Source organism: Lactuca sativa, chromosome 6 (assembly GCF_002870075.4).
Source record: "Lactuca sativa cultivar Salinas chromosome 6, Lsat_Salinas_v11, whole genome shotgun sequence".
Classification (NCBI taxonomy): Eukaryota; Viridiplantae; Streptophyta; class Magnoliopsida; order Asterales; family Asteraceae; genus Lactuca; species Lactuca sativa.
In genome coordinates, this window is record NC_056628.2 from 9,195,939 (window position 1) to 9,268,027 (window position 72,089).

The 72,089-nt window shown below is 35.5% G+C and overlaps 4 protein-coding genes across 9 annotated transcripts in view; 3 read left to right on the forward strand and 1 right to left on the reverse strand.

Moving 5' to 3' along the window:
• LOC111900360 (probable E3 ubiquitin-protein ligase RHB1A) overlaps positions 1 to 1,857 on the forward strand; it is a 2,110-nt gene extending 253 nt beyond the window's left edge. The window contains exons 2-6 of one of the 2 annotated variants that reach the window (XM_023896232.3): positions 73 to 181; positions 581 to 745; positions 835 to 1,249; positions 1,350 to 1,459; positions 1,540 to 1,857. In XM_023896232.3, the coding sequence (XP_023752000.1) occupies positions 680 to 745; positions 835 to 1,249; positions 1,350 to 1,459; positions 1,540 to 1,572 (624 nt within the window). In that variant the 5' untranslated portion in view covers positions 73 to 181; positions 581 to 679 and the 3' untranslated portion in view covers positions 1,573 to 1,857. The remainder of the gene's footprint in view (positions 1 to 72; positions 182 to 580; positions 746 to 834; positions 1,250 to 1,349; positions 1,460 to 1,539) is intronic. The other variant, XM_023896231.3, reaches the window with a different exon arrangement.
• A 16,330-nt stretch (positions 1,858 to 18,187) lies between these two features.
• LOC111900361 (AT-rich interactive domain-containing protein 1) lies at positions 18,188 to 21,172 on the forward strand. Of its 2 annotated transcripts, XM_023896235.3 has the most exons (3): positions 18,188 to 18,358; positions 18,631 to 19,964; positions 20,113 to 21,172. In XM_023896235.3, the coding sequence occupies exons 2-3, from the start codon at positions 18,837 to 18,839 to the stop codon at positions 20,956 to 20,958; spliced, it is 1,974 nt and encodes a 657-aa protein (XP_023752003.1). In that variant the 5' UTR covers positions 18,188 to 18,358; positions 18,631 to 18,836; the 3' UTR covers positions 20,959 to 21,172. The 2 variants fall into 2 exon arrangements, with proteins under 2 accessions (XP_023752003.1, XP_042751570.1); XM_042895636.2 differs by lacking the exon at positions 18,188 to 18,358 and having other exon boundaries at positions 18,448 to 19,964.
• Positions 21,173 to 31,363: 10,191 nt separating this feature from the next.
• On the reverse strand, positions 31,364 to 35,510 carry LOC111900363 (uncharacterized). 4 transcript variants are annotated; one of them, XM_023896239.3, is made up of 4 exons: positions 35,267 to 35,509; positions 34,837 to 35,008; positions 34,395 to 34,588; positions 31,364 to 34,309 (listed from the first exon to the last, which is right to left on the reverse strand). In XM_023896239.3, the coding sequence occupies exons 3-4, from the start codon at positions 34,546 to 34,548 to the stop codon at positions 31,665 to 31,667; spliced, it is 2,799 nt and encodes a 932-aa protein (XP_023752007.1). In that variant the 5' UTR covers positions 34,549 to 34,588; positions 34,837 to 35,008; positions 35,267 to 35,509; the 3' UTR covers positions 31,364 to 31,664. The 4 variants fall into 4 exon arrangements, with proteins under 4 accessions (XP_023752007.1, XP_023752006.1, XP_023752005.1 ...); XM_023896238.3 differs by having other exon boundaries at positions 34,837 to 35,013; XM_023896237.2 differs by having other exon boundaries at positions 34,395 to 34,565; positions 34,837 to 35,510.
• Positions 35,511 to 65,174: 29,664 nt separating this feature from the next.
• On the forward strand, positions 65,175 to 66,584 carry LOC111900429 (uncharacterized). The gene is made up of 2 exons (XM_023896318.2): positions 65,175 to 65,796; positions 65,893 to 66,584. Exons 1-2 carry the CDS (start codon positions 65,175 to 65,177, stop codon positions 66,582 to 66,584), a joined length of 1,314 nt encoding a protein of 437 aa, XP_023752086.2.
• Positions 66,585 to 72,089: the final 5,505 nt, after the last annotated feature.

The following is a 72,089-nucleotide window of genomic DNA, read 5'->3' on the forward strand; positions in this document are numbered from 1 at the left end:
GTTGCGTTGATTGCTTTTTTGATAACTTGTATTCAATAGGAATTTGTTTCGTTTTAATCGATTTTGTTTTAGGGATTTTGCGTTTAGGTCGAAGACTGTGCTATTGTAGACCGACGTTTTTTGAATTCCTTTATATTGACCTGAGGAATGATTATTACTGATCGAATTATCGTAGAATAAGGTTTGGTTTTCGATTCTGAATGATAACTTACTTGCTTTTCTTTGATTGTATTGGTTATTAATCACTTTGATTGTGCAATTTTGGTTTGAATTTAGGATTGAGTTGAGGAATAACTTTGCTGATTGAATTAACGCCAAACGACAATTTTACTTTTGGATTATCGAGTCATATTAGTGCTGAAATTGACGGTTCTTCTGTATTATTGGTGTTTGTTTAGTTGAATGTTTAGGATCGAATTGAGAAATACAAGTACAATTAAATCTTTGTGTGTATTGATTTTAGGTCATGTAATCTCAATTTGTTAATAATTATCTTCCATAACTTTCATACACATCCTTGCTGTTCTACACGGTAATATCTTTGACCTTCTTCTGACATATTGATGATGCTAACTTACAGTTGAGAGGTGTCTTCTCCATTAGTAGAGAACAAAACGACAATGACACCATTATCAATATCTTCAGTTCGATAAAATCCATAACTGAGTAAAACAAAAAAATGGGAGGCTGCTGTTGCTGCTTTTCTAAAGGAGTAGAACTCAACACTTCACCCCGATTCTATCATGTTAGTAGCATACTGTATGGGACTGTGAAATTACCATCTTACCCTTCATGTTGTCCCAATGTTAGTTTTTTTTTTTCTTGATTATGCAGTATCCAATAGCATCAGAGGAGCGGCAACCTTTGTCATCATCAAACAGTGGTGGAGTTTCTGCACTTTCTACAGGGCTTTTAGTCGATACAAATCTTGAAACTTCTTCAATACCAGATACATATAGACCTCCCCCTGCCCCTATCCCATATGATGTAAATGTTGACCATCATCCAAGAAGTCCACTCAGTAACAATCGAGAAGCTTCTGGTGTTGGAGAAATAACCATCAGTAGCAACAACAGTCCCAGTGGCGAAACTGTAATTAAGGAAACAAAAGGGTCTGAATGTAAAGACCTTACAAATATTGAACTTGTTGCAACAAAAGAAGTAGAAGATGATCTTGACAAGTCTGGTGAACTCAAGAAGCCTACTGGACCTATTTTGCCCCCTGAGGAATGTCCCACCTGTCTTGAAGGTATTTTTGACTTAATGACTTAATGGGTTAAGCCAAAAAAAAAACAACCCATTTAAACTTCTTCTTTTTCTTATATTTATAAATTTTTTATTTTGTGCAGAATATGATGAAGAAAACCCAAAAATAATAACGAAATGTGAACATCATTTTCACTTGTCATGCATTCTTGAATGGATGGAAAGAAGTGACACGTGCCCTGTGTGTGATCAGGTTGGTCTATACTCTATAGGGGCATTTATGTAATTTGGGGAATATGAAATTTTAAAACAAGGGAATGTTGTTGTTTGCAGGAGATGATAATCAACTTTCCCATCAACGAATAGCAAGAAATGCATTGTGGGGGGGTTTGGATTACTAGCAACCACCGTTTGGATTTGATTTTTTTTTTTAATTGGAAAAACAAATAAAAACTTTGAAAAAACTAAAACCAACAAGAAAAGCAGTATCAGTGAAGTTGGTTTGAAGAACAAAAAATGTTGGAAAATGAATATTATTTTGTACAGAAGTTTTCAGGAGTCATGATGTTGGTTTTTTTTATACTTGTTTGTAGAAAGAATTTTATGTGCATGATTTGATTTCACAAATAGATGTCACTTCATGTTTTAGTAGTGTGATTGTGTTATGTTTAATTTTTCAAAACTACATAAAATTCGGTCATTTTGTGGTTTAACCATTATAAAGTCGTAATAGGTTAAAGTGATTGGATATAGAGAAAGTTATCAAATGATTTTCATTGAAGAAATTGAAACAAAGTGTAAAAATAAAATAATTAAAATATAGTGACTTTTATGTATTTTTCCTTTTGGGTTATTACATGAAGGAATTGGACACGAAAGAACATTAAGGACTCTTAAGTATGTGTGTAATCTCCCCTAAACAAAAGCAAAAGCATTACCATTGATGTTTAATGATAGATTATTAACAGGCAAAGAGATGATCTTGATTTCAAGATTTGTCCCTTTCTAAAAATTATTTATGTATGAATTTATATCAGTAAATACAAGTTGACAAAATGATGCCTTCTTTTTAGAAAATTTTTTTTTGAAGAAATTATTGTTACCATTTTTGTAAAAATGAACGCTTGCAAATTTATTCTTGAAACTGAAAATGTTATTTCCTCTGACTTTTTTTTTTTATAGTTTTAGTGGAAAAGGTATAAAATTTGGAATGTAAATAGGGAAATCCCTAGTAAACGCTGAAATTTTGCATTATTTATGAAAAAGCATAGCATTTTTGAACATAAATAGTCAAAATCCCGACAATTTTTTATATAAAAGGACAAGAAAATGATAATTGTTTATATATTTGAGATTTTAGTATGTGAATTTTAGAAAATTTTATATTTAGGGATAACGATAAAGTTATTATATTTTTTAACAGAAGAGGATAAATATTTGTATCTTAATATAATCTTTCTTTCTATATCGGACTCAGTGTCATATCTTAAACAGCCTAAGTCTCGTCATGCTTTAAAATTAAAATCTCGATAACAAAGTTGTAGAAATATATGTTATAGAAAATATATCATTTGAAAAACATGCCTCCAACAAAAAGTTACAAAAACAATTGTTTTCATAAAAATAAACCTCCATTAGAAAACAAAAACAACTATTTTCAAACATAACATATTCTTTTATCATATAAAAATACAATAATATAATACAATTTGTCAAATACAAAAAATACCCTTAAGACTATAATAAGATGATACCATATGTCGAGAAAATAAGAAAAATAATAATACAATTAGGATTATAATAAAACATTGATATTTTGTTAGAAAAATATAACGCGTCACAAAGAAAAAGAAAGATAGAATACAATGTGGTTATAGTAAAGCTAAGAGTTCAAGATCTTTAGTTAGACAAATATAACAAAATAAAATTAAATGAGATCTTTAGTAAGACAATACTCTCTTTCAATGTTAGACATATAATATATAATTAGATTACAGTAAATTAATATTGTTTGTTACAGTATCATAATTCTATTGACATTTAGAATATAATAACATAATATTTATTTATACTTAAACATGAATTTTAATGATTTTTATTACTAAATATAAAGATTTTTTCTAAAGTTTACCGTCTAAAACTCAATATTATGTAAACGATTGTCTATTTTTTTTTTTTATATAAACACTGTCAGTCTTTTATAATTTTTTTTGTTAAAAAAAACCATGACTTTTTTTCATATAAATAAGACCACATTTTCAACAAAATTTAAGAGATTTCTCAATGTAAATATAGTAAAATAACATATCAAAAGTAATTGTATATTATTCATGTAATATAATTTATGATATCGTAAAATGTACAAATTTAAATATATTAAAACACAATATGTCGTCTTATATACTTACTTTATGATTAATGAAGATCTATATTTGACCGTATTAAAACATGCATTTATTTACAATAAATGAATAAGCAAAAACAGTTTAGTTATTTATGTTTTTTTTTTTGAACTAACAAATGATATATATATATATATATATATATATATATATATATATATATATATATATATATATATATATATATATATATATATATATATATATATATATATATATATATATATATATATATATATATATATATTAATAAAGAGGGACTCCCCAGCAAGATGCTAGGAAAATCATACAATGAAAATTTAATGAAAACAAGATGAACTACAACCCAATGAAAGGGTTTAAACACCATTCAAACCATCTAATTGTTTCCGTTTTGCCCCTGTATTTCTCCCAAGTGTACATTGTATATTGTAGAAATAATAAGATCTGCCACTTTAGATGGATGCATCCTTTTGTTGTTAAACACCCGTTCATTCCGTGATTTCCAAATGTTCCAAACAACTGCATAACATATGCCTAGCAACCCCCTTCTTTTTTTTCGGACAATTACCCCAATTTGAAGCAAAATCAAGAACACCATGAATTGAGGAAGAGTTTGCCTGTTGGACATTACACCATTTTAAAATCCAGTTCCATATCGTTTGAGCATGCGAGCATTGAACCAACACATGGTCCGGTGATTCCTCCTCATCACCGCATTGACAACATGTTGTAGAATTCACATTGACCCCTCTTGTCGCTAGGGCTTCTGTAGTTGGAATCTGACCCTGTTTTGCACGCCAAATAAAAGTATTTACTTTAATCGGGACCTCTTTCACCCATTCAAATCTTCCAATATTAACTGGAATGCAATTATCCAATTTTTTCCTCAAAGCTTTGACCTGATAGTCTCCTGTGGTTGTGAGAGGACATCTCCAATCCACTCCCCCGTTCATTGATTGAATTTTAAGCACCATCCCAAGAGTAATTCCGCATTTATCCAAATCCTTTTGTGAGCACGCGATATTATTCCAAACCCCAGTCAGAGTTTTTAAAGAAAAGATGTGGTCCAGTTTGCCCACCAGATTATGCATACTTGAAATTGCTTTTGCCCAAATCGACTCAGGTTCCAATCTGAACCTCCACCACCATTTAATGATTAAAGCAGTATTGAAAGCCTTTATCGATCCAACTCCTAGGCCCCCTGCTGTCTTGTTAGCAATGATTTTATTCCAAGATACCCAATGAATCTTGGACTGGCCTTCTGAACCACCCCACAAGAACCGACGTCTCAACTTTTCTAATTTGTCAATGATGCCTGTAGGTGCAACAAAAAGAGACATGAAGTATGTAAGAAGGTTCCCGAGGACTGACTTTATGAGTGTTAATCTCCCGCCAAAAGATAAAGTCTTTGATTTCCAATGGGTAAGTTTATTTTGAAATCATTCAATCACCGGTTGCCAATGTTTCTTAAGACACATGTTGGCACCCACTGGTACCCCGAGATAGTTAAATGGAAGAATTGTTGGTTCACATCCAAGAGGTGATCCCCAATGAGCAACTTCATCCGAATTTGCTCCCACTCCAAAGACTCTAGATTTATAGAAATTGACTTTTAGACCCGAAGATGTATGAAAACATCTTAAAATTCTTGCGAGATTCTTGATATTGTGCTCGGTCCATTCTCACGAAAATAATATCAATACCTATAGTGAGATAATAAAATTTATAGATATTTCCGAAGATAATTTATTTGTCATGTTCATAATTAGGTCATATTTTACATCATTTTTCATTTTAACTAAAAGTTATCACAACTCTTTTAAAATGATTTATAACAAATAAACATTTATTTTTATTTATTTAAAATATCAAAATTCTCTCGTTTAATTTATCGTTTCCTTAACGCATGTATTTTATATTGATTTTATTTTGCTAAATACGTAGCTCAAAAAGTTAAAAGACTATATAAATATATAAAATGTTGGAAAAAGTAGGGTTTGTTGTGGAGATCTAGATACCATTTGGATCGTGTGAACACTTTCCGAATTGATAAATCTACCATATGTCTGGGTTGCAAGAAATTCAGTCTAGGATAATCCAAGTGGAAACTTACGATTCTAGGCACTGAAATCGTAAGCCAAATTGCTAGAAGAATTATGTGAGTGTTTGAAGAAAAAAAAGTTAATTTTCGTGTGTCTCTTCTCAAAAGGAAGAGTCGTTTATATAATAAACAAGATTAGGGTTTCATTAGGGTTGGGCCGTCATGAGTTGTTTTGGAAGCAAGTCAGGGTAATCCGGATTTTAATGAGGATTTAGGGTATCCAAAACTAACGAGTTTCGTTAGTTTTACCATAATCACCCTCAAGAATCTGAATTTCCCACTATGTTCCCATATGTAAAATTTGGAGAGGTTTTGGGGCTCTGCCCCTTGGACCCCAGTAGGGACACTGCCCCTAGACCCCGCCAAATGGGCGCCACTCCTGTGGAAACCTCGAACCCAGGGGTGCTGCCCCTGGACCCCCGACTTGTCGTCGAACCGACTTCTAATTCTATAACATCCCAATTTTCAAGACCAAAAATTGTGTTTTTAATTATGTTACTTATAAAAATCGTTTACTGAAAAACATCATCAATATCATATAAATCCATAAAACCATAATCACATGTCTCAAATATCATCAATTAGTAATAATATCATAGTACAATCTCATGGATCTCAAAATGCGGAAATCATGTGTGTGCGATGCGCTGCTAACGTACCAGCTCCTTCCCCTTTGACGAAGAGGTACCTGAAACCGAAACTGAAAACCGTAAGCACAAAGCTTAGTGAGTTCCCCCATCATACCACATACTACTAGGCATATCTGGGTGCCCGACCTACCCTGCTAAGCATATCAGACTGCTCAACCTACCCCTGCTAGGCATACCTGGGTGCCTAACCTACCGCTGTCAGACATACCGGGGTGTCCGACCTACCCCTCCTGTTTATCTCAACCGGTTACGGGGACTATTTCGCCCCCTATTACTACTACATAAAACATAACATAATTATACTGTCAAGAATACCAGGGTAGCTAACCTACCCCTTTGGCCCTATCGACCAAATATGAGGACTATTCCCCTACTACCACTATCACATAACATCATATCAGGCTATCACATAAACATATCAGATAGTGCAAACCATACAATTATCCATAATCGCTCCTACTAGTAGGCCGACATTGTGGCCTTAGACCCACTTCTACTAGAAGGTAACTCATCTCGTAAAGCTGAGTGTCGAATCTCACAGAAAGGGATTTCTAACAGCTGCTCTGATGACTCCCAGCTATCATAATCATAATGACACTCAATCAGAATTTATAACACTACTTAGGGTAAAATGACAATTTTACCCCCCTTGGCCTAAATTGAACCATTCATAAAGCCCAATGCTAACTTATTAAATCCAATGCATCCATGGCCCATCAAAGGCTCCCTAATGGCCCATTAATGGCCCAATTTTTTAAATTGGGCCCAACTCATCAAATGGGCATTTTCATAAGTCTAATAGTCCTTAGCCCAAAATGAATTATCTCGAGTGGCCCAATATGGCCCAATACTTCTAATTCCAAATTCCCAGGCCCAGAACTATACTCCACAGTGGGCCACGAGGCCCAATAGTCCAGGCCCAATTCCCTAAGGCCCAAAAAGCCCAATATAGCCACTCTGCATACGTACGCGCGACGTACGCCCAACGTACGCTGGCCTTGACCAAAACGGGGGGTTGACCCAATACGCGTAGCGTACTAGGGTGTACGCTTAACGTACTGGCCGGTTTCCTTGGGACATCATTTGTGACTTAATCCATTAAGTCTTTACGCCCAAAATGTAGATCCAGGTCCTTTAAGACCTCTTAAACCTTGAAGTCACAAACTTTATGTGCTTGCATGCATGGTTGGGGTCAAAACATGATTTTGGTCCTTTTAACAAGCTTTAAGACCAACTAACACTTGCATGGTTGTGGCTTAACCATCAAGGTCCGATTTTTATGACTCTTAGTGCCTCTAAGAGCCCAAAGGGGACAACTATTATGGTCTGAAATCATTAAGATGCAAGAAGCCTCAACAATGGAGTCCAAAAGTGACCTTAAACACCCCCATAAACAAATCTAATCATAGAATGGCCAAGTTTGGAACTTGATACCTTAAAAGAGTTAGAAATGATGCCAATCTCCTGGATCTACAAGCTCTTGGTGGATCCTTGCTCCTTCTTCAAGCTCATTTCTCTTCCAAAGAACCAAAACTACACTAAAGTACTCTCAAATGGCTTCCAAATCACAAAGACACACAAAAGGGGCTAGGGTTTTCGTGGAGGTTATATAGAGGTGAGAGGGTGGTTGGACCAAAGTTATAAGATCCTTTATATAGGGATCAAACCCTAAAAGTTAGGGTGTTAGAACGTGCGCGCATACGCTGTGCGTACCCTTTGGTACGATGGGCGTACGTGCATGGCCTCCCCGCCCCCAACCTCTTGAGTACGCTGTGTGTACCAGGCATGGTACGCCCCGCATATTGCCTTTCTCAGCCCAATACTTAAGGCCCAACTATCATGTAAATCCCTTAACTCGCATGTTAGTTCCAGTTACATAAATGACACGGTGACACTAAAATCACCAACATTTGATTTGGGGGGACTGAAAATATAATATGTATAAAAATCAGTGAAAAGGGGGGCAACAGCCAAAATTTTATATTTTTGGGCCTAATATGTATAAAATTAAAATATAGGGGCTACTTCTAACCAAAGAATTAGAGGTGGAGGGGGCATAGCCCCCCTCACCCTAATTAAGCTCCGCTCTTGTAATTCTTCACCATGTATAAGGGCCTTTCTTTTTCACATTGAGTTTTTAATTGGTTATTTATTTGGGTTTTCTATTTAGTGGATTTATTTATGCATCATTGTCCCAGGAGAGAGAGAGGGGGGAGTGTGTGTGTGTGAGAGAGAGAGAGAGAAAGAGAGAAAGATAGAGATATGCAAAAGATAGAACACTTGATTTATTAGGTTGTATGATTTGTTGGTTTAGAATGTCATCCAATTCCTCGTTCAATTGTTCAAATGAGTTTCGAGTGGTTTGTGTTCGATCAGAAGATATTTGTTTTAATGCCTCAGTGAAAGCATCAATGGTTGGGCTACATATGTGTTCTTTAGAGCTTTGATTTGGGTTTTTGCATGTTATGGATTTTTTCTTTATGAGGATTTTTTCCTTGTTTATAAAAAAATGTAAACGACTTCTGGTATGATTAGAAGATGATAGAGTCGGAGTAAGGAAAGAAAGATGTAAGGCCCGCAGATTCGGGTTAGTCAATTTAGAGACAATAAGCGTCAAAAATGACTTTTTGATAGAAGGTTACTTAGAATAAATAATCTTAACTAAGCTATAATATATGTCACAAGGGTTCCGTACATATAAAGAACGCTGAAATCCGAGTTATAACGAATAAGTTATGACCCGTCGAAGTTTTACGGCTAAACCGGCATGAAAATATAATATGTATGTAAAAAATGAATTTTTTATAAACAACTTTTTAGCCTTAGGGATCTAAACGAAAGTCATAGTAGACGTTAAACCGAGCACGTGCATAAAAAGAACATCCAAATCTGACTTCGTATGAGGAAGTTATGATTTTTTTAAGATATAGCGTAGTAGTGTACAACCCGAAATTCAAATTTTGATCGATAGATTTTTTAGCTGACACAACCTAAACGAGAATCGAAGATCTCATTAATAGGAGCTCAACAATATAAAGACAGACGAAAATGGACATCAGATGACAAAGTTATGAAATTTTAATGGACTTTATCTGTCTAAGCCTGTTAAAATATAACTTTAAAAATAAAGTCAAAATTATCTGATGGAATCTAAACTAAAGTCGTAGATTACGTCACCACCTACGCGTGGATATAAAGAACGTCAAAAACGGAGCTCGTATGGGAAAGTTACATAATTTAGAAGTCGGGAATAGGCTGGTGCGAAGTAGGGGTGGCAAATCGTGCTATCGTTTTGTGTTTCTGTCTGACACGACACGACACGACAATATTTTTTGTAACACGAACACGACACGACACGATGTCGTGTTTTTTTAAATAACACGAAAATGAATGAAGTAAAAAACGACAAACACGACACGACACGACAAATATAACATATACTAAAAACTAATTTATTTAATGAATAATTTATCAAATATAACACGATAAATACGACAACACGAAAACACAATAAAGAACTACTAAATTGTGTCAATTTCGTGTCGAATTTCGAACACGGACACGACACGACATGACATCGTGTTTTTTATAGCTAACACGAACATGACACGAACACGAATTCAAATTTTAGTTTCGTCCTAATTTCGTTTCGTGTCATGTATTTTTGTCGTGTCGTGTCATAAATTGTCACTCCTAGTGCGAAGGGGGGACACGTGGCTTAATCTCGGACCTTGTTTTCTCCCCACGGTCTCACATTCGGATCTCGACAGCTGGCCCTCATATGCGCAACATAGTGCTTCGGACATGCAGCGTACACCGAAGGTATGCCCCGCGTATGCGCAACCTCCCAACTTATAAATAGGTGCAAGGTTCTCACATATTTCCCACACCTAAGCCTTTCTTTCTCTCTCAAATGTCTCTCTAAACCCCTCCCAAACCCTAGTACTTCCCAAGTGTTAAGAGGCGAGTCCCAGAGTGCCAAAAGGCTCCGAGAAGAAGAGCTTTCGGCTTAGAAGTTTGCCCGCGCAGAGCCCGGTTCTTCGCTAAACTCCATTGTAAGTGAGTTATGTTTACCCTTCTTTAAGTATAACTTATATTTAATTTCATTATCATTATTATGAACCTATAAGCAATATATGTGCGAAGTATAAATTAAAAATTATTATTATTATAATACCTTTTAATTGCTCGCGGTATGGGGAATCTGGTTTGAAGGGTCGCATATGGTTGTTGGATTTCAGAACAGCTTAAATGCCAAAATGGTCCTGCCCTCTGGTGTTGAATGTATGGCCCTGTCTGTACATAGTAGTTAAAAAGTATTGTTTAACACTTATAAAACAATAACGCTTGTAAACCTTGAGTTAATTAGTTGTAATAAATATTAGACTAAAACTTAGCACTAATAATGCTAGTTTTCATCGAAGGAAAAGACGATTGTTTGAAGTGGAACGTTGTCCGAATTTCAAGTCATCACTTTAACAAGTGAGTGCATAGTTACTTTCATCTTACACATAGATATGACGTATGTAATATAAATTACGTGTTATGTGTGCATATTATCTGTATTCTTGATATTTATGATGGATAAACAAAATATATATGTTTTATTCGATTTAAACTGTATACGTAGTTATGCCTATAATTATGATGGGTAAAGATGGGTAGATGAAAGATGAGATGAGAGATGAAAGATAAGAGATGAAAGATGATATAGATGATGAGAGGTGAAATATGATGAGAAGCATTGACCCAAACGATGGACCAATCAGCTAGCAGAGTATAGATGACAACCACAGACTATTCTAGACAGTTCAGTGGAACGCTAGCGGGCTCGCAACCTGTAGGTGCTGTGAACGATGGGTTCACTAGATGTACTCTAAAAACCCTGAAAGCTATGGACTTAGTGCCTCACAAATGAACGTTGGCAACTATGGACTTAGTGTCTTACAAATAAACGTTGGCAACTATGGATTTAGTGCCTTGTAGATGGACACTATCAGCTATGGACTTAGTGCCTAACAGATAACATCGAAAACTATGGACTTAGTGTCTGTTAAATAAACCTTGGCAGCGATGGACTTTGTGCCTATTCCTTAGGAAAATCCTTAGGAATAAATATTGAGGATTAGATGATTCTTAGGGAAGATACTTAAGAATAAAGAAGATAATGAGGATGGGTAATTGGGCTAATTGTTTGCTGGTGAAACATAATAACAAATATTATTGTGGGTTGAAAACCCTATGTACTCATCAGGTTTCCCAACCTGACCCACTCAATTTATTTGTATCACAGGTGTTGATACGAAACTACATTACAATGAGAGATTAAAGGAGATGTAAATCACTAGTGTAAACGAATATAAGGTCTGTTTATGCTTATGTTTCTGTATTGACAATGACATCCTGAAGTTTTAATATAAACAAAATATATTTCTTCGGAAATGTTTTAATAATATATTTACCATGTTTTCTGGGAACAAATTCTGCAATATCATTCTTTAAAATGGATAATCTAATTTTTAAATAAGCATTAATAAAATTTTTAAAATGACCGTGAATTTGGGGATGTAACAGAAGAAGACTACACGAGGGTGACAGAGGGGTGGGTGGAGGGACCCAACAAATTATCAAACAGTTTTTTAATAAATAAATAACCTTTAAACATTAAGTTAATTCAAAAAAGAGATGTACAGAGGAAATGTAGTCCTTTTACATATGGTAGGGACCATGCACGTAACAGAAACATATAGTAGGGACCATCCGAGTTAAAGAATAAGTTAGGGACCAAACGCACAAATTACCCCAAACTATAGAGACCGTTCATGTAATTTACTCTAAAAAATGTGGTGAATTTTAGCAAGTCAAAAGTAGTTGGAGCCACTCTAAAAGAAATAGCCAGGTGGGCCCTTCCACTCTATTATGAACCCTCCTCCCTACCTTTTAATTATCTCGGGGTACCCGTGGGAGCTAACATGAACCTCATAAGGAATTGACAACTAGTAATTGACTGGTTTCAATCTAAACTCAGTTCTTGGAAGGCTAGAATACTCTCATTTGGTGAAAGGGTCACACTAATCAAATCAGTATTGGGAAATCTTCCCACTTATTTCTTATCGGTCTTTGTAGCACCAATCGGGGTTGTAAACACTCTTGAAAGAATATGGAGGCAATTCCTATAAGGAGAGACAAGTAACCAGAAAAAGATCAACTGGGTATCATGGGAATAGATTATTTCTCCAAAATCAGTGGATGGGCTCGGTGTTGGATCCCTACGCTCTTTCAATATTTCGTTGATCACAAAATGGTGGTGGAGATACAAAAGTGAACCTAATTGTATGTGAAGTCAAATCATACAAGGAATACACAGCCTAAAACACAAGTCGGTTGATTGTATAACGAAAAAATCGATCTGTGGGGTATGGAAGAACATAGAATTAGAGAGATTGGGTAAACCGATGGGAAATACATGAAAAAACAGGTTAATCATGGTAAAAGTACACTTTTTTGGTTAGATGACCGGAGTGGAAATGGAAGTTTCAAAGCAGCTTTCCCAACATTAGACTCACTGGAAAAGAAAAATAGTTGTCTGGTAGCTGATAGAATTAGTAATGGCGACATAAAATGGGATTGAAATCAATTCCCAACAACATAGGTAAAGTCAAAGAACTAGCACCAATTACATATTGGGTTGGTGATATTCGAATACACAACAATTCAGATAAGTGGGTGTACACAATCTCTCTTGATGGTGAATTCCATGTTGACATCATGAAACACCATATGGATAAGCAACCAAACCCGATCAAAGCAGACATTATATATTGGATCCATGAAATTTCTATCAATGTATCATGTCTTGTATGGAGGGCAAAAGTGGAAAGAGTACCAACTGCAACTGGCTTAGCAAAAAGGGGGTGTAACTGGATGAGATTCATTGTGGGCTCTGTTTAAAAATTGAAGAAACGGTGCAACACGTTTTTGTTACATGTTCTTTTGCAAGGGTAGTTTGGGAATAGATCTTTAGATGGTGTCAGGTCAACTTCCCACAAGGTGAATCTGTTAGGGATATCCTTAAATTCGAAAGATCATGGGGACAATGTGCAAGGAAACGAAGGATAATAACGTGTATATGCTATGACACGATATGGTGGCTATGGAAAGCAAGATATGAAAGACTTTATAGGAAAATCAGGATATCGCCCACCAAGATAGCGGATAATATACAATCTATGGTGTTCGTATGGCTTAAACACAAGAGTTCGAACTACCCTATTAATTGGATGGACCAGTGCATATACCCCTTCTGGTGAAGTGAAGAAAACTGACGACTTATTAGAAACCGGAGAGTAGATAATCTGTCCAAAGTGTTATTCTTGTTTTGTTGCTCTCATTTTTGTTTTTTTTTTCCTTTTATGTAAAGTATGTCTCCTTCTCCCTTCTATCATCTTGCTAGTTGGGGTTTATTTTTTTTATTAATACATATTTGCCGATTCAATAAAAAATGTGGCGAGGTTGTGCATTACTAATCTTGTTTTTCATAATAAATTAATACGACATTATTTCTATAACTTTTACTTTGCTATTATATAGGGACCAGAATCTGTAAAATTCTATTACACGTGAATCATTTATATTGCAATTGTTGGCATGAGGACCAATTCTTGTAATTGTTTATGGACTATTTCTTTACAAAATTATGCTCAAGGGATTTTTCTATAAAATTCTATTACAAAGAAGCCCTTTATGTTGCAATACTCTACCACATCGACCGACCGTTTCTTTAATTGTTTTGGTAGTAAATTTTGTTTTTCACATGGAGTGTTCATGCGATTTTTTATTAAACAATGATCATTTCTGTTGCGACTTTCTTTGATGACCATTTCTGAACTGTTTATGCCTTTATGGAGCATTTTTTATATTTTTTTTTCTTCACAAGAACCTTTTCTATAAAATTCTATTACACAATGACCATTTATGTTGTAATTTTTTTCATCATAAGGACCATTTTGTAATTGCTTTGAGACCATTTATGTACTTTTTTTTTACATATAGACATTTTCTATAAAACTCTATTACACGATGACCATCTGTGTTGCAAATTATTGTCATAGAGACCATTTAGGTAATTGTTTTAGGGACCATTTCAATAATAATAATAAAAAGTTTCTATACAGAGACATTTTATGTGAAATCATATTACACAGGGACAAGGTGATTGGTTTAGGTACCATTTTTGTAATTTTTTCTATTAGACATTTTATGTGTAACCATATTCACAGGAAGAATTTACGATGCAATATTGTGCTACATGGACCATTTCTTGTAATTATTTAGGATGTAAAAAACATTCCGCAAAAAGACTTCGTAAAATTATCGGTTATATAGTTCTATAGTTGTTGAAAACTTGAAAGAATCAATGTGAAACCATATCATACAGGAAGAATTTATGATGCAATATTGTGCTACATGGACCATTTCTTGTAATTATTTAAGATGTAAAAACATTATACAAAAAGACTTTGTTTGTAAAATTCTCGGTTATATAGTTATGAGTAAATTACACGAATGGTCCCTATGGTTTTGGGTAATTTGCACGTTTAGTCCCTAACTTATTTTTTTAACTCGGAAGGTCCCTAATGTTTGTTTTTATTACACGCTTGGTCCCTATAGTTTGTTTTTGTTACACGCTATCTTACCTAAAAAGACTATTATTTAAATAGAAAAAAATGATGAAGTAGGTAAGGTAAGGTGGGGGGTGGGATTAGGGATGTGTTTATTTAAAGAAATTAGAAAATCAATGGCAAAATAGTATTTTTAGGTAAGAAAGGGACCAAGCGCGTAACAAAAGCAAACAGTAGGGACCTTCCGAGTTAAAAAATTAAGTTGGAGACCAAACGTACAAATTACCCTAAACCATAGGGACCATTCGTGTAATTTACTCTACAGTTATATAGTTGTTGAAAACTTGAGACATATTTGATTGCCATCTAATCCAAATGCAAATAACCTATTTAGTGACTTGTAGGAATTGTAAAATGCTTTTACACTAAACGTCACCATTGAAAGTTGTAGTACAAATTAGTTGAAAAGATAGACTTGATATTTTAATTTATTTTTCATATTGTTGTTGTCATAGAAATATTTTAAAAATAGTTACTTAAGTATATAAAAAATGGTCGTATTTTCAATTAATATTTTTACAATATGGAAACATATTAAATTTACTTACATATTAAAACAACTAATTTATAGTATAAGTTGAGTTTATGAGACCATAAGATTTTATGAGAAAAGAGGATATATATATATATATATATATATATATATATATATATATATATATATATATATATATATATATATATATATATATATATGGATAGGTTATTTTGTTTTCGCTATCTATTGTGTGCATGTGTGATTGATTCTGGACCAATCATTTTAGTTATTTTAAGAAAGTAATTAATGCATATTATATGTTAAAGATATACTGGGTATTAATTACATCTTCAACATTTAATATGCATTAATTACTTTCTTAAAATAACTAAAATGATTGGTCCAGAATCAATCATACATGCACACAATAGATAGTGAAAACATTTGAACCTAATTCTCTCTCTTTCTCTCTCTCTCTCTCTCTCTCTATATATATATATATATATATATATATATATATATATATATATATATATATATATATATATATATATATATAGAATGTCTAAATTAATTAAAAAATATGAAAAAAAATAAAAATGAAAATTTATAATTTTTCAAAATGTAATAAAAAATAAAAAATAAATTACTAAATTATGTCCGAATATAATTTTATTTTTTATTTTTTGTTTATTACTTTTTTTTATCTTTTTTTTAAGTTTCAGAAATAACATATAATTTTTTTTTTCATTTTCATTTTTTTTATATTGTTTTTACACCCAAAATTTTATCTATATTGGTCTCAAATGAACTTTTATCTTTATAATAACATTTATTTAACTTATAGTTATCTTTAATATAATTTTTTTCGCCAAAAATGATTTTTGTCTTTTACATAAACTAATAGAATGATTAGCCTATAAGAAATTACATATATGATAATTAAACAACTTACTCGTCTATTCTAATAAATGATGATTTATTTTGTTACATGTCAATCTCTTATGGGTTTTGATATTTGTTATTTTATTTGTATTTTTGAAAAAAGAATATCCATATGTAAATTTCTGGTTTTTTTTTTAATTTTAAATTTAAAGTCACATAATACATATATTTATATATGTAAACTATTAAATGTAATAAATATGATAGTAAATAGCAATAAATACGTTTCTTACTTTCATATTTCAAAATTTTGTTTAAAAAAATATTTAATATTTATATTTTAATTTTTATTTTTTTTAATTAACCAGTGTAATACACATGAGTCTTCCATCTAGTTTAAAATATAAAATAAATTGAAAAAAAAAATGATCTAGAAAATGATTTGAAATTCAAAAGTTAAATGGTATAGGCACAAATAACGAAAATAAATAATTATAAAATAACATGAGACTTGTGATAATTGATTCTTGTAAATCTGAAATTTGAAATTATCATATATATATATATATATATATATATATATATATATATATATATATATATATATATATATACTAATTAAAAAGATATATTATGTTAATTAACCATATCATATTTTTTAATATGATTTGTAGAATAAAACATTATATCATTATTGTTTTATTAACTCATTATTAAGGACATGTATGACAACTAGTTAGTATTTGGGAGTGTAGTTTTTATTTGCAAAAAGTATTCCGTAAAAATGATTATAAATTTATTAAAGTTTAAAATTATATAAAACTAAAAGTTATTTACATTTTAGATAATTAGAATGCGGTAATTCATTTTTTTTATTATACATCAATTCTTAATAGAAATACCTTTTTATGATAATTTTTGGATTTATTTTAATTTTAATTGGTAACTGTTATTTATAACATTCCTATCTAAATTTCAATCGTATGTTGAAATATGTATAAAAAAGGACAATTATCCTGTCTAATAGAAATCATAATATTATTATTTTGAAATATTTTTTCTAGTTACTAATTTTCTTATTTTACCATATATTTCAATTTCAATTTCAATTACTTATTTACCATTAGAGTCATTACAACTTATTGTTTGTTAATATTACATCACGAGATATTTTAGATATTTAGCTAACGTTCAAATATTCTAAATGAACTATATATATATATATATATATATATATATATATATATATATATATATATATATATATATATATATATATATATATATATATATATATATATATATATATATATATATATATATATGGGTGATGATTCATTCATAATAATTTTTAGCCATACATAAAAAATATGTTTTATATAGTTGTACAATATAATTATCTAAAATATACTTATGTATGGCTAAAAAATGTTGTGAACAAATCACTACTTATTTATGTATGAGGTTTATCTAACTAAAAAGGAGAAGAAAACATATAAGTATTTAAGATATTTATCGATCATAGACATAACTCATAAGTTATAAAAACGATACAAACAATTGAAATCGATATAATATAACATCTTGAAACATCTAAGATATAAAGTTGCTTAAGAACTTATTACACACAGTCCCATCAGCATTACGGTAATATTTATCGATTATATTATTACTTAAAAAAACCGATAATCATCAGATCAGATACAACTAAACAAAAAATAATAAAGTTAAAAACATTGACAAAAATACCCTTTAGTAAGGTTCTATAAAAAGGGCTTTAGATGTGTTTTATGTGTACAACACATCAAACCACAAACCTAGACCAAAACCCCCAATTGTCTTTACTCCTCCAAGGCTCCAACTAGAAGTCTAGAAGTGCTCCAAAATTAGGGTTTGATTCACTTTCATTGAAAGAGGTGAGTGAGTTGATTGATCCCCCATCAATCCCCCTTTTCACAAATCTGAACCATAAGGTAAATCTCACATTCTATATTATTTCCTATTTTCTTTTTCCATTTATTAATTTAAAGATTGGTTTTATTTTCCATGTCATTTTTTCCAAGAAAAAGAACATGTCTCTATAAACATTCTGGCACTTGTCTTCCCCTATTTCTTGAGGTCTCAAATACCCTAAACCTCTTTCTTCTTTAATCCCCAAATGATTTCCACATAAAATGCATCATTTAAACCCTTAATTCTACAAATCCCTCTTTCTTACGAAACTCTTTTTCCATTGTTGTTGTAGGAAACTAAACAAATTAAAAGGGCTTGCCGCAAAAACTTGTACAAAGGTAAAAATTTATATGCCAAGAACCCATGGAGTGAATCGTCTCGTTTTCAACTCCGATCACTGTTTCTCTCATGTTTTAAGTCAGAAATTGTATCAATTTTTACTATCAGTGTGTTGTTTGTGATAGAAAGGAAAAAGAACCGGAATCTTGATGTCAAAATATGGCCTATGTTTCTGAATTGAAAAATGGGTCGGATTTGAATTCGGTCGAGATTCCAGGAGCTTGTAGAAACGATGAAGTGTCTGTAAATCCGGATTTGTATGTAAAGTATGAATGTATGGATGCCTCTATGGATGATAATGGATTGAGGGAATTGTTTGATCAAGTTCTTTCGTTTTTCTTGAAAGAAGAATCTGTGAAAAAAAATGCGTTTAGGCCTTTTCCACCTAAACTTGGTGATGGAGTGGAAGCCGATTTATTTAAGCTGTTCTTGACTGTGAAGAGAATAGGGAGTTATGAACTTGTTTCAAAGAATAACATGTGGGAATTTGTTGCAAAAGAATGTGGGTTTGAAATTGGGCTTGAGGCGTCTTTGAAGCTGCTTTATATCAAGTATTTGAAAGAATTGGATCAATGGCTGATTGAAGGAGGATTTAAAGATAATATCGACACTGATGTTATAGCGAAACTAGATCTTTTGTCACACCACTTGGATGAATATATATGTTTTGAGTCTAATCAGATTGGAAAATCTTTATGTCACGATGAAATTATTGGATTCAAAGACGAGGGTACTTCGGGGTTTAATCAAAATGAGGGAGGAATGGATCTTGATGTGCCATTTTCAAGAATTAATGGTGATGATAATGATGAAGAATTTAGGGTTTTAGATGACAAAAGATGCGAGTTATCTTCAGATAATGTGGTAAAAAAGGTAGGACTTTCAGTGATCAATGATGATGATGATAAAGAGTTAAGTCTTGATGATGAAAAACAAATAGATTCATCAATCAAGATTGTTGTCGATGAGATAATTAGATTTCATTCTGACAAAGATGTTACATTAACTGCTGAGAATGATGATGATGTCAGCAATGTTGTGAAGAATGTTAGTAGATCTTCAAAGAGGAAGAGGGAGAAAGAATCTTTGTTGTTATCAGAAATGGTAGATTGGGTAGCAAATGCTGCAAGGAATCCTCATAGTATGACCTTTAAAACTTCACAAAGAAGTTCAAAATGGAAAAAATATACAGGTGATAAACTATGGAAGCAAGCTTTGTTGTCAAGAAAAGCCCTTTTTGCAGAAATTAGTTTTGATTCAGGGAATGAAGCAAAAGGTTCTTCACAGGTATATAAACTCATTCGCCTTACTTATTAGTTTCTGATTCATATTTCCAAAGTTTTGTAATTCACACTTTCTGTGTCTCACTGTGAAAAATTGGAATCTTTCTATAAATTAAAGTGTTTGATGGATTCATGAACTTTTTTTTTTGTAGAAAAAGAACCAGAGGATGCATCCTGCAATGTATGAAGATGATAACAGAGTTAATACTTCTGAAATAAAAGTATGCTGCAAAAGTGCCACGTCAGCAGAACAATGCACATGCACAAACTGCAATTTGCGTACATCTTCTCGAACGAAACGTGAATCCGGAAAGTTCCGGATGCATGAAAACACGGGCCCACCACAAAAACAAAAGCACAACGTGGGCCCACTGTATCAAGCTGTAGTGCCAGCATGGACAGGTGTAGTGACTCAGAGTGATCCCAAGTGGCTAGGCACCCAAATGTGGCCCCCACCAGATGACATCAACACAAAGGGTAATTTGGTAATTGGGCTAGGAAGACAAAATGTATGCGACTGTGAGTGTCTGTTTAAAGGGTCTGCTGAATGTGTGAGATTTCACATTGCTGAGAACAGATATAAACTGAAACTCGAACTTGGTGATCTTTTTTACAAATGGAGATTTAATCAAATGGGTGAAGAGGTGTCACTTTCATGGGAACCTGAAGAGGAAAAAGTATTCAAAAGTTTAGTGATAAAAGCAAGACATGATTTAGCACATAGCAACAAGAGTAGACATGAGATTATGAACAAGTTTTGGAAAAGAGGTGCGTATATAATTCGTGATAAATCAAAGCAAAATCTTGTGAGTTATTACTTCAATGTGTTTGTGTTGAGAAGAAGAAGTTATCAGAATCGAGTGACACCTAAAGATATTGACAGTGATAATGATGAAGAAGAGGTGGGGTCCGTTGGGGACAGATTTGGGTATGAAAAGATTCATGGGTTGTTGCTAAAATGCTCAGAGAATATGCAGTGTAGAGATCTTGAATCTTGATTGTTTAATTGTTGTTGTGTTTTTCTGTGAAATTTTCTTAAGATTCTTGTAGTAGGAATCTTGAAGTGTCATCGCAGTCTTTTTTTGTTTTTTAGTTTTTATTGGACTACAGTAGATATGTTTAGTAGATTGTGTGAACTTGTTTTAGTTTTGATGTTGTTGAAAGATGGCATTTTTTTTCAGGTATTGTGGTGTATTTTCTTTGTTTTTGATCTTGAATCTGTTTTTTCTTTCTTTACATGAGTTTGAATGCTGGTGTAGTTACATAACTGTAGATTTTATGTGTTTGGTTTTCTTAGAATTTTTTTTATTGGAAAGAGAGTAAATTTTTAATTTTTATGGAGTTTTTGGGTCTATAAAACTCTACAGTTCAATTCTGAATTGATGCAAAGTTATCTGTTTCACACACCAAGTGTTCGATAAAAGTCCTCATAGAAATATTCATAGTGTTCTTGGGTTAAAAAGATCACAAAGGAGTTTTGATTTTTGCGATTTTCCCTATAGGTGTGGTAATAAATAAGTTCACTAGTAAGAATAACTTCAGTCTTTGGAAGATTAAGACGAGTGTGTTACTAAAACATCAAGGTGTATGACTTCTAATTGTTGAGAGAAGCCCGCAAGTATGGATGATTATGAGTTTAAACAACAATAAGAAAATGCTCATTCTACTTTTTTCCATCTCTTTCAAACAACATACTATACCAAGTAACCAATCAAGAAAGTGCATCATGGTTGTGGATGAAACTCGAGTCTCTTTACATGACAAAGTCCCCGACAAATAAGTTGTTGCTAAAACACGCTTGCTCTCTCTCTTAGAATGAAGGTGTTAGTGATTATGGTTTAGGCCCAAACCCTTTAGGGTCTAACCCATTAGGGTTTAGTGATCATGGTGTTAGTGTTAGCTTTAGGTTAAAACCCTACTGCTCACGACAACCCGTAGTCACCGCCCTCCACCTCTGACGACCTTCTCTAATAGCCGTCGGAGGTGTCTTCATTATATTTCATATTTTTTTTCTCTTTCCTCTCTTCTCCGCCTAAATAATAAATCAATCGCCAACACCAAACGATAACTCTTTCATCGGCTTCTTCTACTGTCTCCTCCTCAAATGACTACTTCTTCATATCTCTTTTCCGATTCAACCCGTTCTGATGTTGTTGCTGCCTCCCTCCAATGGCTCCTTCTCCGCCAGACAGTATCTGATCTGCAGTTGTCTCTTTCTCTATCAACATTGCAGTAGCCAAACTCGTCGGAATTGGCTCCGTCTGTCGTAGTTCGAGCTTTCTTTCTTTTTCGTTTCCTTTCTCCGGTCTCCTCTGTCGTCGATGCATGATCGTCGTCACCACTCTTCTCTTCTTATACAACAAAATTGCCTCTAGCTGCAACTTCTTCTCTCTTCTTCTCCGACGAGCAGTCAATGTTGCTATCTTCATCTAGTTTTTATGTTTTGTTCTTTTTTTTCCAGTTTAATAGTCTTCTCCCAATCAAAGTACGTGAGGATGTTAGTGATTAGGGTATAGGCCCAAACCAGGCTTTTAGCCATTAGAGTTTAGGTATTCTCTATATATTCATATGTAATTGTCTTTTAAATATCAATCCATCTATTATCTAACAAAATGATGGTTTTGTTTTGAAAGATTTTTTGGATGAACTTAACTCCATCCTAATAGACTTAAAGCAAGTGGAGGCAAAGATAGAAGATGAGGATGTGACTCTCATCCTTCTAGTGTCATTGTCAACCACCATTAGATAACTTTATACACTTATGTGTAGTTATGGAGACACCGTTATATTGGATGAGGTGAGATCGAGTAGAGTTTGCACTCTTGAGAATTGCTACATAAGGCATTAGGCGTTGTCTGGTAGGATCAATTGTTTGGATTGAGTGTCTCATGGTGTGTGACATAAAAGTTTTTTTACTTGTATCTACACATACAACATTCAAAACAAATACTTGAACAAAATGTATGTATTAATCTAACTTTTACTCGTACAAGACGTTCATTACAGAAAGTCAATATAACATTTCATTCCTATTTAAAAGGATGTTACATGTGATAAATATCATTACTTTATTATAAATATAAATATGTCTACGTTCTCTTATGAATTAAAAAATTTATATGAAAAAAAACTTCAACTAAAAATTTCCATCGGACTGTCTATAAAAAAACTTTTAATCTTCAATCTACATAAAAAGAACTTCAACTATGATTGTATTCTAATTCAAGTTTTCAATCTTCAATCTACATTAAAAAAAAATAACATGATATGTCAAAAATGAGCATGTGAATAACGTGTGTATTATTTCAATATGAATAGCATTCCACTATGAATAGCATAAGTATATTCTTGCTAGAGTAATATATAGTGTCCAAGCTTCCAAGGAAGCAATTTATAAAGTTTGTCATTTTGCTTTATTTGGTGAGTTATGTTTGTGAAAGGAGAAAATTAGACAAATCCAAAAATGATCCACCCATTTATGAAACAAACTAACATTACTCAAATTTAGTCATTCAAGTTAAATATAGATCACGTTCGAGTATAAATGTAACCTACAAAATAAATAAATAAACATTCAAACAATATACATGCCAATATATTAGTAAATTAAATAAAAACTTAAGTGGAATTTATGAAAAACAAACTCGTAGCATATATTTATACTATAAAAAATGCAATTTGTGATAGAAAACTGAAATTTATAATCGAACGATTCCTGCAACATAAGTTTATAGATGATTAATTAAAAGAGGTATAATGTTTTTAGAAACTTACAGTTATATAAATATAATAATGTTACTTCCTCTTAAATTGTTCGGTATGGGTCCTCCATTGCGTGGAGGACCCTTTGAGGCTTTGTGGCATTTCTTAACATCGTTAAGGCATTTGAAATACAATCTCTATGCCATGTTATATTGTTATGTTAAGACACCTTGCATAGTCATGCATAATATTGCTTAACGGAAGAAATTAGGAATTAGGGCGTCTATGTTTTTTATTCTCTTTGCCAATTGCCAATCATCAGCCCAAAGCGCGACTGGATCAAAATTTGGGCTTAAATAATAAAATTACGTATATGTAATTTGTCTTTTTGTCTAAATTGGTAGTCTATAAAACCAAAAAGAGAAATTTGAATAAAAGTTACTATATTTTCGTTTTATTGAAAAAAAGTTTTGATTTTATATTTTCACTTGAAACCGACAAACACTTCCAAAATAACTTTTGTGACGGTTTTAAGGGTTAAATTGCACACACAAAAAATATGGATGATTTTTCCGTTAATAAGGTTAAAGTTTAAGAATTTTTTTTGAAGATTTTCTTTTTTTATATATAACCAAATTTATTTGAAGGAACTTATATTTATTATTAAAAAAAAATAAAATAAAGATAATTTTTTTATTAAAAATCACAATAATTATAATTTATATATCATTTTTGGATTTTTTTGTGATTCTTTTTAATAAATATCATTACTACAATCATAAATATATCCTCTATAGGATAGTGTTCGAGATGATGTCTTTTATGGAAGAATAGGGTGGTGTTGAGATGGTGAAGATGATGGTGTTTTTTTTATTGGTGATGATGGTAGTAAAGGTTAGTAGTAGTAGATGGTGTTATTGGTGGCAAAGGCTGGTTGTGGTGATGTGTAAATATGAGGCTTTTTATGATAATGGTGATAGACTAAGAGGGTGCAAAACCTAATAAAGGTTAAAATGAAAAAATTTAACAAATATGAGGCATTAATGAATATAAAAACGAACTTAGGACATAATCACACATTTCATGTAAATATGAAGGTTTTTACGACAATAACTTTTTATATTAATAGAAGAGCTACAATAGTTATAAAAACACATGCTAACAACAATTAATATACAATAGTTATAAAAACACATACTAAATACAATTAATAGAACTTTTGTTGATTTGTCGTAAGGAGTATATTTCTAGGCTACATAGTATGTATAATGGAGCTCTATTTAGGAATAACAGTCCATGATAAATCTTTAGTTTCTAAGGTGTTGTTCGATTGTGAAAAGGATCTTCGTTAAGGTGTAATTTTATGGTAAACATTTTAAATCCAAGATCTAAAAATTCAACAACAAAATAACATTTAGCCTAGAAATGCACTTCTTGCGACAAATCAACAAAAAATTTTAAAGTTATATAGGATATAGATGGTATCTATATGATTGTAGTAATGATATTTATTAAAGAGAATCACCAAAAATGGTAAATTATCATTATTGTGTTTTTTAATAAAAAAATTATCGATATTTTAAGATTTTTAATAAATAAATATAAGTTTTCTTCAAATAAATTTATTATGTATAAAACAGAAAATCTTTAGAAAATTCTTTAAAATTTAACACGAAAAAGTCATCCATTATTATTTTTTATTTTTTATTTTTTATTTTTGCAATTTAGCCCTAAAAACCGATATTAACTAGGTATAAGGGTTATTTTGCAAGTGGTTATTAATTTCAATGGTTAATCTGCAAAAACAAAAAAAAATTAAAAAGAAAAAATATGATTTTTTAAATCATTTGAACCAAAAATATGGACTTTTATGTAGATTTCTCAATGAAAAATTTAGCTAAATTAATCTAAAATGAATAGCATTTGAAATCAAATATTTTATCGTTAAAAAACAAAGATCAATATCCTGAACAACTTGATAATTTAAATATTAAGGGTTTATTTAAGTAATATGTTTTATTTAAATAGTATGTTTTATAAAGTTTATATTTGTTTTATAATTATTTAAAAATAAACTCGAAAATAAAAAGAAAAAAATAATGACCTGAAAATTATTTTTGTGTAGATGCGTGGTGACTATTTCCTATCTAAAATAGTGTAGTGTGGATAATAATATAACATTTAAGGTGACAAAAACATAATGTTGAACTCATATCCATTAGCCTTAGATATAACAACATATCATCAGATCCACATAGATCAAATCAATCAAGTTTTCACAAACCAAGACAAATTTTAATCTTCTTACATATTTAATACAAAATCAACATAATTATTAGTAGAAAAGAATAACATTGGGCTAACATTCATAAATTAATCTAGTATTTGAAGTACGTAGGAAGAGAATATTATGATCATCATCTTAGTATCCTGATGCAAAAGGAGTATAATTTAGCAACTATATTGTAAATTATATATATATATATATATATATATATATATATATATATATATATATATATATATATATATATATATATATATATATATATATATTCTTATTTTTCATATATCTATAGGAAATTAAGCAATAACTTCATTTCTAAATACCAACTATTGCTTTACGATCAAAAAGAAATTAAACAATTACTTTAAAAATAGCTAAATTACACAAATGTCGTATAAAAAAAATATAAGAATAACGATAAGTTCTAACAAAGATACCCAAGATATTTGTACAAACACCATTTAGATTTGGGGTAAGAGAGCTTCTCATCATTGATCTTACATTACTTTATCATCAGAATCTAGCAGCATAGTTAAATTTCCATCAATCCAAACATCATCGTACATCATATCTACTTTGCCCATATTAGTTAAATTTCCATCGATCCTACATCATATCTACTTTGCCCATATTAGTTAAATTTCCATCGATCCAAACATCATCACCATATCTACTTTGCCCCTATTCTAAATACCAACTATTGCTTTACGATCAAAAAGAAATTAAACAATTACTTTAAAAATAGCTAAATTACACAAATGTCGTATAAAAAAAATATAAGAATAACGATAAGTTCTAACAAAGATACCCAAGATATTTGTACAAACACCATTTAGATTTGGGGTAAGAGAGCTTCTCATCATTGATCTTACATTACTTTATCATCAGAATCTAGCAGCATAGTTAAATTTTCATCAATCCAAACATCATCGTACATCATATCTACTTTGCTCCTATTAGTTAAATTTCCATCAATCCAAACATCATCACCATATCTACTTTGCCCCTATTTTAAGACGTCATTTGGATTTGCTGGTGCTTTACTAATTGTTGGAAATTTAGCATACTTATTTATATTTTTACTAACTTTGGACATATATAAATATATACATACGTTGTATATATAATTAACTCTAAGTGGATTTGTGTTCTCTTCCATGAGAACTTCGAAACGATATATTATATGTCTAAAATGGAGTATATGTGAATGAGATATCGATACTCAAAGATGTGTATTTGAGAATAAATTTAGCAAAAGAAATTAATGTGGGAATGAGTCCACATTGGTAGAAAGACCAAACTCAACATAGTTTATAAGCTTGAATGCATGAAAGGCTTACAAGCTTGTGTTTATGGTTTACTACAATTCCTACCCACACGTAGTGGGTGCAAATCTTAAGATTTCATAGACCAAAAACACTGAACTTGTGTATGGGCATGACATGCGGACACGGATGCAGCATCGAAAACTTGGGCTCGTTTTACTCTCGTTTTTGCTAAATTTGACAGTTCTGGTCCTTGTTTTGAATTAGGGATGAGCAATTTGTCCCAAATCTCGATCCCGTACCGGTACCGAACAATTTAAAAATATGACTTGGTACTCCAAATACATGAAATTCGGAAATCGGCACTGCTGGTACCGGTACTAGTACCGAAAACCGGTACCGTTCCCGGTACCGGTACCGGTGTGTTAATTCGGTTCGGTACTCGGGATTTACTTTCGACCAAATTCGGTTTTCGTGAAATCGGGAACAGTACGGTTCGGTACTGGTTCCGTCCTACGCCCATCCCTATTTTGAATTCTGTAATGGATGCATTAATTACGTAATTAATGACATTTATTGTCATTCAATGCTCAATCAATTCCTTAATATCTAATTGATTTATTTCCATTATGTATTCAACTATAAAAGAAAACCTCTAACATCTCATTTGATATACAAATGAAATTACTTTTCTTTCTCCTCCTTCTCTGTATACTTGCTTCCGACGACTCTTTCAGGCAAGTAGAAATATCCGTCAGTACATACACTGTTAAGGTTGTTGTACCCTTGGAACAGACGGCGAATCTGTTTAAGAAAATCGAGTCCAACTCGAGCCTCAACCACCACATTTGCTACTAATCCTTTTCTTACATGAATATTTCAAGAAGAGAATGAAGTCCTTACACTAACACTAATGTCGTGTCTAAAATGTGTTGCTCACGAAACCCCCTTTGTGAGCTACATATGTTTCCATCCAAAGTGACTCCTCATAATGTTAATAGAAGGTCCACAGGTCGTGAACATCTTTTTTGTAATTCAAAAATCAAGTCATATTAAAAGAAATCAATCGTTCAAGTATTCAAAATTTCGTGGGGAAATTGGTGGAAGAAAGACAGATATTTAACGTATGTATCTGTCGATACAAAAATGAATCATACAAATAGGCAAAAAAAAAATCATATATAAAGAAATAGCATTTTAAAAAAAACATAAATACAAAGTTTAATTAAACATTTTTTTTGTGTATAAGTATGATTTTTCTTCGTATATACGTATAATATAGAAAAAAAAAAACATACTTACGATAAAAACATAAAAAAATTATAAAATGTAGATTTTCTGGGAATTTTATTTCGTGGTAATTTGAAAATCTATTATCATATGTAGCAAATGAAACAGTTGAAGAATAATAAAACAAAAACACCAAAAAAGCCCAATTTTATTTCGTGGGCCAAAGTGCTTTAAACATCATGCATTAGGCATAGCATAATTTTTCTTAATAAATAAAGGTTTTTTTTTGCCACATGTTAATCAGTTTTGACGTTTGTTATTTTGTAGTATTTTTGAAATAAATATTATCCACTTATCAATTTTTGATTTGTTTCAATTTTTAAAATTTAAGTCATATATATGTTAAATATTAAATATCATATTAAATTGCAAAAAATACGTTTTTCCTTTTTTATTTTAAAGTTGTATATTAAAAAATATTTTTTGTTTACATTTTGATGTTTATTTTTTTTAAATCAATCTGTATAATATACGGGTCTCATCTTAGTTAATTTTAATAAAGAAAAGCCCAACAAAAACGAATTATCTTTCATCCAAATAAGTGTTTAACCGAGTTTTATTAAAGGTTAATGTCACACCTAGTTAATTTTAATAAAGAAAAGCCCAACAAAAACAATTATCTTTTATCCAAATAACTGTTTAACCAAGTTTTATTAAAGGTTAATGTTATGAAAAGATAACCAACAATTCAAAATGTTTATCGTCATTCAAAATGTTTTAAAGCAACGATTCAACTAAAAAATACCATAAAAAGGTGACAACCTATTGTTTTGGTTTATAAAATATCATTCAAAATGTTGTCTTTGTTTTTTAACTACCATTCCAACAATGGTATTTATTAAAAAAAAAAAAAAAAAGATGATAGATAGTTACTTTCTAATGACATTTTTAGTTGGATAGTTTTTTTAAACATTTTAGATAGTTGGTTACTTTTTATGACTTTAACCTTTTATTAATTTCAAACAGAATATCAAATTATAATCGACTGTTTTCAAAATATAATAGGTCATACTACATAGTTATAATATGTACTTTAATATTTTCTTTTGTAATGTCACATTCTTTTAACTTACCCGTATTTAGAACTGTAACAACCCGGATTCCCAGGTATTATTCATTCTTATTTTTGGTGATTTGTGAGGAGACTCGGCGAGTTGGAGCCCAAACTCGCCGAGTATGATCGCGGCTATGGGCAGGGGTTCGCGTCTAGACTCGGCGAATCCACGCTGTTTAATGAAACCCTAATTCCCCGGGTTTCGAACTTTAGGTGACATTCATGCTTGGGAAGGCCAAATCTATGGTTTGGGGAAGCAGATCTGACCTCAGAAGGTCAATAGAGTTTGTGCATGGCATGAACTCGCCGAGTTGTTCTTGAGACTCGACGAGTAGGGTTGGGGTTTCACGTAAATTGTTCAGCGAGTAGACTCGTCGGGTTGGGGGATGACCCAGTGAGTCAGGGAGAGTCAATAGGGGGCTGAGTCGAGCCGGAACTCGCCGAGTTGTTCTTGAGACTCGGCGAATTGAGTCGTGGTGGCCCCGCGATTCATGCCAGGTGGAACTCGTCGAGTTAGGGAAGTACTCGACGTGTCAAGAGAGGATCCGAGGGAGTCAGTGAACACGTATAGACTCGCCGAGTCGCTCTAGTGCACTCGCCGAGTCCGGTCAAAGTTGACCGTTGACCATTGACCAGAGCTGACCAGTGTTGACTTGATAGGGTTAGTCAACCTTAATTGTGAAAGTGTTAATTAGAGATATATTGCGTTATAGGAGGATTATAGCTCGGGGGGATCGAGCGCGAGTGATTTCCGGGATTGCGAGTTATTGGGAGACGCGAGGTGAGTCTTCTCACTATACTTTACCTTGAGTAGGTAATCAAAGTTATGTGACAGAGTATTTGTATGTTATGTGTTGTACTGCATTATTTCTATGTGATTTATGATGTGCATGTTTATAGAGTTGGAACCAAAAGGTTCACAGAGATAGAACCAGAGGGTTCACAGAGTAGGGTCCACGGACCCAAAGAGTTATAGCCTCGAGTGGCTAATATGTGTTATGTGTGGTATTTTGGGGAACTCACTAAGCTTTGTGCTTACAGTATTTGGTGTTATTTGTTTCAGGTACTAGTGATGACCGTGGGAAGGCGCCGGCTTGATCAGTACACACACGGGATTTTTATGTTATGAGATCTTGGGATTTTTATATGGCATGGATTGAATTTCAAACATTGATGTTCTTACGAATATTAAATGAATTATGTATTTAAAAAAAATGCAAAAAATTGTTTTGAAATTTACGGTGTTACAAGAACCGTTTTGATATAATGACCTGACAAAAAAATCATATTTTTTACATCCAACAAACCTAAATCCAGGATCCACCACTGGTTTTATTATAACAATCCAGAAATCTGAATATCTAAACCAAATTGCCCAATTGAATAATTCAGTTCTATCCAAATAATACACGGCTTTAATCTTCTTTTTTTTACAATTAACTCTACATTTACGCAATAAACTATAACTTTATTTCAATAAGCTATAACTTTTTTGTATGTACACAATAAGCTATAACTTTTTTGTAGTTAAAACATATGAGCAAATGCTTGAAATTGGTGATAGCGACGTCGGAATGGGGAACAAAGGTGGGGTTGGGAATATGAATAGTTTCCTTCTACATACAATGTATAACATACTATATGAAAAATAAGTTTGTAACTTTGACAAATCAGACCCTTGCAACATAAATTAGTTTTTATTTAAAGATTTTTTCATATGAAAAAATTTGATGGAAAAACATAATTCATTTCAACATTTTCCACTCATTTTGCAACCATGAAAACAGAAATGTAATGCGCACAAATACTATAAAATTTCTCTACATTCCCGATAATAGAAACTCTTGTTGTAAACTACATATAAACATTTCTACAAATTACAATCGTTCAAAAATGGTCAATTCATACACAAACTTTCCAGAAATAGAAATGTCATGAGTCTTACTCTTACATTACCTTGCTGCATTTTGATTCCCCCCAATCTTCTTCAAAGTCGTCAAAACCATAACTGCAGCTCGAATACTCAAAAATGGTATAAAATTTCCACTAAATTCAGTAAAAAAAAATGAATGAAAAGAAAGGTTTATTGTAAACTTGTGTATAAATCTATGGTGAAGTATGGATTTGAACATTAGCTAAAAGCCTGGTAAGTTTACTAAGCGTTTCTCGTGCAGATACAGTATCTGGATGATCCTCACCACATATAGAAGTTCTAATGAAGATCGCTTTACGTATCAAGTCATCTCCAATGTCGAATTGTCCTCCTCTCAGCATCAATTTTGCCCTAATTTCAAGAACAGTCGCTCTAGAAAGCGCTAAATCTTGCCATAAACTAGGGTTTAATTGAGCATCTGTTTGTATCGGTTTCCAACACAAGGATTTATCCAGCCATTTTTCCACCGGCGTCACCAGCGCTTCATCTGCCGCTTCCAGTACGTCTGTGCATAATCGTAAAAGCTCTAAAGCAGCGGTACATCGGGAGAATCGGATGAATGTTCTTATCGCAAGAGGTAAGATTACATCTTTGACTAGAAAAGGTAATTCTGATGCTTTTGTATCAATTACCACTGGATCGTTTCCAAATCCCAATAGTAAGAAACACGCGGCCCAAATTTGATCTGAGTTGTGAATCACTGTGCCACGTGTCACCACCGTTTGCACCACCGCGTGGGCGGTTCCTGGTATGCTTCGTTTTCGTACGTACTGCTTCGTTAAATTATTGAAATGGATGTAACCGTCTTTTGTGCAATTTCTGGCAATGTTGAATCGGAGTAAAACCGAACACGCTTCCGTTTCCGATTTCTTATCGTATAACGATGAACAACCACATGTCAATGATCGTAAAATCTTCCGCCATAATCGAGTCCGGTGGTGTTTTTCCGGGATCTGTTTAGCGGCAAGGGCCAGTAATGGAACCGGAGTTGGACCTGGTGCGAACCACCCGCTTGCTAGAACCATTCGAGTTGCTAAGCTTCGTGGGCCATCTGCGTGGTCGAATATGGAGAAACAAACCTCGATCAATTGAAATAGAAATGTATTTCGACGTAATGTATTGCTTTCTCTTTCTCTTCCGTTTGAAGGCATTCGATTGATTGTGTCCAGAAGTCGGCTTGGAGTGATCGGAAGTTCAGAAAGAACAGCTCCAACAATGGCTAAACCTAAAGTCAATCTCCCAAGTTTCTCTTCAATCGAACGTAATGCATCAATTTCCAAAACCGAAATCGTACGATCGTTCATGTTCATGTTCATGTTTCCTTGCATTAGAGACATTGCTTCAACGCCTGATAAGTATGAAAGTTTTAATGGCTCCATGTTCAGTAATTTTGGCAGACGAGTGGATATAAGAACATGAGTTTCTCCCCCAAATCGAGGAAGAAGATCGATTACATGTTTATGATCCCACCAATCTTTTTCTGATTCCAAATTGTCGATTACTACTAAGAAAGGTATGTTTCTCATAAGCTCTTTTCTAATTCTAGCTATGGCGGTTTCTTCATGTTCTTCAAAGCTTTTCGTTCTGGTTTTCTCTAATCCAGTCTCCACCCCCATATCGACTTCCAAAAACGACCATAAATTCAAATAATTCTGACGAATGTATCTACTTTCACCTCCAATCCATAACACCATCTTGTACCTCTGATGAAACCTGTAAGCGAATTCCAGAAGTAATTCCGTTTTCCCGATTCCAGAGTCGCCGGAAACACACGCGATTCCCTTTCCGTACACAACTTTCACCGCTCGTTTCCGTCTCCCTGGTTTAGGTTTCGGTGAAGAAAAGTGGGCGTCGCCGTCGTGGTCCCCATTCTGCATTTCAATCTCCTTCTCCGATTCCTTCCAAACCACCGGCTCTTTCCCTTTCCGCCGCCTACTTCTAATCTCCGTTTTCACCTCCCTCCTCTTTCCTCTCGCTTTAAGTTCAAAATATTCTCGTTCTCTCTCCCCAATCACATCACCAAACAACATGAATTCAAGCTCTGAAAGTTCCTTTTTTCTCCCGATGAAATTCTCATTTCTAGGATAAGGAAACTCCTCGATTTCAACTTTTTCACGCCACTTCGTTAACCTATCAACAACGCTTCTTCTTCCTAATCTCAGAGCCAAAAGTGTCACAGCTCGAAGAATACAATCCCGCCATTTTCCATCGCGAGCTTCAAGCTTCCATTCATCGACACGTGTCAAACCATTCACTGCATCTTTCCATTCATTCTCTAATCCGCCATAAACAAGCCATAACTCACCTCCATGTTTCTCCCATGTCTCCCCTCGCTTTTCAACTATATCTCTCACAAGACAATCATCCGGCCCCACATCAAAAAAAATCGGGACCAAATTCTTCTTACTCGAAAAGAATCTCAACTCTTCAATCGTGTAAGCGTTCCTGAAGGATTTTCTTGTCAAAACAACAACCCCAAATGTACTTGCGTCCATGGCTTTTTCTACAATTCCATGTTTTCGTGAGTTTCTACATTTTGATCTGTCTGTAACGAAGCAACTCAATCCTTGTACTTCTAAATCAGCTCGAAGCCAATTTACAAAACGTAACAATAACGGTTTCCGTCCATGAAATCCTATGTACACGTCGAAGCTTCTTAACCTTGTTGTACAGTACGACGTTGACGGCGGCGTAAAGGAGGAGATTGGACTTCTCACGACTTTCTTTGACTTTTCCACGATTTCAAAAGCTTCGTTTTCATGGAAGTTGTCGAAGTTTTGTAGATCGCTCGAGGTGCTTGCAGCATTAATGGCGACATCTGAAATTCCGATTTTTTTTTTGTTAAAGATTTGAAATCAGAAATTGGAAACGAATAATACCCAGGGTTAGTTTTGTAATTTTACCATCACAAAGAGTTTCTGAAAGTTCAGCTGGTTGCCATGATGATGATCTTGGAGAGAAAAATGGTGATTGATTTGCAGAGAAGAATAACGTCGATGAAGATGATAAATTTCTTAACGTCGATCCAAGTCTTGAACTTTCTTCTCGTAAATCCATGTTTATATAATTAATTCCTGTTGATACAGATTCTATTCATCTGAAAATCATTAAAATAAATAAATAATAAGAAATCAAATCAATATTTCAAGAAAGTTTCTAATGTGAACTCATTTCAGACATAAGGAAATTAAAACCATGAATTGGATGGAAAGATCTTGGGGAAATCAAAGGCTCAATGGCATTACAGATCTAAAGAATCACTTGCAAACACAACGAATCTTCTAATAAATTACATTATATTATAATAATTTCAGATCTGAAAAAAGAAAAAAAGAAAACCCTTACTTGGTTTCCAGCCATGAAGATCATCAAATCACCGATAAGTATCTCGCATCTTTTACACAATCAAACCAAAACCCACTTCCTCGATTCGAATATAACCCCCAGAAAGATTTTTTATATATATTTAAAAAAATACGTTGAATCGAGAAACCCCCAAATCTTCAAACTTGTTAATCTGACCTAGTCAAGAAGAAAGTCAACTTTCACATAAATAGACTGTGTCTAAAATCATCAAGATGGGTATCGATTTGAATGTAAAGATTCAGATTTCAGAGAGATGAAGTTGACAATGAGAGAAACAAAAGCCCTAATCTTTTTTAACGGGGGAAAGTGAACTAAAAAGCAAAGCTTTTGCTATTTTAAAGAAAGATTTGAAAATTTGACAGAAACCCTTTTTTGGGGAAAGACTGGATTTAAGGAGGAAGGTTTTTACCTTTCAGAAAAGAAAATCTTCAAGGGTTTTTGTTCACACAGACCAATCAATTTCAAACCTAGACTAACTCTGCACTAAAACCCTTCTTTCTTTCAGTGTGTGGACCTATATATACATGTATTTATATGTATGTATATTATTATGTCTGGGAAATTGAGAAAAAGAGAGAAAAAGAAAGCAAATGGATAGATATGTTATCGTTATGTATGTAGTGTATAGAGTATAGGACCCAACAAGAAGACGGATCTGACGAGGTTATAGTTGTTAAGTGTCAATGGTCCAAACGTTTTTCAACATCCAAAGGGTCAATGTCTAATTGTCTATATTTATCTTATTATATTTTAATCTTATTAGTATCATAAGGTTTAAATTTACCAACTCCATGTGACAAGATTTTTATTTGCAAAGATCTTATAGGTCACTTATGTCAAAGATGAGAACATTTTGTCATTAATCTATTTTGGGTTTTTTTTAATCTTTTTTAAAAATAAAGTTTTGGATTTTTTGGTCTTGGTTTTTTGAAAAGTTAATATATAAAAAATGTCTCCCATGTATGAAACGGATTTTGGGGTTTTGTAGATTTGAAAATCTTTTTGTGAATTTGGACAATGGGTATGTGTTGTTTTTAGTGTTTGTTGGGTAATGAATGATAAATTTAAGAATATTTGGCCATTTGCTATGGAAACATTATGGGCATTCTTGAAAAGGTTGCCATCACATCTATAACTCATAGTTGTACTTGGCAATTAAAATTGACTAATAATTATATTCCTTTTCTAGAAAAGAGAATTATTTATATATGATTTTTTTTAAAGTAAAAGATATTGGTGGACTACTAGTTTACATATCGAGTTCCGTAACTGTTGTAGTCTTTGCATATCTAATGGCTTTACCATGATTAAGATTATTTTTAAAATAGGTATCATATTTTTGTTGTTAAAAAGATTGTAATTTTTTTTAAATAGCTGATTCTTATAAAACAGTTTTTCACCGTGAACAATAATTTTTTATAAAACGACAATTTTACCGTCTCCTTTATTTTAACAAATTTTACAATCTACCGTCTCTCGTCTAAAACCCTTCCCAATATACAAACACGGAAACGACTTTACACTTCTCACCGACGATCATTAGTACCTTGCATCTCAGGTGTAAATAATAAATTAAACAAATTCCTTCTTGTGTTTGGAACAAACAAAACTAAATGAAACAGAAAAAAAAAATGGAACAAGTTTCTTACTAACAAAGTTAAACTAAATATAAGCACTGGAATTGCATTAACAAAACAAACTACTACAACTATTTATACTAATTAAGATAGTATCATACTCAAACTCTAAATCTAAAAGATGAACTCAACAAAATAGAAACCTTATCAAACTCTAAAACAATAAAATAAAACTTAAATATGGAACTTTCCTAAAATGCCCTTGCTTTAATATCCGATTAACCCAACAATTACCCCCCTTAATCGGATTTGTCATACGAGCCGCTCGTTGTTCAAAACAATGTCGATTACTCTTCAATTAGACTTGCTTCTTCTTTTTCCCATTCAGGACGCTTGTTTTTATAGTGACCAAACTTACCATATTTGTAACATCTAACGTGACTTTTATCCCGGACACGTTCATTAGCATCTCGACTTCTCCCGAACCCCCGACCTCTTCCCCGGTCACGTCCAAAGTCATCCCGGTTTGAACGTCCATTGCCACAATGCTTACAAACATGTGATATTTTCTCACTAGCCAACAATAACCCACCTTGAATGTCCTCCACTTTCTCGGTTCCTCTTATACGCTCCTCATATGCCTTTAATCTACCAACCGCTTCATCGAATAACATTGAATCCAACCCGAAACATTGCTCTATTGAAGCCACGATTTGAAGAAACGACTTAGGCATTGAATCTAGTAACCTTTTTACCAAATCACCTTATTCAAGCTCATATCCAAGACTCCTTACTTTTGAAGCTAAACCGGATAATTTTGTCACAAAATCATCGACCGTTTCACCCTCCTTCATGCACAAACTTTCAAGTTCTCTCTTTAACGTTGCAAGTCGATATGTTCTCACCCGATTCACTCCCAAATACCGTGTTTTCAGCCCATCCCACATTTTCTTTGGTTCGGTGTAACTCGCCATTTGCAACACCATGTCTTTGAGTATCGCTTGAAACAAAAAGGCAAGAGCTTGTTTTGACTTCTTTTTATCAGATGTTTCACCTAACGCCTTTGGTTCGACCGTCTCCCATATGTCGTGTGCATCCATAATCGACTTGACTTTAACCGCCCACACCAGATAATTCGTTGGAGTCAAAACCGGAACATGATACGTCATCGAACCTCCTCCTTTAACCAACGACATCCTTTTCTCCTTAACCTCGACTTCTTTAATCAAGCTTGTTCCGATAGCACTCATCCAACGGACAACAAGACAAGGTCATGACCACCTTTACTGTCTTCCGTCACCCGCAAAAGGAACTAAATCAAAGCAACTTGCTTTGACGTCTTTCCGTCCGTTTATTCCGCGCCTCCGGTTAGTCTCTCAGAAGCCCGATTAAAAGAAACCGGGGTTGATTGTAATTAACCTCGAATCAAACCCCCTTCAACGAAACCGCTCTGATACCAAGTGTAAGTAATAAACTAAACAAATTCCTTATTGTGTTTGGAAGAAACAAAACTAAATGAAACAGAAGAAGAAAAAAAAAAGGAACAAGTTTCTTGCTAACAAAGTTAAACTAAATAGAAGCACGGGAATTGCATTAGCAAAACAAACGACTACAACTATTTATATTAATTAAGATAGTATCCTACTCAAACTCTAAATCTAAAAGATGAACTCAATAAAATAGAAACCTTATCAAACTCTACAACAATAAAATAAAATTTAAATATGGAACTTTCCTAAAATGCTCTTGCTTTAATATAAAACGACAATTTTACCGTCTCCTTTATTTTAACAAAATTTACAATCTACCGTCTCTCATTTAAAACCCTTCCCAATATACAAACACGGAAACGAGTTTACACTTCTCGCCAGCGATCATTAGTACCTTGCATCTCAGGTTTGCTTATCATAGTTGTCTGCTCCATTGCCATCACGTTAATCCGCTATTTTTGGTTTGTGATTTTATATTGTGTTTGTATCTCCTCCATTAATTGATTTGTGATTTTATATTAAATTATTGGTATTGTGATTTTTGTATTCGGTGCTTGTTTACTTCATTGTTGTCGTTGCTACTATTATGATTATATATTCAATTCTAGTTTGTAATTTGCGATTTAAAAACATCAAACCACTATTGTCTGTTGTTTGCGATTGAAAAAGATCAATTCTTCTCCCTTACTTACACTACATCAGGCTTATATTGATAAGAGTAAATATCCTTAAACCCTATTCATCCAATAAATCAATGAATATTATGTTTACCTTTTCTACGAATTTCATCTGATACATTGCTATTTGTCTTGATACCTTGTTGTTTGTAAGACCAAAAATCCATGCTAATGAAGAATATAAATGTAATGTTTACCTTGTCTTAACTTAACAAGCTACTGTTAACCTTGTCAGTTAATTTCATCAAACTATATTTTTCTGTTTATCACTACTATTTTTACTAAATTTCTTAATTTGTGTGTGATTATGTAACAGACAATTTAAATAGAATCAACTACTTTGATGCCACCGAGTGAAAATGTTTATTTAAATACCTTAAAATTTGACTCGTGTGATGATTTATTGACGAGTGTTCCAGAATTTTATTATTCTAAAGAATATGAGATATCTACGTTGTTCAAGAAAAGATGAGCATGGGATTTTGGAATGTGACTGGGTGGTTTATATCGACATATATGAGGTATTTTAGGTAAACGAAAAAAACAAATGGATCGCGTTTGATCAGTTGTCCTCTTAAGATTTTGGAAAAAGGTGTGGTGATGGGCCTAATGGTGATTGTGCTTATCACTACTACTTTTACTGAATTTCTTAATTTGTGTGTGATTATGTAACAGACAATTTCAAAAGAATCAACTACTTTGATGCCACCGAGTGAAAATGTTTATTTAACTACCTCAAAATTTGACTCGTGTGATGATTTATTGAAGAGTGTTCGAGAATTTTATTATTCTAAAGGATATGATATATCTACGTGGTTCAAGAAAAGACGAGCATGGGATTTGCAATGTGGCCGGGGTGGTTTATATCGAGATATATGAGGTATTTTAGGTAAACGAAAAAAACTAACGGATAGCGTTTGATCAATTGTCCTCTTAAGATTTTGGGAAAAAGGTGTAGTGATGGGCCTAATGGTGATGGTGCTTGGATATTTGATGTAAAAGACTTATCACATAACCATGAGCCATCTACAGACATCTCCGGACATCCATCGTTTCGTCAGTTACCATTGGAAAGCATAAAAAGTGTTCAAGAAATGACCTAGGGCGGGATTAGCCCGAGACAAATTCTTTCATCTTTGCGTCAACATACCTTAAATCTACTAGTAATCTCTAGAAACCTATACAATGTGAAGAGAAAAATTCAAAGGGAAAATTTAAGGAATCGACCCATGATGAATGCATTATTTGAGGAGCTTGACGAAGGTGGTTTTACTTATGATATTTCACATAATGCGGAGGGACGTATATCTCGTTTGTTCATTGCACACCCTTTATCAATTAAATTGGCCAAAGCCTTCTCCAACATCTTTTTGATGGATTGCATCTACAAAACCAATAAATATAACATGCCACTCCTCGATATTATTGGTGTTTCGTGTTTTAATACTTCATTTTATATAGAGTTTGTTTTCTTGGAAAGAGAAAATGCAGAAAACTATTCTTGGGCATTATGTGCATTTAGAAGAGATTATCGGACAAGAACCATGTGTGATTATGTCAGATAGGGAGCTGGCGCTAATGAATGGTATAATTTTTTTTCCTACGACATCAAATCTTTTATGTGTTTGGGATATTGAAAAGAATGTGTTAGCAAATTACAAGAAGTATTTTGGACGTGCCAAGGAGTTCGATATTTTTACGTCCGATTGGAATAATGTTGTATATACGACAACAGAAGCTCTCTTTGAGGAAAACTGGTTTGAATTTATGTCAATACATAAAGAGAAGAAAGATGCAATTGAGTACATCAAAAATGTATGGTTGCCTGGGAAACAAAAGTTCGTTAGTGCTTAGACCGATAAGTACTTGAATTTTGGAAATCAATCATCATCAAGAGTTGAAGCTGCTCGTGTCGAACTTAAACAGTATTTGTAAGTTTCTACATGAGATTTGAGGGAAGTGAAAGAGAAAATTTGTCTTGAAGTTGAGCATGAATTTAATGAGATTATAGTAAAACTCTCAAGTGATAAAATTCATGTTCATCATGTAACACCTGATTCAAGGTACTTTCATTTTGACCCTTGGTATGTAAATATTTTGTAGATTTGGTCCTTATGGGGTAGTTTTTCCATTTTCAGAAAACTTATAGTACGCGGGGCGTACTCATGCAGGGGACAAACCCTAAATTTTAGGGTTTGGCCCATATTTAAACAGCTTAATGAACTTTGATCCTCTCATTTCTCAGCCTCCATAGCCCTTTGAGTCCTATTTCAAAACCTTAGACCATCTTGAAGAGATTTAACCCTATTTTGTGTGTTTTTAGTGTGTGTTGGTGAGAGTTAAAGAAGAAGAGCTTGGAAGAAAGAGCTTTGATTAAAGGAGAACTTGTAGATCCAAAGACAAAATCTTTCATCTTTGTGTCAACAGACCCCAAATCTACCAGTAATCTCTAGAAACATATACAACGTGAAGAGAAAAGTTCAAAGGGAAAATTTAAGGAATCGATCCATGATCAATGCATTATTTGAGGAGCTTGACAAAGGTGGTTTTACTTTTGATATTTCCCATAATGCGGAGGGACGTATATCTCGTTTGTTCATTGCACACCGTTTGTCAATTAAATTGGCCAAAGCCTTCTCCAACATCTTTTTGATGGATTGCATCTACAAACCAATAAATATAACATACTACTCCTTGATATTATTGGTGTTTCTTATTTTAATACTTCATTTTATTCTGATTTTGTTTTCTTGGAAAGAGAAGATGAAGAAAACTATTCTTGGGCATTACGTGCATTTAAAGATATTATTGGACAAAAACCATGTGTGATTATGTCAGATAGGGAGTTGGCGTTAATGAATGGTATAAATTTTTTTCCTACGACATCAAATATTTTATGTGTTTGGCTTATTGAAAAGAATGTATTGGCAAATTACAAGAAGTATTTCGGACGTGCTGAGGAGTTCAATATTTTTACGTCCAATTGGAATAATGTTGTATATTCAACAATGAAAGCTCTCTTTGAGGAAAATTGGTTTGAATTTCTGTCAATACATAAAGAGAAGAAAGATGCAATTGAGTTCACGGCTCTTATATATATATATATATATATATATATATATATATATATATATATATATATATATATATATATATATAGTCTTAACGTACACTAAAACTTTCCTTTGGGTCATTTTGGCTAGTTTTGATTTTCTTTTTTCGACTAGTTTTGTAACATCCCGAGTTCCAGAGCAAGAGATCGGTGGTGTTAAGTGTTAATGGAGGTCTGGACTCGGCGAGTTAGAAAGATAACTCGGCGAGTCGAGTCACGAGTGGATTGCGTGAATAACTGACCCGACTCGACGAGCCGTGGTTAGACTTGGCGAGTCGGTGCGGGAATATGAAAGCTTATTTTCAGGGTTTGCACCCTATTTAAAGAATGATATGCCTTCATTTCAGCCTCTATCTTCCCTAAGTGTTCTAGAGAAACCCTAAATCGTGACAGACTCCATTGTTGAGAATATTGAAGCTTTGAAGAAGAAATTGGTGAAGAGAAGTTGGAGGAATTTGAGGATAGTATCAAGAGAGCTTGTAGATCTGAAATCTACATCAGTTTAGACTCATCTCTAAGGTAAGAGGACCTTACCTTAAGCTATTTCCTTGTTATTTCATCCATGGTGTGTGATTTAGGGTTCTTTAGCATGGTTGGGATCTATTTCGGGTATAGAGACTAGATCTGAGGTTGCAACTTCAGATCTAGGTTGGTTTGGAGCCATGTGATCAGAAAGTGATAGCTTTGGGACGTGATTGAGAGTTTCCTTGCTTTAAACCTTCATTTTAGCTTTATTAGAGCTTGTTGAGCCTTGCATGCACGTAAAGTTGGTAACTTTACGTGTGAATCTGGCCCTAGGAGTCTAGATCTATGTATTGGAAGCAATGGAATGACCTGTGATCGTCTGAATGAAGATGTCACGTTTGGACTCGGCGAGTTGGAAGAACAACTTGGCGAGTCTGTTGAAGATGGTCTTTGACTCGGCGAGTATGTTCTTGGACTCGACGAGTCTGGTTGTGGAACCCTAGCCTTTCGGGTTAAGCCATGCATCAGTGAGTTGAGGGTCAACTCAGTGAGTTGAGCAGGATGGGGCTCGAAGATTGTTGGACTCGATGAGTCTTGGGGTGACTCGGCGAGTTGAGTTATGATTGGGAGTTTTTGAGTATAGGGACTCGACGAGTCAACGGGTTGACTCGGCGAGTAGGGTCAACCAGGAAGGTTGACTTTGACTTGGACCAAGGGTTGACCAGTTTGTCTTCTAAGGGTATTTTGGTAATTATTGGTGTTTATTGGATTTGGTTATTTGGTAATGTTTAGTGGTGGAGTTCGTGCTGGTGGTTAGAGCAGCGTGATCTTATTTCTTCAAGTCGGCAGTTACAGGTGAGTTATCCTCACTATATCGACAGGGTCTAAGGCACCAAGGACGACCCTTTATCGAATGGGAATCCGGGTAGTTGTTGTTATGTTATTGCTTTGCTATGTCTGCATCCTGGTAATTAGGATGGTATATGTTAGGGACTTGGTTAAGGTCGGTATCCTGGTAGTTAGGATGGTATATGTCAGTGACTGGTTAGGTCGATATCCTGGTTAGGATGTTGCTATGTTATGTGATCTGCTAAATCGGTTGATTAGCTGTGAATTGCTATATGATTATATGTTTATGTGCACATGGTTGTTGGACTGTGGTTGGGTTGAGGTGGGTCCTGCTTTGTGCTTTAGGCCAACATACCCAGGGCGGACCGGTTAGACCGAAGGCCCGACAAGCGGTCCGGATAGGCTGAAGGCCCCAAAAGGGCGAACCAAACATGTCGAGGCTCGGAGAGTGGACCAGATAGACTGAAGGCCCGGTGCGGGCGGACCAGTCATATTGTAGACTCGGAGAGTGGACCAGGTGGACTGAAGGCCCGGTGCGGGCGGATCAGTCACAATGTAGACTCATAGGGAGAGTGGACCAGGTGGACTGAAGGCCCGGTGCAGGCAGACTAGTCACACTGTAGACTCAGAGAGAGAGTAGACCGGGTAGACTGAAGGCCTGGTGCAGGCGGACCAGCCACACTGTAGACATGATATGCATGGTTGTTCTATTTATGATATGATATGATACGTGTTTGGTATTGTGGTTGGTATTTTGGGGGTAACTCACTAAGCTTTCGGGCTTACAGTTTCAGTGTATTGTTTCAGGTACTTCAGGAGATCGTGGCAAGGCGAATGCGTAATCATACCACTCCTCAGTTTTATGTTGATGTTTTTGGGATACTCTGATAATAAATGCTCTGAAAACCTTTTTGTAATAACTTAATGAAAATAGGTTGTTTTTGAAAAGTTTAAATTGGCTGTAAATTTTCACGGTGTTACAAGTTGGTATCAGAGCCTTGGTTTGAGTGAATTGGAGGAACATTCATGTGAATCCAGTCTCAAATCAAGGAGGGATTTTTGAAATGGGTTTCAAAAGGTTTTCCGAAATAAGTAAAGGAGGACGCAGAGGGTACGATCAGCCGGAGCCAGTAAGTAGACCCCAAAATACCATACAAGTTGTTTGATTATGTGATATGTTAGAACAGCACCAGTACTAGACTATGGATCTTCAGGAATTGCATGATAGAATTTCCTGATTATATGATGCCTGCTAGCCAAGGTTTTCCTTTGTACGAAATTGACATCATTACTGTAGTTATTTAGTGTATGCATAATGGTTATACATAATTAAGATCTTATAGCCTGAGAATGTTTGATTTGGCCTTATGTTCTGTTCTTGTATGATTGGGAGCTGAGGGTAAGATTGGATATTCGAAAGTCTATAGGGTCCAACATTATGTATGACTAGCATACACTAGTGTTGCAGGGTTGGTGGAAGTTTCATGGATGGGAGGGTTGCGTGAGACCGGTGGGTCGGTTATGGGATAGTGGTGCTCCTCTAGGAGTGGGGATCGAGTGTTCATTATGTATATGTTATTGTTAGGGTGTTGTGGTGATACTAGATACAAATATGGGTAGGTGTGGAAGGTAGTATGGGCCCGTACTATTGAAAGCACAGGACCCATACGCGTATCAAGGACGTCACAACCCCTAGGGTTTTGTTGGGAGCTAGTTCTCGAGATCATTATGAGAAATGCCTAATATTCTTGTGGCGTATTTTTAGTATGGTGATTATGAGACGTCTCGGGGTAGGATCCTGTTCAGGATCGGGATTAGGAGAGGGTGATCAGGGTGGATCGGTGCCACATGAGGTCATTGGTCAGATGATTACGGACGAGTTGGATGCCAGAATTTGTGAGATCCTGCATGATAAGATTGCTGCTATGTTCTGGGCTGAGTTGCCGGAGATATTTGGGTCGATCAAGACCGCCATGGTTGAGTACTTTGATGAGCGCTATGCAGCTCTTTCAGAGGCGGCTGCCGCGGCAGCTACAACGGCTGTATCAGCGGCAGGTGGAGGAGCCGGTCGGGGTTTTCAGTATCGGGACTTTGATAATACGAAGCCCCCTACTTTCGATGGAGTTCAGGATCCGATCGTTGCTATGAGATGGTTGTCAGACGTGGATGGCTGTTTTTCTCGTGTTCATGCCCTGTGGATCAGAGGGTGAGGTGTGCTCTGAACCTTTTGAGGCTCGGGGTGAAGGATTGGTGGAGGTTGACCACGGGATCTTATTCGGATGTGCAGCGGGCTGCGGTTTCATGGGATCAGTTTCAAGAGATGTTCAGTACCCGTTATGTTTCGCGAGTTAAGAGAGAGAGGTTGGCTTAGGAGTTCTTGGAGCTGAAGCAGGATTCGGAGTCGGTGAAGGAAGACGGAGATCACCAGGGTGTTCACTGAGAGGGCGATGTTTTGCCCTGAGTTTGCTTCGGAGCAAGCTCAGATGTCCCGATATCTGAGTATGCTTAAGAGGGATATCATGCAATTTGTGTCTACGCAGAGGTGCGAGACCTTGCTGGAGTTGCAGGAGACCGCTCGGCGGCGTGAGTTAGAGATTGAGCTGCAGTTGCGAGAGCAGAGGCATGCCCCGGTGCAGTCGCAGTCGGCGCCGAAACAGTCCAAGACCGTTGATTTTAGGTTGGGAGGTTAGGGTAGCCACACTTGTGAGAAGTGTGGGAAGGTCATACCGGAGTTTGTAGGTCCAGTAGTGCGTGCCGCAAGTGCGGGAGAGAGGGGCATTATGCGAGGGATTGTCGTCAGTCAGCCCCGATTCAGGATTTGAGGATTTGTTATCATTGCCATCAGGTTGGTCACTTGAGGGCCAATTGTCCACAACTTGTTTCCATGCCAGTGCAGGTTCCAGCACCGGCCACTTTGAGGACTACTGGCGGGGGCCAAGGTGGAGCGGAGCCTCCGAGGACTCAGGGGTGCGCTTTTCAGCTCACAACATAGGAGGTCAGGGCAGAGCCGGATACGGTTGCGGGTATGTTTTCGTTTCGTTGTTGTCTGGTTATCTTGTTATTCTATGGTGTTGTATTTTATTCGCCGTTCTGCGTGTTTCATGGGTTGGTTGAAGTGATAGTAGTCAGGAGTTGTAAGTGGTTAGCATCCAAGGGATTGATGGTCAGAATTTTGTTGTATGGTCTTGTTGTCGGATATAGCAATTGCGATTTGAGAAGTGTTCAGCGAAGAGTCGAACTCCCTTAGAGTTCGATATGTACGATGTCGGAGGAGTGATTTTGTGAAGGTCGCTCGTTGCAAAGGAAATCAGTTCATGGATAAGAGGAGTATGTTGAGTAGGGATGATTGATTTATGTCGGTTGAGTCACCGGTGGTTGGTAGTCAGTGCTCTAAGTGGGGAGAATTGGAAAATTCTCAAGAGGATCGACAAGCATTAGAGGTTAATTAGCTGTTTGAGATTCAGCAGTGTTTCAGTCAGCCATGAGTGAGGGTTGGGTGAGTAGGTGACTGACAAATGGGGCGGGGTACAGGCCAAGGTTTTCGTAAAAAGTGATTGGTTGTTGTGAGGCCTAGGATTAGGCCGGGATCTGAGTAGATGGGATGGACTTAGAGTTCGGAACCCCTAGAGGGCTAGAACAGTATGTACGGGAGAGATTCCCAGGAAGGATAGTTCGGGATGATGTATGATAGTCCGAGCGGTCCGGGGAGACTGAAGGCCTGTGGGCTTACCAGTCAGGCCGAAGTCCCGGAGAACGGTCCAGACATGCTGAAGGCCTTAGAGGGCGGTCCAAACATGTTGAAGGTTCTGAGAGTGGTCCAGATTGGTTGAAGGCCTGGTAAGGCGGTCCAATCATGATGAAGACTATGTATGTGTTGTTAGATCTATATGAGGAGATGGATTGAGTATGTTGCTATGCAATAGCAAACAGTAGGTCTGGCCCCGGGTATCGATCATGTTAGTGGGAGGTAGTGCATGGACCCGAGAGTCCTTGCGAGCAGATTCTGAGTGTGTGTGATGCATGGAATAACGGTTAATCTACGAATGGATAGTGTAGAGTGGGGTGTGAGCACCGTGGCACTTGTTGTTATGGCGAGGTCGTCGAGCAGGTTTCCTTGGATAAGGAAAATGAAGGGTATGTAGCTCCGAGAAGGAGTGTGGTTCACTGCAGTAGAAGCAGTAGTGTAGATGGATGATTGAAAGTATTCCAATTATGATTCTTAAGCATTGTGTTTGTGCCAGTGGTATGAAGCACATCCGGATTGGGTGTCTGTTGAGGTTGCGGAAGAATTTTCGGTAGTGTAGAACCAGAGGAGTTTGGAAGGGATGCAAGGATGGAGCCTTGGATTTTCTGTATGGTTGTGATCAGGAGGTTATGTATGTAACGGTACTTCATCATGGGGATGTCTGGAGGTATCATCAGTGTGTCGGGTTTTTCCAGCCCTAAGATGTCAGAGCAGATTCAACATGCGTATGTGATTGCAGGGGAGAGCTCATGGGAGTTGCTCAGGAGCTGAAGGATGTGCCATCCTGTCAGCTCGGAAAGAAACGAGTTGGATTCGGAAAGGAAAGCGGGATAAGTACCAAAAGTGAATTCAATAAAGGATATGTCAGTCGAGGAAAGGGGTAGTAGCGTGGTACCAGGTCAGGACCCGGTGGTTCAGGGAGATATCTAGCTTTGTAAGAGTCAAGTGATTGTTGTGATTTGGATGATGGAAGTATCATCGGGTGATCATTGGTTGATAAATGTTGATATCAGAGAAAGAAGTCGGTGGCCGGATTGAGTCAGTTGTCGTTAGTCTGTGAGGGAAGAGTTGGACTTTATAGAGGTTTGATAGCAGTGTTCAGAGGAACCTGGGTCGATCGATACCAGGAGGTGCATTGTGGGAGTATTATCTGGAATTGTGTGCTGCAACAGGCTTCGAGGGCGAAGCCTAATTTAAGTGGGGGAGAATTGTAACATCCCAAGTTCCAGAGCAAGAGATCGGGGGTGTTAAGTGTTAATGGAGGTTTGGACTCGGCGAGTCGAGTCACGAGTGGATCGCGTGAATAAGTGACCCGACTCCGCGAGTCGGGGCTAGACTCGGCGAGTCGGTGCTGGAATATGAAACCCTATTTTCAGGGTTTGCACCTTATTTAAAGAATGATATGCCTTCATTTCAGCCTCTATTTTCCCTAAGTGTTCCAGAGAAACCCTAAATCGTGATAGACTCCATTGTTGAGAATATTGAAGCTTTGAAGAAGAAATTGGTGAAGAGAAGTTGGAGGAATTTGAGGATAGTATCAAGAGAGCTTGTAGATCTGAAATCTACATCAGTTTAGACTCATCTCTAAGGTAAGAGGACCTTACCTTAAGCTATTTCCTTGTTATTTCATCCATGGTGTGTGATTTGGGGTTCTTTAGCATGGTTGGGATCTATTTCGGGTATAGAGACTAGATCTGAGGTTGCAACTTCAGATCTAGGTTGGTTTGGAGCCATGTGATTAGAAAGTGATAGCTTTGGGACGTGATTGAGAGTTTCCTTGCCTTAAACCTTCATTTTAGCTTTATTAGAGCTTGTTGAACCTTGCATGCACGTAAAGTTGGAAACTTTACGTGTGAATCTGGCCCTAGGAGTCTAGATCTATGTATTGGAAGCAATGGAATGACCTGTGATCGTCTGAATGAAGATGTCACGTTTGGACTCGGCGAGTTGGAAGAAAAACTTGGCGAGTCTGTTAAAGATGGCCTTTGACTCGGCGATTCTGTTCTTGGACTCGGCGAGTCTGGTCGTGGAACCCTAGCCTTTCGGGTTAAGCCATGCATCAGTGAGTTGAGGGTCAACTCAGTGAGTTGAGCAGGATGGGGCTCGAAGATTGTTGGACTCGACGAGTCTTGGGGTGACTCGGCGAGTTGAGTTATGATTGGGAGTTTCTGAGTATAGGGACTCGACGAGTCAACGGGTTGACTCGGCGAGTAGGGTCAACCAGGAAGGTTGACTTTGACTGAGGACTTTGACTTGGACTAAGGGTTGACCAGTTTGTCTTCTAAGGGTATTTTGGTAATTATTGGTGTTTATTGGATTTGGTTATTTGGTAATGTTCAGTGGTGGAGTTCGTGCTGGTGGTCAGAGCAGCGTGATCTTATTTCTTCAAGTCGGCAGTTACAGGTGAGTTATCCTCACTATATCGACAGGGTCTAAGGCACCAAGGCCGACCCTTTATCGAATGGGAATCCGGGTAGTTGTTGTTATGTTATTGCTTTGCTATGTCTGCATCCTGGTAATTAGGATGGTATATGTTAGGGACCTGGTTAAGGTCGGTATCCTGGTAGTTAGGATGGTATATGTGTTGGAATAGTGTCTAAGGCTGCAACTATATTAGGCAAGTATTTGACCCGGTTATGCATGGTCCTTTTGGGTTGCCTTCACTATAGCAACTTGATTGGATGATTTATTAAAAGAGAGTAAATATTATTAATATATTATGAGAATAATATAAAGAATAATAATATTTTTATTTATTTAATATAAGTCATAGAATTAATTGGAAATTAATTTGGTAACTTAAAGAGATTAATTAAATAAGAGGGTATAAATTGTCAATTGTTTGATAGTTAAACTTTAGACTGTAAATCCATATAGATATGTATTGGACGGATTCTAGAAGCTAGGATTGCTTCAAATCAACCAAGGGGTTATCTAAGGAATTGATTTGGATAGCCTTAAGAGAAGATTATCTAATTAGGGTTTTGGTTGTAACCCATAAGGAGTCTACAAGTATAAATAGACCCTATGGCTAAGGGAAATCGGCACCTAACCTAAAGTAGAGAAGCCCTGGCCGATTTCCTCCCCTCTCTTCTCTCCCAAATCATCCTCCTTGCTGTTTAGTGTTTGTAAGCCATTAGAGGAGTGACAATTGTGACTCTAGAAGCTCCAAGACAACAAGATCAACAAGGAATTCAAATGTATGATTCTAGATCTGTTTCAATATTGTTATTACACCTAAATAGTCATTAGAAGTCTTGGATTCAAAGCATGTTTAATTAGAAAGTCTAGATCCGAGCATTAGGGTTTTGCATGCGCACATAGGAAAGTTCTTATGGCTAAAACCCATCAGTGGTATCAGAGCCTAGCTTGGTTTTCATTAAATTGTTGCTTAATTGTCTGAAACTAAATTGAAAAATTCGATTTTTGTGTTTCTGAGTCATGGACTCGGCGAGTTCCAAAGTGGACTCGGCGAGTTGGCCTGACTCGGCGAGTCCCTTTGTGCACTCGGCGAGTCCAAGCGTCAGGAATGGCCAGATTCGGGATTTCTTCATGATTATCTTATGGAAACTTACCTTAATCATATTAGATCAACCCTAATCCGATTTTTTGGTATATATGACTATAATCTTGATCTAATTAAAGATATTTATCAACTAATAAAATATTTAATTTCCCTATATGATAATTAATTAATTATTTTGATTATTTTGGTAATTATCTTGAAAGAAATCTTGAATAGATCAAATATAGATCATTATGATATTAATTGTTAATTGGAATTATTTGTTATTTGATCCTCCATGTTTTAAATGTTTAAAACTTGTCCTCAATTTTTGAAATTTATATTTTGTGATTAAAAGTTTTAATTTAGACAATTTAAATTTCAAACCTTAGATTTTAAAAGGTTTAAAATACAACCCTATACTAATATAATATTACAAGAATAATATATATATATATATATATATATATATATATATATATATATATATATATATATATATATATATATGTATAACAAATGCTAGTCTTACCGTTAGTAGGCCTCATTCACGAAGCCGATCTATAAGGTGGGTATAAGGTTGCGGCCTATAAAATGGCGCTTAATGGGTGTACACTCACACCCACCGCTTGCTTGATCGGTGGAGGGTCGTTAGCCGAATGGGTAGGATAGGGCAACCTCATCCTCTCATTATAAGTATAATAAGTAATACAAAGTAACTACACACATTTTTAAAATTTTCCAATCTTAGTTACTTTAGGAAAAGTGAATTGATGCAATCTCATGAAATTACACTTTACACCCTTGCTAAGAAGTTAGTGGAGTGTGTGTGGTTTACCGGCACACTAATTGGTTCTAAGCAAAGGTGGCAAAGGGTGATTCATTGTTTGTCATAGTTCGATGGAGCGTGTGTGGTTTACCGGCACATCGAATAGGTGATCGTTACAATGAAGGCACCATGTGAATTTGCATGGTAATTCACACCCGCTTTGTGATCCTCGGTATCCCAGTCACAAACAAGAGGGGCATATCGAGATTTAAACATGCCATTGAATAGTTTCAATGAATCTCATCCGAACCTAGGAATTCTCAATACATTTAGGACTAATAGTTAAGTTTTTGAAATGGAGAATTAGTGAATCGTCATTCACTTACCTTCAATTTATTTGTATGTTGGATTACGACATCCCTTTTCTAATATGTAAATGTTATTGTTGGATCCTAGCCCTAATTTTTCTTATTGGGTGATAATTAGGGATTCTTATTCTAATCTATCTTTGTCCTTTCTTCCTTTTGTAGATGTCAAAAGCAAACAACGCTGCTGCTAGTTCTTTCACGTTGATGAGCCTTTGCCAAAAGGTCACCTTCGATGGAACGAACTTTAGCGAATGGATAAGATACATTCGCACCATTGCTCGCTATGAGGATAATGAGTATGTCCTCGATGAGAAGCTCGAGAAGATCAACCCTAAAATCGCTACTCCGGCTGAAATTACTGCTTTTGAAACTCATGAGCGAGATGCAACGAAGGTACATTGCATCATGATAGTCACCATGAACTCCGAATTCCAAAAGTCCTACGAGGACATGTACCCGTACGAGATGCATCAAGACTTATTGGAGAGATACCACCAGAACGCGAGACAAGAGCGTTATGAGATTTTCACTAACATGATTTCCGCTAAGATGGGTCATGGAGAATCTCTTACCGTGCACCTGCAAAAGATGCAAAGGTATGTCGACCACCTTCGCAAGTTAAATGTTGACTTTGGGGAAGACTTGGCGATCGACATGGTGCTTCACTCTTTGCCTCTGATGTACAATCAATTTAGGATGACCTACCACATGAACAAAGAGGAGGTCACCCTAAGCAAACTTCAAGGTATCTTGAGGGTCGCTGAGAGCAACTTCAAAGACAAGTCTGTTGCACCAACTCCCAATCCACCTGCTGCTCCTGTCTTGGCTATTGGTCAAGGAAAGGGAAAGAAGAGGAAGGCTTCGTCTAAGAACTATCGCAAGGTTAAAGCCCGAGATGGTGCCTCTTCTAGTGGGACCAAAGTTGATCCCGCTAAGCCCTGCCCTAACCCGAAGGAGGCAGAGTGCCACCACTGCCACAAGATAGGACATTAGAAGAGAAGCTGCCCAGAGTACCTGCAAGCCATCAAGGAAGGAAAGATCAAGCCATCTTTCGCAGGTATATACACAATTAAATCTAACGATTCTAATCATGCTATTTCTTGGGTTCTTGATACCGGTTGTGGTTACCACATTTGTTCTAATGTGTAGGGACTAAGAAGAAGTAAGGATGTGGAGCAAGGAAGGATCAATCTAATCATGGGGAACAGAAGATCGTCGCCTGTGACCAAGATTGGAGTGTATTCTTTAGTGCTTAGGAATAATTTATGTTTAGATTTGAACAATTGTTGCTATTCACCAGAAATGGCTAGAAACATCATTTCATTTCATGGTTTATATAGACAAGGTTTTAGATTTTCTTTTAATAATGAGAATGGATCTATTTTGGCTTATCTAAATGGTGTCTTTTACTTTGAAGCTATACCATGTAATGGAATTTATGAAACTGTTATGATTGTTGATAACTTAGGAAATGATATTTTGAATATAGATTCTTCCACTAGTATGGATAAGGCATCCTTGTGGCATTGTCGTCTTGGACATGTCAACAAGAAACGCATAGCCCAACTCCAAAAGGATGGAGTGTTGGAGTCATTCGACCCTAGGGAAGATGACACGTGCGAGTCTTGTTTACTTGGAAAGATAACTAAGTCACCCTTCACGAGTACATGTGAAAGGGGTGAGGGTCTATTGGACCTAATACATACCGATGTATGTGGACCGTTTAGATCAACCACGAAGGATGGGAACCGCTTCTACGTGACCTTTACTGATGATTATAGTAGATATGGGTATATCTATTTAATCAAGCAAAAGTCAGAAACCTTTGAAAAGTTCAAAGAGTTCAAGAATGAAGTGGAGAATCAATTGGGCAGGAAAATCAAGATGCTTCGATCCGATCGAGGATGAGAGTACCTAAGTCTTGAATTCCACGATTATCTCAAGGAGTGTGGAATAGTTTCGCAATTGACGCCTCCTAGGACACCGCAGTTGAATGGTGTGGCAGAAAGGCATAATCGAACCTTATTGGATATGGTTCGCTCTATGATTAGTCGTTCTTCACTACCTATCTCTTTTTGGGGGTATGCCTTAGAGACTGCCGCCCATATCCTTAACCGAGTCCCTACTAAGAAGGTTGCCAAAACACCTCACGAGATGTGGACAGGGAAAGCTCCCTCGTTGGCACATATCAAAGTTTGGGGTTGCAAGGCTTTCGTAAGACGAGATACTCACGACAAGCTCGAAACTCGCAGTGAGCGATGTATTTTCGTCGGCTAGCCGCAGACATCCTTTGGATATCTCTTCTATAGACCGAAGGACAATGTTGTCTTTGTTGCGAGGAGAGGAGTTTTCCGAGAGCGAGAACTCATAGGCCAAGGAGACAGTGGGAGGCAAATCGAGCTTGAAGAGATTCAAGAGTCGATAGATGAAGGAACCTCTACCGCTGGCACTCAACCCGAGGAGGAAACTCCGGTTGAACCGATTGACGAGTCCTCACCTCTTAGACGTTCCGATAGAGTTAGAGTTCATCCTTAGTTTTACGGTTTTCATATTACTACCGATGGGGACACGTATATTAGTGATGGTACACTAATAAATCTTGATGAACCTAATAGCTACAAGGAAGCCATGGCAGGCCCGGAGTCTGTGAAATGGAAAGAGGCAATGGATAGCGAGATCCAATCCATGTATGATAACCAATTTTGGAATTTGGTTGATTATGTGCCCGGACGTAAGACCGTTGGGTGCAAATGGATCTTCAAGAAGAAGACCGACGTGGATGGAAACGTACACACATATAAAGCGCGATTGGTTGCGAAGGGCTTTACTCAAACTCCCGCAGTTGACTATGATGAGACCTTCTCACCAGTTGCGAAGATAAAATCTATTAGAGTGATGCTAGCTATTGCCGCATTTCATGATTATGAGATTTGGCAAATGGATGTCAAGACTGCTTTCCTTAACGGAAAGTTGGCTGAGGATGTTTACATGGCTCAGCCAGAGGGGTTGGTGGATCCGAAGCATCCGAATAGAGTGTGTAAGCTTGGGAAGTCCATCTATGGACTTAAGCAAGCGTCTCGCAGATGGAATATTTGCTTCGATGAGAAAGTCAAAGAGTTTGGATTTGTACGAAGCGAAGATGAATCATGTGTATATGTCAAAGCCAGTGGGAGTATAGTAAGCTTCCTCGTTCTATATGTCGATGACATATTACTCATAGGTAACGACATCCCGACTCTGCAGGAAGTTAAGTCCTGGATCGGGAAGTGCTTCGCTATGAAGGACCTCGGAGAGGCTTCTTACATTTTGGGAATAAGGATAGTAAGAGAAAGAAGTAAGAGACTAATTGGACTTAGTCAGAATACTTACTTAGAGAAGGTACTAAAACGTTTTAGTATGGAAAACTCGAAGAAGGGAGAATTACCGATACAAAGTAATGCCAAGTTGAGTAAGACTCAAAGTCCGAGTACCAAAGCTGAGATAGCAGAAATGAGCCGAGTACCATACGCTTCCGCAGTTGGCTCAATCATGTACGTTATGACTTGTACTCGCCCTGATGTAGCCTTCGCTTTGAGCATGGTTAGCAGATATCAAGGGAATCCTGGCAGAGCACATTGGATTGCGGTGAAGAATATCCTTAAGTACCTTCGGAGGACGAAGGAATGGTTCTTAGTCCTCGGAGGGAGTGATGACTTGAAGGTGCGAGGGTATAGTGACGCCAGTTTTCAGACCGACAGGGACAACTATCGTTTGCAGTCGGGCTGTGTCTTTACCCTGAATGGAGGAGCAGTGACATGGAAGAGTTCCAAGCAGGAAACCGTAGCTGATTCAACGTACGAATCAGAGTACATTGCAGCGAGCGAAGCGTCGAAGGAGGCAATATGGCTAAAGAACTTCATCGGTGATCTTGGAGTTGTACCTGCCATAAAGGAGCCCATGGAGATTTTCTGTGATAACGAAGGAGCGGTTGCCTTGACCAAGGAACCAAGGGATCATGGTAGATCAAGACATATTGACAGAAAATATCACTTTATTAGACATCGTGTAGAAGAAGGACAACTCGTAGTGAAGAGGATATCATCAGAAGATAACCCAGCAGATCCGCTTACGAAGGGACTGAGTAGGGTTAAGCACTTGCAACATGCTAGGTGTATTGGGCTGAAGGATGATATTAGCATAGATTAGATAGTATTAGAAACGTGTAATAGATAAATGTAATTAACATTTGATGATTAAATAAAGGAGTTTTATTTATGAGTAATGTTACTATCTTATGTTAATTGTTTAACTACTGTTTCACTTTGCATGTTTTTGAGTTCCAGAATAATTGAGTTTATTAGGAATAATCGAATTGTTCAAATTGTCCGTAATCGTTCATATGTTGGAAGTAGATATGAATGAAGATTGTCATGAATTGGTGTGTAGATTGTCTAAATGGTGTTAGACATAGCAAAGGGTTGCTGCAACGTTCATGAGTGCTTATGAACTAGTTTTGAGCATTGGAACAAACCCGCGCTTGCTGGAATCACCTTATGGAATATGATATAAAAGGCTGATCGCAAGACGATAATATCATATAGTCTTAAAACCTAGATATATGGTTTGTTATTTGTTAATTGATTGTACATTGATAATGCGAAAACGCATCAGTAACTCGGTGTTATAAAACACATTGTTGTGTATAGTTGGTTAATGAATAAGTAAATGCTTATAAGTCGAAGTTTATCTGTAACTTTTATCTAAGAAGGTAAAAGCGATATCTCGGCCGCTCGATGATTTGATTTGACTTATGTGCCGGGCCCGGTCAGAACTGAATTGATGTGTTCGATTAAGTTCTATGTCATAATAAATCAGAGATCGAGAAACCTAAATGCTTGACTAACCATTCCATAGGATTGTCAGCATGATATCTAACAGAGGACTGTACGATCCCTTATCTAAAGGACAAGATTGATTAGATCAGAGTTTGACAGCGTCTTTGAGAGCTATGATTGCAAACCAAATTGTACTTGTGCATATAGTTACTAGACTTATCCAAGTGGGAGACTGTTGGAATAGTGTCTAAGGCTACAACTATATTAGACAAGTATTTGACCCGGTTGTGCATGGTCCTTTTGGGTTGCCTTCACCATAGCAACTTGATAGGATGATTTATTAAGAGAGAGTAAATATTATTAATATATTATGAGAATAATATAAATAATAATAATATTGTTATTTGATTAATATAAGTCATAGAATTAATTAGAATTAATTTGGTGACTTAAAGAGATTAATTAAATAAGAGGGTATAAACTGTCAATTGTTTGATAGTAAAACTTTAGACTGTAAATCCATATAGATATGTATTGGACGGATTCTAGAAGCTAGGATAGCTTCAAATCGTCCAAGGGGTTATCTAAGGAATGGATTTGGATAGCCTTAAGAGAAGATTATCCAATTAGGGTTTAGGTTGTAACCCTTAAGGAGTCTACAAGTATAAATAGACCCTATGGCTAAGGGAAATCGACACCTAACCTAAAGTAGAGAAGCCCTGGCCGATTTCCTCCCCTCTCCTCTCTCTCAAATCATCTTCCTTGCTGTTTGGTGTTTGTAAGCCATTAGAGGAGTTGTGACTCTAGAAGCTCCAAGACAACAAGATCAACAAGGAATTCAAAGGTATGATTCTAGATCTGTTTCAATATTGTTATTACACCTAAATAGTCATTCGAAGTCTTAGATTCAAAGCATGTTTAATTAGAAAGTCTAGATCCGAGCATTAGGGTTTTGCATGCGCACATAGAAAGTTCTTATGGCTAAAACCTATCAATATGTTAGTGACCGGTTAGGTCGGTATCCTGGTTAGGATGTTGCTATGTTATGTGATCTGCTAGATCGGTTGATTAGTTGTGAATTGTTATATGATTATATGTTTATGTGCACATGGTTGTTGGATTGGGGTTGGGTTGAGGTGGGTCCTGCTTTGTGCTGTAGTCCAACATACCCAACACGGACCGGTTAGACCGAAGGCCCGACAAGTGGTCGAGATAGGATGAAGGCCCCAAGAGGGCGGACCAGACATGCCGAGGCTCGGAGAGTGGACCAGATAGACTGAAGACCCGGTGCGGGCGGACCAGTCATATTGTAGACTCGGAGAGTGGACCAGGTGGACTGAAGGCCCGGTGCGGGCGGACCAGTCACACTGTAGACTCGTAGGGAGAGTGGAACAGGTGGACTGAAGGTGCGGTGCGGGTAGACCAGTCACACTGTAGACTTGGAGAGAGAGTAGACCGGGTGGACTGAAGGCCAGGTGCAGGCGGACCAGCAACACTGTAGACTCGATATGCATGGTTGTTCTGTTTATGATATGATATGATAAGTGTTTGGTATAGTGGTTGGTATTTTGGCGGTAACTCACTAAGCTTTCGGGCTTACAGTTTCAGTGTATTGTTTCAGGTACCTCAGGAGATCGTGACAAGGCGAAGGCGTGATCGTACGGTCCTCAGTTTTATGTTGATATTTTTGGGATACTCTGATAATAAATGCTCTGAAAACCTTTTTGTAATAACTTAATGAATATGGATTGTTTTTGAAAAGTTTAAATTGGCTGTAAATTTTCATGGTGTTACAAGTTTTTATTACCATTATGATTTTATAAAAATCATAACTCTACCATATGGTTTCCAATTCAGCCGTTATTTGTCTCATAATTCCTAATTTGAGTAGCACTACAATTGTCATTTTGGTGACTTTTTCCAAAAGTCCATTCTCCATTTAGTTTTCGTCATTGTAAATTTTTACGTACGATATATATTTATTTACTATAAAGTCATATCCCAACTATATTGAGTCGGATTGTTGCAAAATTTATATTTATGAGATCGTGGTAGCTTATATAATCTATATATGTTAACCTGCTCTCAAAGTGACGCGACCTTTTGTTCACGTATTTTTTAGCCTAAAGGTTGACGTAATTAATGACGAAAATTAGAATATATTGAAATATATTGGATTATTACAACATTATTCTTATTACAATGTCATGTTTTATCGTTAATTATTAACGGCGGTCGAGGAAGTATTTTCTAGGTTGTCGCACTCACGATCATTAGTAATCCTCAGTGTAGCCGGAGTAGGCACCCTCATCGCTCCTCCTAATAATCTTGGGTGATCGTCCTTCTTGTGACCCTTCTGATTGCAATGGAAGCATACAAATACCCCCAACCCCCACATACAATCTCTGTTGTGGTGTCCAGTTTGGCTGCTATTGAAGCAACCTCCTTCCTTCATGCTCTCTCTCCCACTTACCACATTGGCCACGACCTTGTTGGCCTCTTAGTCGATAATCAAAAGTCTTAGGCCTCTTTGTTGGACCCTATGCAATCTAAACATGTACGACTTGTGCTTTGTCCGAAGTTCCAACTCAATCTCCCACTCTCGAGCTCTATCAATCATGTCCTTCAAGGTCCTACATCGAAAAACACTAACAAACTCGCTGATATCTTCCCTCAACATATCATGGTATCTACTCTTCTTCATCTCCTCATTCGCAACATACTACGGAACCAACAAAGCCATCTCCTTGAACATGGTGGTGATCTCTGTCACAGTCTCCATCGTCTAAAGATGGTCTTGAAACTCCCGTGCCAACTGTTGCATCTCAATAGCAAGTGCAACCTACGATCTAAATTTATAATGGCCTCAATGACCTCCGCTCTCAAAGCATGATCAACCTCATCCCACTAATCATGAGCCTTATCCCTTAGAAGGCAAGCTGCAAAGATCACCTTCAACCCCTCAGGGCAGAAGCTCATCCGTTGAGCACTCTCCATGTCTGCAATACATCATCTTCTTGCAATAAGATCCTTCTTTCCAAAGATCCCTACAAGCCTTGAACTCCTGAAAATGAGAGTGTGTGCCCAAAATTGACTAGTTGCAATCTTTGGATGAAAGGCCCCTAGACGCCCATCCAATAATTCCATAATCCCTTCCTTGATCGTAGCGAACATTACAAGTGTTGCATCGAAGATACCGCACGTGATCTCCGCTGTGATAAACTCGTGTATCCTCTCATCAATCGGTTCAACGCTAGAGCCTAAACCAAAACCAGAACCAAAACCTCCTTAAGTAATCACCATCACACTAAAAAAGAAAAAATACAAAAGATCAACAAATACCCAAAAAAATCTCTCACTCAATAAGCTTCTTAGAATTTTCGTGAATTTCCTTGATTTGAGTATAAATCATGTGCTTTAAGTAATACAGGCCCAATACTACCTTCCACACCTATCTGTACTCTCTTCAATAATCATCATGAATCCTATAATAACTCCCCTATGACTACTCTCATAGATCATCATGCTAAACATCATACAAAACGCACTACAACACTTCCTAGGTTCTCCCAGGAATTCTCTCCTCGCACGTACCGAAAAGGTCGCTGCCGATACCGAAAAACAATCCATGAATGCAGGTCATACATAATTGAAATAAACTAGAAGTTTGAATAGATGTCTTTACCATAAGGCCTTCGTCATAGAAGAACAAACAATAATGTTGAATCAAAAATTCTCATACTATTTAGTCTTAATTATGTACTACCCTAATGCATTCATGAAATCATTTTCAGTATCAACAAAATGGTAAAGCACCTAAGCAATGCACACGTAACAGTCATATAAAGGCATCTCTCCTATCAGTCATACTCATCATGCGATCATGAGCATATCCTTATCCCTATCCTAGCATGCAACTAACATAATAGCATACTAAAGCATAACATTCATGTATGAGTATTTTGGAAATAACTTATTTGAGATCGGCTGATTACATGCATCGTATCCCTTTCTTTATGAAAATCTTTTTTTTTTATAAAAAATATTTATTTATACTCGATTCGAGTTCAGACACACACGAGAGTATGTCTGAATCCCTCAAACTAAGGTTCTGATACCGACTTGTAACATCCCAAAAATACTAATTAAAAATTTTCATTTTAAAGCCACCAAAATCCATACAATCATTTGTTCAAAGCCAACCAATGTATAAAAGTATTCTCAAACATCAGAGTAAATCAAATAGATAGTGTTGAATAAATATGTGGGGGATGCAGTGCGATAAAGTGGGATCCTTTCCCTTGGAACCTGAAGTACCTAAAATATTTACACATAAAATCGTAAGCGCATGAATTCCCAAAAATACTACATATCATACATAACATCGGGCCCTACCCACACAACTAACGCCCCCCGCTACCATCACGGGACCTGTCCTCACATCGGGCCCCACCTACATCGCGCTCCCCTCGCAACATACATTGAAAAGTCACAAAGACAATCTAGCATCCTAAATAGTATAGTAAGAAACTCACCTTAAAAATACAGTCGAGAGCTAACAAGCTCACACAGTCGAAAAGCGGGTGCTACACACCTTCTATAGAATCATACAAGGTAACCTTTAGTCCACCTTCTAAAACTAGCAATATTACTAAAAGTCAAATAGGTCAAAGTCAACCCCAACTAACCTCCATGTTGTGGCCACCCATTGGCCACATCCTGACAACTTCATGATAAAACAATCGCGACCACACCAGCCACCACGTCATGACAAGCTAGGCACCATGTCTTGGAAACTACAAAAAGATAGCTTAATAGATTAAGCTTTCAATCAGTTAAGCCTTTATATCTAGCTTTTCAGGATGCTTCTTGGGACCTTGATGGTTCATAAAAATCCAAACTTTATGGACATGCATGATCAATGCATGTCCTTCACCCCAACTAGGTCAAAGTATGAGAAAAATGACCTAAACCATGTGCAAGATTCTAAAAACTCAACCAACTTCTAGATCCATAAGGTATTAAGCTCAAGGGAACTTGATGAGTTATAAAGTTGCAAACTTTATCTCATTGAACTACTCATATCACAACTATGAACCCAAATATGCGTAGAATCCAAGATCTACTAAGAAGGAACCAAAAAGATTAAGTCTTGAAGTCTTACAAATGGTCCAAAGAGTGATCCCAAAGATGGAAATTATTTGATTGTTTGATCATTGCACTAGAATCTTTTTCTTCTTCCTTTAAAATGCACAAAAAACACTAAAATGAGCTCCAAGCTTGCAAAGAGGTCAAGGTTGATCAAGAATACATTTGGAGGTGATGGAGGCTAAGGGTGAAGGAAACCCTAATCATCACTTCCTTTAAATAAAGCATTAAGCCCGAAAATTAGGGTTTTACACATATACCGTTACCATGTCGTGGACATTCCATGACCACGCCGTGGTGTCTAAATGAAACACGCGTTTCTTGCAAAAATGCTACGTCGTGGTGATCCCCTTAACACGACGTGGTCAACTAGATTTTCTCAAGATTACACAATTAAAAATCGTACCTGTAATTGGGCATTACACGAACTCGTAAGAGACCAAAACCAAATATCTGCAATAGAAGAAAGTGTTAGAAATTTAGGGTTTGTGGTGGAGATCTAGATACCAACTTGGATCGTGAGAACACTTTCCGAACTGATATTTCTACCCTATGCCTGGGTTGCAAGAAATTTAGCCTAGGATAATCCAAGTGGACACTTACGATTCTAGACACAGAAATCGTAAGCCAATTTGCTAGAGAGATTCTGTGAGAGTTTGATGAAAATGAGAGCTAAAATTCGTAACCGTCTTCTGAGAAGGAAGAGTCGTTTTTATATTAAACTAGATTAGGGTTTTAGTAAGGTTGGGTCGTCATTAGTTGATTTGGAAGCAAGTCAGGATAATTCGGATTTAATGAGGACCCCAGCCAAGGGCTCTGCCCCTTGGACCTTGCTAGGGGCACTACCCCTAGACCCCACCAAAGGGGCGCTACCCCCGGACCCCCGACTACTCGTCGAACCGGCTTCTAATTCGATCTTTTACATGTGTGCACTCCACACAACCCCGTACATATATTAGAGTACAAATTATTAAGCCTTTTAGCTCACATGTTAATTCCAATTACTTAAAAAGACATGGTGACACTAATATCATCAAACATAAAGTACAACTAATAACATGAAGATACTGAAGTTTGGTGCTCTCCCTTAGAGATCTCCTAAACAAAGTCACTAAGGAGTTTTGATTTTGACATACATTATGTTTGTGTTTGAGTGTAACCTGTTTATTTATATCAAAAGCATACATTCTAAGAAACTGATTTTTTAAAATCGTGTCTTCTAACCAAATGTCACCCCAAAAAGAAATCAAACTACCATTTCAACATGATGTCTATATATTTGATTACGTAATTTTCCTCTTTTTATTTAACTAAAAATCAATTCAGACCTAAAAATCAAATCTAAACAAAACAAAATTCGCTTTTGCCAGTTTAATTTTTGATTTTGATTGATTTTGAACTTAATAAAAACGGTATTTAGTAGAATATAACGTATAGTGTGCATTCAGTTAGTTATATAATCTTTTATAAGAAAATAAAATAACAACTAAAATTAGTATCCTAACATGTTTTACAATTTACATGCTTTTAACATTATAGTTGTTTTTTCTTGTGAAAGCATGAAAAATCTATCATTAGAAAGATAAATTTTATATTGTATACATATATCGATTAAAGCATCGTTTATCACGATATATGTATTTCATATTTAAAATTAACCATCATCCCTACATGAGAGATACACATTATAAAATTGTCTCATATCATTCATTTTGATGCCTTGACCTTTGTCCATAAAAGTTCAAAAGAAATAATTAACACTCTGGGTGATCTATATTATTATTTAATAAATATGATCCCAAAAGGGTATTTTTGTTGTTTATTACTCAATATTGGTTGTTTATTACTCAATAAGCAAAAGAACAATAATTAAAACTGACTGGAACATATTTTTCTTTATTTGGAAGCAGTTGTGTCTATGGAGTCATTATCAAAAAGAAAAATCACAGAAAATAAAGAAAAACGAGAAAAAATAGTGTTTCTCGGGTTTTTAATGGGAAAAAGTGTAAAGAAGGTAAATGAAGATTATTGATAACCACCTTTTTCACTTTCCTCGTAAAGTGGACGGATTTAGAGATAAACTAATCCAATACAAATGTAAAGTTTTCTCAACGTTTTTTGCATAAATTATATAAAAAAAAAAGAGATTACGTAATATTTTATAATTACGATTTTTCAACGTTTTTTGCATAAATTATATTCTCTACTATCAAACAACTTGCCTCTCCTTTTATATCGAACTTGAGAATACGAAAATATAATATACCTTACAATTCCCTTCCTTTTTTCCCTTTATTAAATTCGGGTAAACAATGTAAAAGCTTCTTCAAATTAATTCTTCCTGGGTTTTAAAACGAGCAAAACTCTTAAAAATTTCAAACGAAAATATATAACATAGTCTAAATCACTTATTGAACTATGGAAGTAATACATATGAACTATAAATGAAAACTAGAACTAATAACCATGGTTGTTAGTTTTCGTGATCTTGATCTTAAGAGTTAAGATCTTACGATTTGAAGATCATACAAGTCAAAAACGAGTCCGATCTCACTAGGATCTATATGAAATAAGATCTATAGTGGGATCTTAGGATCCCGATTAGCATCTTAAGATCTTAATACAATCCAATCTTCCATCTTTAGTTTTATTATATAGTCGAACATGAAAAATTCGTATATTCAACTTAAAATCGAGCAACGTAAGTTGTAAGAAGTCTCATAGAGCATCGTCACTTCATCAATTAATCACATATTAGACAGGTTACACTTATGATATTTCATTTATGATCTTAATCATTTAGTTATAGATCATAATGATCCTGTTTCTTTCTGTAATTGAGATGTTTTATTACCAATTTTTACGGTTTGCAACAACAAAAATTATGATTCATATTAAAAAGTTAAAGTTTGCTCCACATTGACATCTTAATCGACATCGAGTAATAATATATATACTACACATCCAAGACCTTACGTTCAAATTTGAATAAGTTCATTTTGGTAGGATCTTTCCATCCCGATCCGATCACACGATCACGATCTTACAACATTTAAAACGATCTTAGGTAAGATTTCGATCTTGACTGTCTTGCTAACAATAACAATAAATGTTAAAATTGTTTTATATTTGTATTGATTTTATTTATTATGAAATCTTTTTAGTGTAGTATTGTTATTTCATTGTTAGTTACTATTAGTTTAAAGAAACGTAATAGAAACAATCACTCAAACGTTTTCACAATGCAAAAAGAAAGCCTTGACTTGTAAGCTTTTAATCATGGAATGAAAATTTTAACAAAGCGATGCAACAATACGTATTGACAGATAGAGTTTACATTTATGATATTATAAGCATTGATAACTTTTTTAAGTTACAGGGGGGCAATTCGGCAAGAGTCGGGTATCTTAAATTCTTAATACATTAGACCGGACGAGTGGCTATGCGGGGAAGGGGCGGGACCGATCCCGCACCTGTACACACCGCACCGTGGGTGCGGGAAAGGAACCGCGGGAATGGACCGGGGGGGAGAGAGTCCCACTCTCTCTCTCTTCAAACTATTGGCTGCAAATTTTTTTTTTCTTTTTTAAACTCAAACGGCTATATATCCGTTAACATATATATATATATATATATATATATATATATATATATATATATATATATATATATATATATATATTTTTTTTTTTCTTTTTTCCTTTCCTTTTCTTAATCTATAAATACTCACACATTCTATCATTTTTTAAACTATAATCTATATTTCTCTAAATTTCTTTCTTAAAAATATTACTCAAAATGTCATCATCTTCATCATCCGATTCGACGACAGTAGAGGAGGCTAAGTTTATCGGTTCCGTCATGGCGAAAACGGTTGCATACTGTCAAAACCGACTTGGTGAAACATCACGTGCACGACCTAACCTAAGAAAGTCGCCGTTACGTAGAAATCACGAAGCCGGACACGATCGTCTTATAGAAGATTATTTTGCAGATGACGCCGTCTACGCTGTAAAATTTCGACGTCGGTTCCGGATGAGGAAGGAGCTATTTTTACGTATTGTTGGCGATTTGGAAGGCCGTTTTCCATATTTCCAATGGAAAATGGATGCAAGGGGGAAAAAAGGTTTCTCTCCCATACAAAAATGCACGGCTTCAATTCGTCAGCTAGCATACGACATGGGCGCAGACAAATGGGACAACTATTTTAGAATGTCAGTGCGTACCGTGAGGGACTCTGTGTACAAGTTCTGCAAAGCGATCTGTTTGGTTTACGGGCAACGATATTTGCGCAAACCAACTATCAACGATATCCACCAATTGTATACGGTACATGAAGGCAAACATGGATTCCCTGGAATGCTAGGTAGTGTCGATTGCATGCATTGGAGTTGGGCATTATGCCCCAACGCATGGCGTGGTCAGTACATGAGAGGCGACCACAAAGAGCCGACGATTATTCTAGAGACTATCGCATCACATGATCTTTGGATATGACATGCATTCTTTGGTCCAGCTGGTGCAAACAATGACATTAACGTGCTAGACCAGTCGCCTATATTCAACGATATCTACCTTGGAAAGTCACACGATGTACCTTTTCAAGCAAATAGGATAGCATATAAGTGTGGATACTATCTTACTGACGGTATATATCTTCCTTTGTCTGTTTTTGTGAAATCGTTTACATGTCCTAACGACCCGAAAAGGAAAAAGTTTAAAGAGGCGCAAGAGTCAGCTAGGAAGGATGTGGAGCGAGCATTTGGTGTACTTAAGAGACATTGGCAGGTACTAACGGTCGGGGCAAGGTCATATGAGGTGAAAAGGTTACGACACGTAATGTATGCATGTATCATATTGCATAATATGATTCTTGAAGACGAAGGAAGAGCGATATGCCGATATAATGAAAATGAAGTTTTGCCAAATGTCGAAGGAGTAGCCGTTGGTACACAAGAGTATAGGGTGAACAGAAGAAAAGTACACAATCGCGACCTTCATCAGGCCCTTCGTGCTGATTTGGTGGAACATATTTATAGGGCTTATGTTCATCCCCCGCAAGAGTTATCTTACGATGATGATTTGTTTGACGAATCAGACGAGGATTCTCATATGTTCGTCGAGAGTGAAGATTCCGACAACGAGAGTGACGCTGGGGAGAATGATGCAGATGATGTAGGCGAGGACGAAGACGATGATTCCGAGTGACGTATCTAGGTTTAAATAATATTAGGATATTAATTAATAATTTTTACTATGTTGTAGTTTGTTTGATTTTTTTTTGGGGGTTTTTTTTCTACTTATTTAAGTTTTAGGGTTAATGTAATTTTTATTTTACTTAATGAAATGCTTTTTATTTTTAATTAAATTTTATGTTTGATATTAATTTAAAAATTATAAAAAAAAAAAAATTTTAAAAAAAGTGAAGGAAGGGTTTCCCTCCCATTCCTTGGCTTTTAGGTAAGGGAAAGGAGAGTGAGGGAGGGAAGGGCATGACCCACCAAAAATGACGGAACCATCCTTCCCACTCCTTCCGGTCTTAGTGTATACCTTCAGTCACGCATTGTTGTGGGTCTTGTCAATTTCTATAAAGAGGTAGTTTCATTACCTTTAATTTGACCAAGACAAAGATCGAAAACCAATCTAAAGAAGAAGGTTGATAACTTGTGTTTGGCAAATTTAAACACACAAGAGTAAATAAGTTTTTACCCTGATACATGCAAAGAAGGTTTAAACATGCAAAGAAGGTTTAAACATGCAACGCTCCACACACCTAGGCACTGGACTACTACTGGAGCGATCCCTACTCATTACATGCCATTATGCAGTGTCATCCCTAGTCTAACATGTCATTATGTATTTTGGTCCACTTTCCAGTTGATAGTTTTTTTTTAATGATATGCAATACTTCGTATATACATATTCCAAAATTTGGAAAGATTTCGGAACAATTTTGTACAGCTCAAATACACCACTTCTATTTCAAATCGCCATTTTTTTTTTAATTTTGTAGTTTAGACCATATTCCTCATTTGTTGGCCAATTGGTCGCCATTTGAAGTGACAATTATGACTGAAATGGCCATATGAAGTGGCTGCCAAGTGACCATTTTCTATGTGAAAATGATTTGCAAGCTAAGTTTTCAAACCGTTCAAAAAACTTTAATTATGTTTCGTCTATTCAAGAAAATCCAATAAACTTAACCTTTTGTCTAAAAGAGTTCAACAAAGTTTTCAAACCGTTCAAAAAAACTCAAATCATGTTTTTGTAGGTTAAGTTCGTTGGATTTTTTGAATAGACAAAATATGATTGAAGTTTTTTTTGAATGATTTGAAAACTTTGTTGGTCTGACAAGTCATTTTTCCGATATGGTAATAAGTCACGTCGTTTGTTTCTCATCTCTGACTTCCATAGAATTGAACAAAAGTATAACTTAGTTGAATTTTTTAGACAAAATATTAAGTTTGTTGGGTTTTCTTGAGCGGACAAAACATGATTAAGGTTTCTTGAACGGTTTGAAAACTTCGTTGAGTTCGTAATTCATTTTCACTTTATTGTAGCATTTTCTTTAAATATGAGAATTTTTCTATTGTAGTATTTTCTTTAAATATGAGAATTTGGTCATTAAAGTTTTTTCTACCTTCTCTCTAGCAATTTTTGTGAAGATAAAGGTTTTTGTTTTGGTTACTTATAAGTGATTAGCAACCCTCATTTTATTGTTAATCAATAACACAAAACATTTGTTTCTCCATGTGAATGTACACAATCACCCCGATTGTAAGAATATGTTAAATGCGCGTGTCTTGCAAGTTTATTTATGTGTCATTATATTTGTTATATCTAGGTATGCCATGTTCTCATTGTTAGACATTGTTATCATATTTTCCCATCATAGTTTGTTATCCATTTCGTTGTTGGATTTTACATTTGTTTATGTGAATAAATGTTTGATATCTTTTCGAGATATTTATACTAAGGTAATTGTTTGGATCTGCCATAAAATCCCTAAAAAAAGCTCTATATGTCTTCAAGTCTGTCCTACATATCATACCAAAAACCTTGGTCCTGTTAGAAAATGGGATAATAATAGTCTTGGAAATTCTGAGAATTGTGATTTCACTATCAAATCAAAGTATTTGGTGGTACTCTCTAATCTTTGATTGGATAAGACTCAGAAGAGAAAATAACAGAGAATGATATATGAATTTCGTGAGTACCAGAAAAAACTGACCAGAATTGGTTAAATACCTCCTTTGTCTGAAAACTGTCAAAACTGTCATAAAACAGTTTGGCAACAGTCAAAAAACTATCATAAATATGGGTTTTCTATAAGGAATAATACCAAGCCAAAAAAGGGTCAAATATTCCCAGCCACGGGCTCTGCCCCTTGGACCCCGCCAGGGACTGCCGTCCCTTGGACCCCGCTCCTAGGGGCGCTGCTCCCGGACCCACATTCGTTCAGGGGCTTCGCCCGTAAATGACAATCTACTTTTAATCTTGAATAAATTTAAACAAGTGTGCACTCCACACCTTCCTTACTTGTTTAATATTTATCAAGATACTTTTGGTCACACACAGTAATCTCATTACACTTAAATCACATTAGTGAAACAAATCACCAACAGGTCCTATACACCATCAAAGCCCGATAATTGAATTTGAATCTTTTTTACCTTGAACAACAACTAATCTCAAATTTTATTTATTTATTTATTTTTTGTCTTTTTATAACATGCTGCATATTTAACATCACAATATCTATAAAAGGCTAATGCAAGACATTTTCTTAATATAGTAAGTTATTCTCATAGATTTACCGTTAGAGTGTTACTTGGATTTGGTGAGCCGAATGCATAATTCGATTGGGAACAAAGTGAAACTCGAATGATGATTTCGAAGGGTAAGTGTTTGGAGTAGGATGAGGGATTTGTCCGATAGTTGCTACGGTTCTAAGTTTTAATTATTAATTGTTATGAATTGCAATATATTCACTCTAAAGCAGCCGAGTAGTAGAAGAGTTCCCCTGTTCTCTCAATGGAAATAACTCACATCGATTGAACAACGTTAATTCTCTATGGTTTATTTTCTTTTCCTTTATTATTTTTGAAATACTTACACATACTTATTTAATTTATACTCTCCCTAATATTTCCAATTGTTGTAAGAAATAAAACTAAACAGAAGAAGTTATAAAAAGAACAAATAACAGTGGTTGTTTTCTTTACTTCTTGAAGTGTAAGTTCATGAGAGAAACATTATAGAGATAAGAGAGCTTCAAAATGGGTAAACAAAAATCCAAAGAATAAAAAACGATAACTCATTGTTCGCGATTTATTAAGACCTCTCAAAGAATCATGAGAGAAACATTATAGAGATAAGAGAGCTTCAAAATGGGTAAACAAAAATCCAAAGAATAAAAAACGATAACTCATTGTTCGCGATTTATTAAGACCTCTCAAAGAAGTCAAAAGTAAATTTTCTTCTGTTCATTATATTTTTATAACATCTAGTATATTGTGTGTATGTCACATACCTCACAAATGTCCACTTTGAAGTACACACAAACTCCAATCATATTATCAATATAAAAAATGTCTATAAGTAAAACTCAAACTCTTGTCCATTCTAGGCTTTTGATCGCTCATAAGCCTTTTACACCTAGATGAACACCATGAGTTTTCCCATCATTTATTTGATCTCTAGGAAACATTTCTCCATCACTAACATACCATAAGGCCATATAATCATGGTTTACTAACAATTTTACGCGGATTCAAATTGTCGACACACAATATCCTTCGTTTAATAACTAAAAACCTATTTAGTCGAACACTGAAGTTTTATTTTGTAGGTGGCCCTTACTATTTGGATCAAAACATACTCCATAAATCGTACCTTTAACCATTTGTCGTTAGAAATTATTAAATCGATTTTCCTTCCAAAAACTCATTTATTGCTTACAATGTGTCTACATTTCCTTAATTAACAAGTATCTACGATTCGTCTATCATATAATCATATTTTTAACCCGTAGATCCTCCCTTTCGAAACAAATGTCTCCCAAAAGGTATCCATAAACATCATCTGTCACGATATATGTATTTCAAATTTAAAATCAATCATCAACCATACATAAGATATATACATCATAAAATTGTGTCATTTCATTCATTTTGATGTCTTGACCTTTATCCATAAAAGTTCAAAATTAATAATTAGTACTCTAAGTGTTTCTATATTATTATTTAATAAATTTGAAGAATTTCATCTATATACTTATAAACTTTAAATTATATATATATATATATATATATATATATATATATATATATATATATATATATATATATATATATATATATATATATATATATATATATAATATATATATATACATATATATTATATATATATATATATATATATATATATATATATATATATACATATATATATATATATATATATATATATATATATCCTTTTAAAACCTGTTAACTCATGTATATATTGTAACGCCTGTGTTTCCGGGCTTGTCATTTTTAGCAATGTAATAGTCTAGGTTAACCTTTGTAACCCGTTTTGAAATAATAAGAGTGTATTATTTGAGTATTATGTGTTTTGTGCTTAATTGCTTAATTATGTGGTTTGATTAATTAAGAATAAAAATAAGCGTCAAAATTTAAGTGTAAAATAAACTTAATATCTTTGGATAATGTTGTAGTAGTTGAAACGAGGTTTCCAAATATATATAGAACGCCCAAATCTGACTTCGTATGAGGAAGTTATGATTTTCTGAAGTTTCGACATAGCGATATGCAACCGAAAACTCGATTTGAGATCGGACGGTTTTTAGCCGAAGCAAGCTAAATGAGAATCGAAGATCTCGTTGTTGGTATCGAAGCGATAAAAAGTTAGGCGAGAACGGACGTCAAACGAAGAAGTTATGAATTTATAACGAAGTTTTTCTGTCCCGGCCTATTAAAAATAAATAATAAAAATAATTTTTTTTGTCCCGGCCTGTACGCGTGGATATAAAAAACGTTGAAAACGGAGTTCGCATGAAGGAGATATGAATTTTCGAAGTTTATTAAAGAATTAATAATTAAGTTTAATTATTAAATACGACATTATCCGAAGGGGAGTCACCAGGCATATCCGAAGTATGCCCAGCGTACTGTTGTACGCCCCGCGTACAGCGAAGCATGACGACCTTCGCACTCGAGTTCTTCGGATGACGAACGCCATGACGATTTCGGACGAGTACGCCCCGCGTACTTCGAGGCTCCAGCCTCCTATAAATAGGATGCGAGGGCAGCCGAGTTCTTTTGCTCTTTTCTCTCTTCTCTCTCCCGTTTTACCTTGATTTGCGTGCCAGAAGTACCCCGAAGCCCCGGTATCATTCTCAAGCCCCGAAGCAAGTCCCGAGATCCCGAGAAGTGCGATTCCCGAGCCGAAGCTCTGCCCGCGAGAAGTTCGATTTTTGTAGAAATCTTCCAGATCTGCTGAGGATTACTACTTCTGCAAGCTGTAGTGCTGTCTGATCATCTTCTGATCAAATGAGTGTATACTACCTTTCATAAACACGATAATAATACATGTGTGGTTTGAGTGTATTAAGTATATTGTTGTTTATATGTGTGAGTGTATACTACCTTTCATAAACACGATAATAATACAAGTATGGTTCGAGTGTATTAAGTATATTGTTGT

Coding starts and splice junctions, on each gene's coding strand:
- LOC111900429 (XM_023896318.2), top strand. CDS start 65,175: ATGTCATCATCTTCATCATCCGATTCGACGACAGTAGAGGAGGCTAAG. Junction 65,797..65,892: donor ATGCCCCAACGCATGGCGTG/GTCAGTACATGA, acceptor TCTTTGGTCCAG/CTGGTGCAAACAATGACATT.
- LOC111900363 (XM_023896237.2), bottom strand. CDS start 34,548: ATGGATTTACGAGAAGAAAGTTCAAGACTTGGATCGACGTTAAGAAAT. Junction 34,310..34,394: donor TTCAGAAACTCTTTGTGATG/GTAAAATTACAA, acceptor TCGGAATTTCAG/ATGTCGCCATTAATGCTGCA.
- LOC111900361 (XM_023896235.3), top strand. CDS start 18,837: ATGGCCTATGTTTCTGAATTGAAAAATGGGTCGGATTTGAATTCGGTC. Junction 19,965..20,112: donor AAGCAAAAGGTTCTTCACAG/GTATATAAACTC, acceptor TTTTTTTTGTAG/AAAAAGAACCAGAGGATGCA.